The 72,089-nt window shown below is 38.7% G+C and overlaps 2 protein-coding genes and 1 non-coding gene across 3 annotated transcripts; 2 read left to right on the top strand and 1 right to left on the bottom strand.

Moving 5' to 3' along the window:
- Positions 1–22,648: 22,648 nt before the first annotated feature.
- LOC110908853 (calcium uniporter protein 2, mitochondrial) lies at positions 22,649–23,848 on the top strand. The gene is made up of 2 exons (XM_022153850.2): positions 22,649–23,239; positions 23,384–23,848. The coding sequence occupies exons 1-2, from the start codon at positions 22,712–22,714 to the stop codon at positions 23,807–23,809; spliced, it is 954 nt and encodes a 317-aa protein (XP_022009542.1). The 5' UTR covers positions 22,649–22,711; the 3' UTR covers positions 23,810–23,848.
- A 10,353-nt stretch (positions 23,849–34,201) lies between these two features.
- LOC110907041 lies at positions 34,202–36,449 on the bottom strand. The gene is made up of 2 exons (XM_022152073.1): positions 36,253–36,449; positions 34,202–35,920 (listed from the first exon to the last, which is right to left on the bottom strand). The coding sequence occupies exon 2, from the start codon at positions 35,282–35,284 to the stop codon at positions 34,202–34,204; it is 1,083 nt and encodes a 360-aa protein (XP_022007765.1). The 5' UTR covers positions 35,285–35,920; positions 36,253–36,449.
- A 5,647-nt stretch (positions 36,450–42,096) lies between these two features.
- Positions 42,097–42,202, top strand: LOC118487824. Its single transcript, XR_004882767.1, has one exon. It is a non-coding gene; the product is annotated as a small nucleolar RNA R71 (small nucleolar RNA).
- The last annotated feature ends 29,887 nt before the right edge of the window (positions 42,203–72,089 follow it).

Genomic DNA, 72,089 nt, shown 5'->3' on the forward strand with positions numbered 1-72,089 from the left:
GTACGATAACAGTAATACCAATACTGATGTTGTTCGTTAAATACCGAATTCGTTCGTCATTGTACCGTTATTTTGAACACACCTTCATGATTAATAAAAAATATATAGTAACGTTGAGTAAAAAAGATTAAAACACATCCGCGTATTTAATATGTGCAACCTACACATTGAGAGGGATGTTAAAATTTGTAAAACTTAGTTGGAGCATTCACATTTCATCCATCAACCCATCCTTCATCTTTAAAATTTAAAAAATTCTTTTATAAACACACTACGTTCCATCCTCTACTTCTCTCCCCCAAACCTAAATTTTAAAAGTTGCCACAGTAAATTTTTATGCATAAAAAGCTACCATTTATCATCCAAAATTATTGTGTGTGTATAAAAACTAGAAATATAATAAATAAGTGTTTGTGAGTAAGACAGATAAAATTGGTGGATGGAATGTAGGAGGTTTTTTTAAAAAGAGAGAAAAATTTTAAAAATCATGATTTTTAATTAACCTATAAGGTAAAATTTGATGGAGGGGATGTGAATGCTCTGACGACGACTACGTAAAAAAGTTTTTTTTTTTAGAATGGTTTAATTACACAAAAATTGTATGATGTAACACAAAAAATAAATTCATGTTCTATATCGTTGGAAAATTATAAAAACGAATTCTGATATTGGTTTCGCTAACACGGATATTGGTACCGATATTGTTCAATTGACATCGTCTCAGTTCCTCAGTGCAAAACTATTTCAAATACAACTCCGTTTTTTAATAAAATTTATGTTAGAATGTCGATAGAAAAAAAAGTTAACGCACCCATGTATTTCGTTTTTATAATGAACAAAAGTTGAAAGAGAAATGTAAAACTATTGAGTTAAAGATATATATATTACTTATAGTATAAGTAGTGAAATTAACACTTAAAAAAAAAAAAGAATTACTGTAGACGATTTGCATGTGTTAGTTATTTGTATATTATTTATAAGGGTGGGGGGAGTGGTCATTAAATGGTGAGTATTTAAACTATTTTCTAACCAATAATGTCATGTCATGTCAAGTTCACACTCCACTTCTCATTTTGCACTCAATCACTAGCAACGGTGAATGGTCAAACACATGGAGAGTGGTAAACATTTTTTCTAAAGATAAATTTGTGATTGGTTGGAAGACGTTGGACCCACCATTAATTCCCTCACCCTCCCACCTCTCTCCTCTTCAAACTTGGTGAATACTCACCGATCAAGTCCCTCACCATTCACTGAAGAGATGTCACCGAAGGGGTGACAATGGTTCCCCACGCGGCAAACTCAACTCCTCGCCCCCTCCCCACTACCATACCGTCCACCCTAATATAAGGAGTAAAGTTTAAATATTAAAAAAAATTAAAATGAAGTAATGTAGACAATTTAGAAATGGTAGTTTACTAATTTCTCTTAACCAATAATTATGAGTTATATCTTTTCACAATTCTAATTGGTTCAGAATTCGCATACACCAAATGTTGCCACGTAAAGATGTTGCATCAATTGCCATCCAAATTAATCAGACGGTTCACACTTACATGTGTGTGGTTATTAGATTCTTCATGTGAAGATAGCTAGCCATTTTCTGGTGAAGGTTGTTATGCCTATTTTTAGCTTTAGAAGAAAATACAATATATAACTATACTTTTGTTGGCCTTTCAAAGAAAATACAACAAGACTTTTGACCTAATAAATGAACATGAGAGTCCTGATAAAAAAAAAAAAAAAAAAAAAAAAAAAAAAAAAAAAAACTTTTTCTGTTGTAAAATAGATCTAATTTAAAGTTTATGTAAAAACAGTTAGATTATTATTTAGCAAGACAAATGCATTTACAAAAAGAAAATACTACATAAAAGATAACAAAAACGTGCACTTCCATCTTCTTTATCAAGTTAGTGAATAAATCTAAACTTAAATAAAATATTTTACTTTATTATTTTGATTATTTTATCTAAAAATGATTTAACATGTAACTTCAAGTGTAATGGATATATCCATAACAAATTATAATAACAAACACGACAATCAAATCTGATAAGCGACATAATAATAAAGAAACTAAAGACACAATGAGATTCAAGCCCTGAAGAACAAATTTAAGAAATGGTGGCGATACCTAGTTCAACCCATGGTCGTGTGGAACCGGTTAACCTGTGGGTCCACACAAAACAATATGACACAAAGCAGGTAACAAGTAGATACATCATACATGCATATGAAACAATAGATACTAGAAAAATAGAAATATGAGTATGTAACACGTAGTGACACATTGATTTTGCGTGTTAATGATTTAAATAGTAATAATAGAAATAAAATACATGATACACCAAAAAAAGTATTTAGTGACAAAAAAGGTGTTGGTGCATATGTCTGTCGACTTCGTCTTGTATCAAGTCTTGTATCTAGATTGGATAGAATGGAGCTCGGTAGGCTAGATAATAGAATTTCAGAGGTGTTGAACCAGTTCGCACGAAATGGCAGAAGCCAATTCGTACGAAATGGTCATTGTCCATTTCGCACGAAATGGACCATGTCCATTCCGTGCGAAATGGTCACACCTATATATACCTGAGCTTACCATTCATTTGTAGTGGTTGCTGATTCCGGTGCCGAGGTGTTGCCGAAGTGTCTCCAGCCTGTAAAACGTTGTTATATCAATATACAAGACAATTAAAGTGTATATCAAGCTGATTCAACATCAATATGTTTGTTTCTGCCTCTCGTATTGGTCAAAAACTCTTCTGAACGACTCGTTTGGTCGTGCAAACGATCCTATAAGTGGTATCAGAGCTCAGGAGGAAGAGTTCATACCGATTCAGCTTGTTTTCATCAAAATTTCTGTCTTCTACTCATTCTTCTTCACATTTTTCAAAATTAATGGAGTTTTTATGGTTAAAATGGACTGATTTTCACATATAACGTGCGAAACACAGTTTTAATCAATCCTTGAAAGAATTAGACCTATAATCGACCTATCCTGATCAATTTTGTCAAAAATCAACCCGATCGTGTGACATCAGCATCATTTCATATGAAATAGGCCAATTCGTGTGAAACAGATCTTCATTTCGCACGAATTGGACTTCCCGGTCGCACCAAAGTGTCCATTTCGCTTGAAATAGCTCATTTCGTACCAAAAACTCCAATTCGCTTGAAAAGACAACCAAGAACTTCCATTTCGCACGAATTGGACAAAATTGACAGCATCTCGCTTGAAAGTGGCCCATTTCGCTTGGAACTGACTCCATTTCGCACGAAGTGAACCCTAAGTGTACCAATTCGCACGAATTGAACTCAGATCGCTTGAAAAGGTTGTTTGAACCAGCTCGTTTGAATCAATTCGCACCAAAGGTCCATTTCGCACCAAAGTTCATTTTGCACCAAAGTTTAATTCGCTTGAACCTTGTGAATTTGTGAAACTTTTTACCGAAGCATGGAAGAAGAGTTTTACAATGCATTTTCAACCGCTCCAGTTGCTCCAATTACAGTTGCCGAAACTGTTGAAATCGAAAATGAAACGGGAACGTCTCAAAAGCCTCCAAAACTTATGTACATCGAAGATTTTAAAGGACGGCAAAACCGTTTTGAAACTTGGGTGCAAGCTTATAAGTTTGATGCATGGGTTTCGTTAGATAAAGATTACGTTAAACCGAAAGATGAACGTGGAAATGAATAATCTTTAAGTGACTATTCAGCGGATGAGAAATTAAAATACACCAGTGAAAAAAATGATGATTAGTATTCTCCAACAAGCGGTAAAAGAAGATATTTTTGTTTTGCTTCAACATGAGGAAACTGCTAGATCAATTTGGTTAGCGTTGATTAACAAGTTTAAGGGAAGTGTTGATATGATAAAAAATAAACGTGCATTACTAAAGAAATCATTTGATATGTTTACAGCTTTTGAAGATGAGACGACTAAGAAGACTATCGATAGATATTGTCATCTTGTTTAGGAAATGAGAAGATTGGACATCAAGAAAGAAGATGAGGAATGGGTTGATAAGCTAGCTGATGCACTACCACAGAATAAATAGGGAACATATTTGTTGATTTTAAAACATATGAGAAAATATGAAAGTACGAATTTGAGTAAGTTCATTTAGAAGCTTGAAGAACATGAATTGGATGTTCAGAAAACTGCTATCATGAATAATCCAAATGCTCAACAAGATGTTAGTCTATACTATAGAGGAAGCAAATTTGAGACTACTCCGAGTCCGAAGATTAAGACTGCTTTTAGTGCTAATGGTACTTCCGGAACAAATGTTGGCACTACAACTCAGAGTGGTGGATATTCTTCATCTTATTCAAGTTTTGATCCAAATTTTTCAACACCAAGTTCCCAACGACAGAGTTCAACAAATCTGCAATGCAATGTTACATTGAATATACAAAATGGTCAAAATCTCTCTCCAGATATGGCTAAACAACACATGGCATCACTTGTTACTATGTTAGAATCGTATGAAAGTTTGGTTGCTGGAAGAATCGGAAATCCGATGCTCACCAAAGAGGATTATGACCAAACTGATTCTGAAGAACTTGAATTGATGGACATCAAGTGGTGTTTAGCTAGTGTTTTGAGAAGAGCAGAGAAGTTCAAACAAATCACAGGTAGAGATAATCTTCGTGATGCTGCTACATCTCAGTTAGGGTTTGACAAATCAAAGGTTACTTGTTTTTGGTGTCGAGAAAATGGGCATTTTAAACGAGAGTGCACAAACAGAGAAGCAACCGGAAGACAAGATCTATTTGGAAACAATGATTATCATCGAAAAACAATTTATCATCAGGTTGCTCAACAACCATCATCATCCCGTGTTATTGAAGATGGAAAGAAGAAAGCTTATCTGGTTAATCAAGATGATGAAAGATTGGCAGAGGGTTTTAGCTGGGACAAATACATTCCAGCTAATTCAGAAAAATCAGCCTTTGTTGCTCGAATCTTGGAAGAAGAATCAGTCAAGTCTAAGCCAAAAAGAAAGAAGATATTCAAGTCATCAGAAAGTGATGAAGATACTGATGATGAGGAAGAATATATTAATACAGCTAGAAAAAAATTGGACTCATTTAGTTTTAATTTGTTCTTTGCAGATAAAATCGAGATATTGAAAGAGAAAAGGGCTGCTCGACTAATGAGAGAATTGGAAGAATTAGAAGCAAGAAGGTTTGCTGAAGAAAAGGCAAAAATGGAAGCTGAAAAAGCAAAAGTTGAAGAAAATTCGGCAGAGAAGGTTGAAGATGAAGTGTGTGAGGTAAAAATAGAATTTGATGAAGAATTGATGACCGAAAAGGTGATAGAGAAAGTAGTTGAAAAATCGTTGAAGTCGAAAAAATAGTCGAAACTGAAAAAATCGTTGAAGTTGAAAAGATTGTCGAAGTTAAAAAAATTATTGAGGTCATAAAACCTTCTCTGAAATGTTTGGAACCATGCAAACATTGTGAAGAAAAAGACAAGATGTATAGTGAGCTAGACGAGTTAAAAGAAAAACTGTTGTTTGATGTGAAGTATGTAAAAGAATCATATGATGTACTGAACAGAACGGTTGATAGTTTGAACAAGACAAACTTAGAAATGGGAGCTGATTCAACGATGATGAGTTCAACATTAATGACTAAGCAGAAGGTCATCAATAGTTATATTGAAGAGTGTGCAAAGCTGAAGCAGGATTTGGAGACCGAAAAGATGGAAAATGAGAGAATCATACGATTGTTGATGAGTTATACAACTTGTGATTATTTTATTGATAGAGTTTATCTTACTGTTGCATGTCTTGAAGATTTTCAAGATAAAAAGACGGAAGATACGGATACTGGTAAGAAACAAAGTGTCAAGTATAACAAGTGTCCGCCTCCGATCTGGGAAAGTTATTCTCCCAGAAAACCAAATGAGGAACAGTTAAAAAAGGCAGTCAATATAAAGTTAAAGTTTGAGACAACCGATGTGTTACCAGACAACATTGACATCACATTCACAGCGTCTGACACTGATTATGAGTCTGAGTTATTAAAGAAAGTAGTCGATCAGGTGTTGGATATGGATGAAGAGTCAAAGTCGGAGTCTAAATCTGAAAGTTCGAGTTCATCAGACAAGAGTCTGAGTTCACCGGTCAAACGGGTTTACAATAAAGAATTTCTGTTATCAAAAAATAATTTGAATGATGAACCAATCAAAGTGGCATATACTTTGAATGATTCGGACAAATTATATTCTGATGAAGAATTTCCAATAAGAAGTGTTAAAACTGAACAGTTCAAACATGTTTTCAAATTAACAGATATTAATATTTCTGAAATAAAAGATGTAAATCTTACTGAAAAACTTAAAAAATACACTTCAAGGGTTCAACAAAGATTGAACAAGAAAAAAAGTTACAGTTATGGCTCAGGTTTACAACAGAAACCAAACCATAACAGTAATTTCAAAAACAAAGGTTTAGGTTTTATTCCACCTGAAATTATAAAAATGAGAAAAATTATTAACCAAAAATTAAATTTGTTTCAGGTACAAGTTCAGAAGAAGAAAAGGAGAAACTATTCAGAAACAGTCAAACAAAAAGTTTCTCACTGAAAAGAAAAAGAATTTGTTGAAAAAATCTGTACCAAGAGTTGACAGAAGAACCTGTTTCAAATGTCAAGAAGTTGGACACATTTCTTGGAATTGCACAAAGTTCACCAACATAAAATAGGGAATTTCTTCAAATTCAGAATTGAAAAAGAAATAAGTTGATAAAACAGAACAATCAACTGAAAAATTTAAAGAGTTCAGAAATTCGAGTTTCGAAGATGGTGAAAGATCGAAACGTTTTTACAAAAGAAGAGTCGATTTGAACAAACAAAAATGGATTGTTAAATCTAAAACTAGTTCTGACAATGAATCTGACTCGTCAAAGTCAGAGGAGTCATTTGTTGAGAAAAATGATAAGAATTCCGTTCCAGAAATGAACGATGAAAACTTTCCGCCATTATCAAAAGAAAACTTGAAGTTAAAAGTTGGAAAGATTGAAATTTCAGATCAATTCTTTGCTGGTGAGAAAGAATTTGATGCTGAAAAGGTTTCTAATGGAAAAGTGAAACATATTTTTAGGAAGATGGTTGACGGGAAGGTGAAATGGGCAAAAGAATTTTATAAATCAAAAAGATGGTGGAGTGAAGATGACACACAATCACCCAAGACTGGTCAGGCTTGGGTGACAGCATTCTCTACTTAAAATCCTGACTTGCCGGAGCTTCCAAGTTGGTAATCGTGGAGCATGAATCGACATCTTTCTCAAAAAAGTTTCAAAAATTGTTATAGTTAAATTTACAATGGAATGGCTGATTAGTGAACCTACAAGTGGTTGAAAAAAAAAAGGTTTTCACCTACAAGTGGTTAATCAAGGTCATTAAGTTGAACTTGATTTAACTTTCATACTGGTGGTTGAAAAACAGTGTGATGAATTTTTTCCCCGATCATACAAATGAAAAACAAAACTTATTTTCTGGAAAAACCATTTTGACTAAAACAAACTTAAGTGTTTTGAAATTCATAATGGGAAAATAGTTTGTTGTCAGGGGGAGTTCTGATTGTTTATGCCAAGAGAATGGAGAATTGAAGCAATTCACATCGGTTTGTCAGTTTTTCTTTAAATGGTTTTGAATTTTAGGGGGAGTAAGACATTTCAGAAAATCCTAAAAGATTAGAAAATTTGAAAAAGCCAAAAATATGATAAAAATCAAAAATGAGTTTTGTTGCGAAAAAGAGGAAATGATAGTACATCAGTGGACTATCACGACATGCTAAAGAATTGGAAAGTCAAAAGTGTTAAACGGTCTCAATGATGATATGCCAGTAGGTTTTTACTCATTTAGTAGATTGTTTTCGAGATATAAACCTAAATATCAATACTTACTTATCTCGTGGGGAACATCTCTCGGATATATGGGTAACCCCCGAAATCTTGTTTGAAAGATTTACTATTTCTGACATACTAGGTCTTTGTGCGTGATGATATCTGGGGTATTATACCAGGACTTCTGATTTTGCGGGAGAAATAGCCTAGTCCTCGTATAATACTTTGCATTGCTTTATTCATAAAGCTTACCCTTAGCATAAAAAATGATGAAACATTGAAAAATGCTAATCATGTGCTGTTGAAGAGAAGATCCCCAAACGGGACACACCTAAAGACGAGCCATCATCTCTTTGTCTGAACGGAAGTTCTAACCTGAGCTCTCATGGTTTCGCATTACTCGTTTACAGATATCATTAGTGTACACTCACCTGTAAGACTGAATATAGAAGTCTGGATACGGGAGTATATTCTGAGGTGGGACACGCGAATAAGTTTAAGTGCTTAAAACACTAAATTCGTATCTCGAAATAGTTGAACTTTGTGTGAAAGTTTAAGTGGATCAGTATACTGACAATCTAAGTGAATCGTTTAGAACTTAAAATGTTCAAAGCTTAACGGTGTTGGTGATTTGTCTCAAAAACTGATATTATCCTCTTACACAAACTCACAAAAATATTGTCTGTAAATATTTCTTTACTGCATTTCATTAAAAACAAAAATCCAAATAGATTGTGTTTTTAGCATAAAATTTAAAAAAAAAATCCAAAAAGATTTTATTTCATCTTATTTTCGACAACTGATGTTGAAAAGCTGATTTTCAAAATTCTGAGTGCTAAACATGATGAACAACTGGGTTGGGAGAGTTTGTATGAAATGAGATTTGATTTTGAAACGATTAAATGGTTCATTAAGTTGAAACCAAATTTGAATGTTTCGATTACAAGTGGTTAGATGAGATTCTGAATTTGTTAAATCTTAACTATTGTGAATCTTATTGTTGGGTAGAGGATGTGCAGGCAGAAGCAGCCAGGTTTTGATTTCTGAAGAATTTCCGCATAAATCCTGAGCAGAGTTTGAGCCAGGATACGATTCTAAAAATGAAAGCTATGTCATATTGTGATCCCGGAACAACTTAAGGGGGAGTCTGCTAGCAAAGGGGAGTCTGAAGATAGTAGAGCCAGTTTCGAATCCTGCTATCTGAGCTAGTTGTTGTTGCTGATGAGTGAAAGAAAGAGGAGATTGAAGATTATTAGATCAACATTCAAGGGGGAGGTTAGATGCTGATAAAGAGAAGAAGATAGAGTTTGATGAAAGCTTACAATGTTAGATACTTTGGAAGAGCACGAAGACTGATCAAGACTGAAAACTTGTCATGTTGAAGACTCGACACCGAAGACTTCGTCAACATCCAAGGGGGAGTCTGTTGGTGCATATGTCTGTCGACTTCGTCTTGTATCTAGATTGGATAGAATGGAGCTCGGTAGGCTAGATAATATAATTTCAGAGGTGTTGAACTAGTTCGCACGAAATGGATCATGTCCATTCCTTGCGAAATGGTCACACCTATATATACCTGTGCTTACCATTCATTTGCAGTGGTTGCTGATTCCGGTGCCGAGGTGCTGCCGAAGTGTCTCCAGCCTATAAAGCGTTGTTATATCAGTATACAAGACAATTAAAGTGTATATCAAGCTGATTCAACATCAATAAGTTTGTTTCCGCCTCTCGTATTGATCAAAAACTCTTCTGAACGACTCGTTTGGTCGTGCAAACGATCTACAAAAGGGATAGGAAAAAGGTCTACTCACAGTTTTCGGAGAATTGATCCACGAGAATTACCGCACGAAGAGAAATGGATAAAATCTAAATAATAACAATCACCATGTAATATAAATAAGCAAAGTACTAAATGAACTGAAATGATATATTAATTCTAGGATATTGGGTTCTCCTATTTAAAGCCTTAAAATCATTACTAAAAATAATATCCAAATCAATATTTTTATTTCTAGAATAATTACACATGATTAATTCTTAGAAGTATCAATTTAATAGGTTTTAATATTTTGTAAATGCCAAAAATTAGACAAATTCATTAAATCATCTAAAAATATTATAAATTAAATTTAGTGATTATCACATATTTTAATTTAAAAAAAAAGAGTAAATTACAAGTTTTGTCCTATATGTTTACATCAAATTGCAGGCGCTGTCCTTTAGCGCAAAAGTTGACAAGTTTTGTACTTTATGTTTCAAAATCTTGCACGGTTTGTCCTTTGAGCTTAACCCAGTCAGATTTTTTGGTTAAATATGGCTATGTGCCTTGCACATGAGGGCATACTTGTCTTTTCACCTTTTTAGGGGTTATTGTGTAAATAACTTATTTATAAAAGTAAAAAAATATTTAATCAAAATATTAATTAAAATAAACTCACTCTCTCTTTCTCTTTCTCCTCTCTCCTAGTATTCCCTCTCTCTAAAAAAACTCTTCATCTCTGTTTCTAAAAAAAAAAAACATTCAGCTTCTTGATATTCTTGATTCCACAAATTTATTCATTATTTTGCTGTTGTTGTGTGTGAAGAAAGTTATTATAAACCGATGAAAGCTAACCTAATTCCTTAACAATTCCACGCCAAAGATCCACCACTTTCCCCAAACAATGTTCCCTCTCAAAATCCACACCGTCGACATCCCTCAACCACCTTACACAACCCCGTCGTCGGAGCATCAAACCCTAGGTCCACCTCCACCAAACACACCGAACTAAACGGCGTCATTCACCTCTTCCGCAACCTCCCCTTCACCTCCTCCTCCTCCTCCGCCAACCCAGTCATGATGCTCTGGAACGTCGCCACTCGCACTACAATCGTCTTCATCGTCGTCGTACCTAACTACCTTTCGGTTGAAGAGTTTGTCGCGTTTTGTGGCCGTCATGTTGATGAGTTTACTGATTTGTGTTTTGTTAGGTATTGATTGATTTGGTTATGTTAGGGTTTGGATTGAGTTTACTGATTTGTGTTTTATGTAGGAATGATGTGGTGGAAGATCGGTATAGCGTGCTTATTAAGCTAGCAAATCATTTTAAGCTCCTAAAAAAATCAATCAAATTCAAGAATTATAAAGAAGCTTAAAATGAATGTTTTTTTAGGAGAAAGAAAGAGAGGTAAAGAGTTTTTTTTAGAGAGACAGAGAAGACTAGGAGAGAGATGGAGGGGGAGAGGTTTATTTTAATTATCTTTTTATTTTTATAAAATGGTCCTTGTATATAAATTATTTACACAATAACCCCTAGAAAGGTGAAAAGACAAGTATGCCCTCATGTGCAAGGCACATGACCATATTTAATTAAAAAATCTGACTGAGTTAGGCTTAAAGGACAAACTGTAGGATCGTTTGGCGACCCGAACGAGTCGTTCAGAGGCTTTCTCCTTGGTTTCAGGTGCGGAATAACAAGAAACTAAGGTAGAAACAGCGGGCAAATCACTTTAACTACTTGTTTATTGATTTCAAACGTTTACAGCTCAAATCTCGCACCGGCAGCACTTCGGCACGATTTCTACGCAACGTTACAAATGGGATCGCTCATCATGTATATATAGGGCTTTGGGACCGCTTATTGGACAGGCCCAATAAGCGGCCCATACATGATGTCACATGAGCGGTCCATAAGGTGTCATTGGAGCGGTTCACAAGGTGTCATTGGAGCGGTTCACATAAGTTGCCACTCGTGCGATCCAACATGATCACTCGAGCGGTCCACTAACCTAATGGTCCTAAGAGCGATCCAACCTCTAATTCTATACATTTTCTCCAATTTCTCATATTACATTCCCAGATCTAACGTTCTAAGACAGTGACTCGATACAAGACGGAATCAGCAGATGTAGTGCACCAACAGACTCCCCCTCAGATGTTGATGGAGTCGACTATCGAGTCACAACAATGCTGTCTTCAGTTCTTCAGTCTTGATCAGTCTTTGGGCTTCTCTCTCTTTATCATTCTATCATTCTAAGACACGAACGAAGATGTAGTCGACATACAACTGCACCAACAGACTCCCCCTTGAATGTTGACGGAATCTTTAGTGAGAGTCTTCAAACATTCACAACTCTTCAATCTTGTTCGGCCTTCTTCAGGAACTCAGCCTGGAATAATATCTTCTTCAGGAATTCCTTCCTGGAATCACATGCTTGGATCATTCTCTGGCTCTAACTTTCATCAGACTCCCCCTATCATAATGCTGGGATATCTGTCTGGAAATCGTTATCACCATTGAAATCAACTCCTGGCTTTCTCTGTTTAAGCTCTCCTCTGGTTCTGATGTGTCTCCTGGCTATTCGTAGCAACAGGATCAGAAACCTGCAAAACTCAACCATACTATTACAAACTAATACAATTTGCAATTCAACTTAATGAATCAGCAAATCATATAAGAAAAATTATAAAGATCAAACTGTAGGTTACCATTCAACTTATTCATCAAGTTAATGAACCAAATTTGCATTTCAAATCTTCACAATTTTACACCCTCTCCCAAACCACAAGTTCAATATGTTTAGCACTTGAAATGTCAAATATCAGTTCTTCACACTCTGTTGTCGAAAATCTTTTTGTAATTTTCAAATATCTAACAAACAAACAATATTTTTGGATTTTTGAATTTAGAGAAATACAGAAATGAACACTATTTTTGAGAGATTGTGCAAGAGGATCATATCGGTTTTTGAGACATATCACCAACACCGTTGATCTTGATTAATCAGCAAATGTTAAAAACAAATTTACTTCTGATTGTCAGTATTGTTGTCCACTTAAACCTCTACACAAATTTTCAATTGATTCAAGATACGTATTTAATGTATTAGCACTTAAACTTATTTGAGTGTCCCACCTCTTGAATATACTCCCGTATCCAGATCCCAATATTCTGATTTACAGGTAAGTATACTACAAATGTTATCTGTATATAAATTAGGGGAAAAATGCGAGAACTGAGGGATCTCAGCTCAGAACTTCCGTTCAGCAGAGAGATATCAGCTTCGACTTAGCAGTGGGTCCCCTTTAGAGGATCTTTTTAGCTACAACAACTGATCATCAATTTTATTGTCTAATCAGCTGAGGGCTTTATGCTATGTTTCAAGCATATGAAGAAAGTATTAGCCAGGGACTAGGTCAGAACTACCGTTCAGCAGAAGTCCCGGAATAATACCCCAGACATCATTTGAGTACAAGAACCTAGTATTTCAGAATAAGAAACCTTTCAAACGAGATTTCAGGGGTTACCTATATATCCAAGTAGTGTTCCCCACAAAATAAGTAAGTTTGATTTTATGTTTATATCTCGAATACAATTTACTAACTGTGTGAAGCCTACTGACACATCATTAGTAAGACTCGTTTAAAAACAATTTTGACTTTACAAATCTCTAGCATGCTGTGATAGTCCACCGATGTACTATCATCTCCTCTTTTTGCAACAAAACTCATTTTCATTTTTCAAATTTTTTAAATTTTTCAAAATTTAAAATCAAAATTTTATTACTCCCCCTAAAATCAAAATATGTTTCAATTTTGATTTTCCGAAGAAAAAAATTGAAAACAAACTATACAAGAAACTTAACAACATTATGTGAATTACCTCAATTCACCATTCTCGTGCAAAACAATCAGAACTTCCCCCCACAACAAACTATTTTCCCATTGTGATTTCAAAACACTTAAGTTTGTTTCAATCAAAATGGTTTTTCCGGAAAAAAATTAGTTTGTGTTCAAACCATTTGTAGGTTCGGGGTTATCTCTTCATCTTGTTTTCTTCGAACATATAAAAGATTTATCATTTCCAGTTTTATCATAAACCATCAGTAGAAAATCAAGTACAAATTAATGTCCCTGATTTACCACATGTAAATCGAAAAATCACCAAAGTGAAATTTCTCAAGAAATGTGCCGATTCATGATCCACGATACAATCTTGGGATCTCCGGCAAGTCAGGTTTTTCTATTTAAACAATTTCACCCAAGCCTGACTGTCCTTGGGTGATTTTGAATTCTTGCTCAACAATGGTGGAAAGTTTTTCACATCCATTGTTAAACTAGAATTTTCAACTTTTACCTCAACCAATGGCTCCTCTGGTTTTACCATTCCAGAATCATTGCCTACAGGTGGCTTGTCCGACTTTGATCTGTCAGATTCATCGCCGACCTTTTCTTTCTTCTTCTCCTCTTTTGTCCTCAGATTTGTATCTGATGAATTCTTTTTGCTCAACTTTGCAGATGAAGGAGTAGATTCATCAGAACTATTATTCTGTTTGTCCCGTGAACCCGAGGACAAAATCTTCTCGAGATATTCTCTCGCTTTCTTCCTCTTCTTCCTCAGTCGGTCTTTCTGCCCCTGTGAAAGTTTAACTTTCTTTTCCTGAATTGACTGTACTGGAACTTTAGGTTTCAGAACCTTTTGCTCCTGGGGCTTGACTTTGACTGGAATCTTTGCCGATTTCTGAGAATTAGCCCTCAATCTTTCATTCGATTTCCTTGGGCAATCTCTGGCAACGTGACCTTTGATGTTGCAGTTAAAGCACTTCCTGGTCTCATAACTCCAATACCGGCAGTTAACAGCAATATGCCCCTGATAGCCGCAGCTGTAGCACACCCTGTTATCATACCAGTTACCACCGTTGTACCAAACATTTAAGTCGTAACATTGTTTGGCCTGGTGATATTCCTTCCTCAAATTTGTTGAATTTGGCTTTGAAGCACTGTGGTCCGACCTGCACCACTTATTACCAACAATTTTTGAGTTTTCATTTTTAAAATTTTTTGATTTTTGATTGCGATTGGATGATTGAACTGATGAGCTTTTATTTTCTTTTTGAACACTTTTCTCATTTTTAAATTTTTGTTTCTGTTCTACTTTCTTCTTCAAAGGTTTTTGCTTAGAGCATTCTCCCTTTTCAGTCGATTGCAAAACAGTTTTCTGTAATTTTTCTTTTAATTTCAAAAATTTTTCCTTTTTCTTAATTTCAGCATCAGATTCTGTCTCAGATTCATCTGCTGAATAAAATTCCTCATTTTCATCATCAGTTTTCTCATCACAATCTTCAACTTTGACAAAGTCAAAGTTTGTGACATTGTCACTTATTGGCACTGAATTGATTGGTTTTGGACAAGGAAACTTCAAACTGTCTGATTTAGTCACAAAACCTATCAATTTCTTCTCAAGTTCATCAATTTTGTTCCTCGAATTCTCAGCTTCACTTTCAAGCTGAGATATTCTCCCAAAATGAGACTTGATTGTTTTCTCATTTTCATTTTTCAAATTTTCAAGAACAGATTTTTCATTCATCAAAACTTTTATCTGTTCCTGAAATTTTGATTCATTCGCTTTCAGGTTTTTGTTTTCAAGCTTTATCCAGAAATCCTCATCTTCTGACGATTTCTTTTTGCTTTCAAACTCCTTTTCTAGCTCTTTGATTTTCTTTCGAGCACATTCACCTTCTTTTTCAAGTTTAATGATTTTCTGAAGATGGGAATTTATCATTTTCTGTTTTTCAATGTTGTTTTTACTAAACACATTTCTCCCATCTTCAAGAATTTTCATTTGATTTTGAAAATCTTTCTCAATTTTTGATTTTTTAATTTCACAATTTTTAACCTTTTCTTCAAACTTCTGATTTTTCAACGTCAAACTGTTAAAATTACTTAACAGTTTGTTGTTTTCAACTTTCAGTTTCTCACAAATACCCTGAACCATAAGAATCTGTTTTTCAGCAGCATGCTTCTCGTCTTTCAACTTTTTAACTTCAGATGCCAAACTTTCTGTGTCTTTCATGAGTTTGTCATTGTTTGTCTTCAAGTTGTCACATTTAGAGCATACTAACGTAGAACTTAAAGATCCAGACTCTACAGATTCTCTGAATTCTGAAGCTTCATCTTTCTTTTCATCGTTAATTTTCATCTGTTCTTCAATTTTTCCAATGAGTTGACTAATTGTTAGACTAGAAAATTCTCCAGAACTTTTTAATTTTAAGATGTAATTTTCCCATTCCTCTTGAGGTAAAGCACTGGCAAATTTTTCGACCCATTCCTTTGATGCTTTGGTTAAACCAAATATGGACATTGAACTAACAAGATGTTTGTATCTCTCAATGACACATCTTGTGCTTTCTCCTGGAAAACCTGAAAATGAATCAAACTCTTTCGTTAATACTTTTCTTCTATCAACTGTTTCTTGAGTCATGTTAAAGATATTGAAATTCATGATTTGGTTAAGCGAAACTGCACGATGTACACTTGGATCAGACTTTGACTGATAAGCGGTCCAGATAAGCGGTCCAAACTAGTCCAAATAAGCGATTCAGAACCGATACAGATAAGCGGTCCAGAACTAGTTCGTTCGAGCGAGTCAAGAATTATTCGTCCGAATGAGCGGTTCAAAGTAGTCCGAATAAGCGGTTTACAACAGTGAATTTGGAGTGGTCCAAGATCAATCCGACCGAATGAGCGGTTCACGATCCGTCCGGATGAGCGGTCTAAGAGCTATTCGATCGAGCGGTCCACAATTTCAATTCCAATTTTGACCCACTTAAACTTCGAATTTTGATTTGAAACTTTCCAGGGTTTGTCACGGTACTATTGCGCACAATCTGTGAGAATTTGAGTGAATTCCGACCGTGAAATCTTCCCGAACCAGAAAAAGAAGATGTAGAAGTAAGAAAAAGTGACAAAATCCAGCTAATTTCTGCAGAGAACCTCCTCCTGTGCTCTGATACCAATTGTAGGATCGTTAGGATCGTTTGGCGACCCGAACGAGTCGTTCAGAGGCTTTCTCCTTGGTTTCAGGTGCGGAATAACAAGAAACTAAGGTAGAAGCAGCAGGCAAATCACTTTAACTACTTGTTTATTGATTTCAAACGTTTACAGCTCAAATCTCGCACCGGCAGCACTTCGGCACGATTTCTACGCAACGTTACAAATGGGATCGCTCATCATGTATATATAGGGCTTTGGGACCGCTTATTGGACAGGCCCAATAAGCGGCCCATACATGATGTCACATGAGCGGTCCATAAGGTGTCATTGGAGCGGTTCACAAGGTGTCATTGGAGCGGTTCACATAAGTTGCCACTCGAGCGATCCAACATGATCACTCGAGCGGTCCACTAACCTAATGGTCCTAAGAGCGATCCAACCTCTAATTCTATACATTTTCTCCAATTTCTCATATTACATTCCCAGATCTAACGTTCTAAGACAGTGACTCGATACAAGACGGAATCAGCAGATGTAGTGCACCAACAGACTCCCCCTCAGATGTTGATGGAGTCGACTATCGAGTCACAACAATGCTGTCTTCAGTTCTTCAGTCTTGATCAGTCTTTGGGCTTCTCTCTCTTTATCATTCTATCATTCTAAGACACGAACGAAGATGTAGTCGACATACAACTGCACCAACACAAACCGTGCAAGATTTTGAAACATAAAGTACAAAACTTGTCAACTTTTGTGCTAAAGGACAGCGCCTGTAATTTGATGTAAACGTAAAGGACAAAACTTGTAATTTACTCTAAAAAAATAAGTTTATAAAGGAGTTTATTTGTTTAACAAATTCATTAATCCTTTAATAATAAAATAATTATAAAAATACAGAAAAAAAACCATAAAAATTCTATTACATTTATATAATCAGTTAAAATAATTATAGAATTTATTTGTGATAATTTTGTATTTTTAATTGATTTTCTAAATGATATAAACATGTATAAATCATAATAATTCCAAATTATACTAAAAATTCCAAAAAACAAAAATAATACACAAGTCATCCTAACATAATCTATAACACTAACATACAAAAAATAAGTTCATCAAATAACTAGTATAGGATCAAAAGCGCACATATTATAGGCTGAAGAACCCTAATTTCAACTATAATTAAATTCAAATTCATTTGCTCTTCTATCACAGAAATGGATAGTAGGGTTTTGTAAAGCATGAAAATTAAGCAAGATGGATACAAGAATCACATGAAAAAGGTTAAGTGTTAAAAAAGAAATCTTCGTTTGAAGTTACGAGCCCTAGAAAAAAGGATATGTTAGTGGGGTTTTGTGTGGAATTATTAGGAGAATCGAATATTGTGAGTTTTGTAACTTAATTTTTAAGAATTGGAATAAGCCCATTATTAAAGTTCTTAGGTTCAACAACGGAGTTTTAATTGTGAACTTGTTAGAATAAATTGGATATTAATGGTGTCCATTTGAGGTTTGAAACAGATGGGAATTGAAGAGGTAAGTTGCATGATACCGAATCTGGATCGAATGTTGGAGAAACTTGCAAGAATGGAGCAGGACGGGTCATTTGGGTTCGGTCGTGGCTCAAAAAGGAAGGGAAGAAGAAGGGTTTTCGGGTTTGGGTTAGGTATTAATATTAGACGGGTTGGGTTATAATCACAAAGTGGAGGGTGGTCGGGTGGTTGGTGTGTTGCGCTGTTGTGTTTCTAGGGTGGAGACCCGGGTTCGAATCCCGACTCCACCCATTTCTCATTCTTCTATTTTCTAACAAGTTTAAAAGATTACACCACAACCCCTTTTGTTTATAACTGTTGCTAACTAGGTTTAATTATATAACATAACCTAGTTAGTTTATCACCTGTATTTTAAAGTTTCATTTACTATAAAAACACCCCTTTAACTTATACTTCTATTTAATTGCATAGATGTACAATAATTATTTTCAATTTTAAACACGTATATATACATATGTATAATTAAAGATTAACAACATATACATGTGTATAATTCAAAACAGTAATAATAAAACCTGGCAGAAAAAGGGGTAATTTAACAACAACAAAAAAGCAATTAGAATCACAATCTACTTTACTAGCAGAAGAAGATTCCCTACAAAGAGCATCATATAACACGAAAAAGGAACATTAATATTAAGTTTAAACATAAAACTAGATAGATAACCAAACCCAACAAAATTTCCAGGTTTAGATAAGATAAAGTTATCCAACTCGATAACTTGTTTCACCTCATAATTATTCAACGTAATATCAGATAGAAGTTCTTTGAATCCATGGTACAAACAACACACTGTCTAGTTTTAACACATTTCTAGAAGTAAACACAAGTCTAACATTCCCTATTCCTTTTATAGGCTCAGTTACTGCATTTCCCATCCTAAGCACAAATCTATCTTCAAGTGGTTTGAAATCCCCAAATCATCTGATCTTTACACACATGTAATAATACTTAATACCGAGAAGATTAACATGAACCATTGTAGCACCCTAGGAAAATCCCAGATCAGCCGTGGCCAATAGAGATTCATGGTTCATAAAGAATGCCTTGTCTCTTAAAGCACTAACTCGTTTTAGGCTTAGTTGGTTGTGGAACACATGAAAACTCCACAATTAGGCGCACTCAGGTGGGAGTAGTACCATGATGGGTGACCTCATAGATGGGTAACCCATAAGGGGTAAAGCGGACAATGTTGGTGGTACAAGAGGCCGAATGTTACAAATGGTATCAGAGTCACTCCTGTTTTGTTTGGAATGGTGCAATCGGTAGTATCCAGCACATAGAATTGACAAACGAATTAAATTCGTTAATAGGAAACAAACTTGGTTGCCCGTTTGGGTCCTTAGACCCACTAAAACCAACTACATCATGCATCTTGTTTCCTCCCGAGCTCTTTTACTCGACAATCTTTCTTAAAGCTTCCCAATTTACAACATTTCTAGCAAACCACTTTTGCTTTCTTGTTGGAATTTTGATTATCATAGTTAAACTTTCATTTGTTGCTCTTAAATTTGTTCGACTTTTTGGAATGATCCCCTCTTTCAACCATATTCACCAAAGATTGACCCACTTTGTTTTTACCATTTGTTTTATCAATCTCTTGAAACCGAGCGATTCCACAATCCAAATATGGCTTCCAAATTGAACCAATATCAATTCCTCCTTTTGATGTTTAAGAGTGTGTTTAAAATCCTTCCAAAGTGGTGGAAGCTTATCAATTATGCTAGACACAGGTATAGATTCATCGATATGCATATTGTTTTTTTTAAATTGACCCAAGATATGTGTTAATTAGCTTATTATATTTTTCTATAACAAGCCTATTGTCTATGATCTTGTAAGAATTAAAGAAATTTCTTACTTGATGCATTTCCTACCGTGTATTTTGACTCTAGTGAATCCCAAAGTTCCTTAGCAGATGTAGCCTCCTGGATCACATCAAACAAAGAATTTGTCATTCCATTCGGAATATATCCTCTACATATGTAATCATCATTTTCCAATTTTAACCTCCTTCTTCGTTGATCCAGTGTTTCGTTTTCCACTTCTTTAGGTATAGGAGCAGAAAGAACACAAACCACTTTCAAGGTTGTTAACAGAAAATGCATCTTCTTCATCCAGCGCGCCTGATATCCTGACCATCAAACTTCTCAAATTTTGCAAACATCGACGTGTCTCTCACTAATTCTCCGGTAGATATCACCGATTATAACTAAATACCAAGAAATTGTGAATATAACAGACGTAAACAACAAAATCCCAGTCGGATTAGACATAACAAACTTGAAATTCGAACATAACCCAATTTGAAGAATCGAACCGTAGACTTGGGATATTGAACGAAACAATGATGTAGAATTGCGCAAACAATAACCCTTTTGTTTCAATTATTGGATGCAATTAGATTCAATATATAATCAAACAATAACCTCTTGGAATCGTAATACATTATCTGATCAAACTATTTGTTGGTATAAATCAAATGTTTGATTGGATTGGACCAAAAGGTTTTTCAAGAATAAACTTGTGAGAAACTGAGAAGATGTAACCGTACACTTTTGTCGACGAGTTTTAGTTTCTTTATATCTCAATTCCATCAGGTTTTAGGTTTAGAAAACAATCATATCCTTTTCCAAGTAACTGTTGTGTTTAATGAAAACCCAATTAATCAATAGGCTCAGCTAGGGTAAACCATTGTGATCATTAACGAAAACCCAATGAATTAACTGGCTCAAAATACAAAACTAATGAATATACCAGATGGTATTAGAATAAAAGGAGCCTACACTACCGCATGTTAATCCAATACCACTAAAGTATGTCGTTAACACTAAAATTACCAACATATCAATATGTAACTTATGATGATAGTATGTAACTTATGATGATAGCTCGATCCTTTATAAAAGGGTGTGATGAGTAGTTTATATAGTGGGTTGAATCTTGAAGACAAAATTACTTTACTATCGCTTTAAATTCCAAACTTAAGCTTGTCAATATCATATTTTATAAATTGCTTTTAACATGGATGGGCCTCAATAAAGTTAAAAAGAAAAAAAGTTACAAGGGAAGAAGAGCATAACATCTAACATGCAATGCATTCTTTATTGTATATTCTTTTAACTAAAAGGAATGACTCAGCATAGTTTATATTTTTCTTTTCAAAATACTAGGCAGAAGTTAGGCCTACAAAGTAAATACCTAGTTGATGAGATTACATACTATCTACGCAACAACTTGGAGACTCAGCTTGATAACAATCTTATTTTTAAACATTTATTTATAAATAGTTATTGAAAAAGCACTCAAAATTTTATGTAACTGATTTTTAAACAACTAATTTATACATCACTGGATGTATTCCAAACACCGCAAAAGTTGTTATTTTGTTGGGTTCCGCTACTATATCGTTTCTGATATAGTTCTCGTATTTAATTTGTTCATATTTTGTCATCTTTCGTATTATGAATTTTTATCAAAATAGTTAGTAAAGGGGCAATAAGCTCCGTCGCTACCCGTTTTTTAAATTGCAAAACTAAATCTTTAAAAAACTACGTCCATAGATCTCAGGGTTAAAATATTATTATGCATGATTAACTTTTGGTTAAGAAAAACCGAGGTTTCTTCAAAGTAACATTGGTAAATGATTTGATTAACATTAAAAGAGACATCAAAGGTTTTTGTCGATCAATTGATGGAAAGGGAGAACTCTTAGGTTCAAGTCCCACAGACATCAGAAGATTAAAATAAATTAGCCGTTCAAAAAAAATTGATAACATGCGTGAGTTTAAACAATCATGATTCGATTAACTTGTGTTTGTATCTCAAATTGAATTTGTAAAACATAATATAATATTTTTTTTAATTGTGTTATAATTCGATGTGTGATAAATATCAATCTTAGTGCATTCACATTCAATCATCCATATTTATGTGAGTGAGTTCTCTAAATTGTATGGAGTGGTTATAAGTCGAGAATAGAGAAAATGTTAATTTTCATCAGTAAATTTGGTAAGACATTGTTTACATTTTATAACTTTTTAATATATTTCGAAAGTTATTATGAATGAAGAAGAAAGAAACAGTACTAATAAAAGTATAAAAACAAATATTATTGAATGTTGTTAGTTTCGCTTCATATTTGTCGATTATCCCACTTCCGAAACAAAAAGGACTCAGATTTTAGTTTCATTTTAGCTCTGACTTGACTCGGTTGAGCCTAAACTCAATAAAAAGCATTTTGCAAACTCATGTATTAGAAGGGTGTGGCTAAATGCACCTCCATTTTTTTTGTTTGTACCTCTTTTTAAAAATATCATTTTAAAAATTTTTAAATTCCGCCCTATAGAAACCCCAAAGTTGGGGTCCATTGAACATTGTGTAACTGATTTCATAAATACAATGTTGCTTTAAAATAGGAGATTAAGCTTATCCTCTTTTACTAATTAAATAAGTTTAGTTACACCTATAAATAAGTGACAAACCTTCAATGTCTAAAACTTCCATGTACATAAAAGAATAAATTAAGCAGGAGAGCTTGTGCTTCATCCATGGCCTTCAAGCAAAATATATCACAAAAATTATTCAACATATTCAGTAACAAATTCTCGAATCAAACATTAAAGAGTTGCCGCATATCTTCATCTTCATCTGCAGTTCAATCCATGATTCCACAAAATCTTGACGCAGTAGCGCCTGATCCAAGAGTGAACTCGATCTTCCGGAGGCCACTTTACTTGTCTTCTACGATGACCATGCCTAAGATCCTTCGTCCCAGCGGTGAGAAGCTATTGGAGACGCTCAAGGAGATGGACATTGCCAGAAACCAAGCCCGACTCCAGACTGAGGGACGATTGACTACAACCGATGCTGAGAAGATCCTTAGAGCTTCGCAAATGGAGGCGTTGAAGTTGAAGCTGAGAATTAATCAGAAAAGTCATGTAGCATATGATGAGTTCATTCAGATATGTGTGGATGAATGTTCTAATCGCGATCAAGGGGTAGATCTAGCCAGAGTTCTTGATAATTCCGGTTCTGTCATCGTGCTAGGGAACATCGTTTTCCTGAAGCCTGAACAGGTCATTAGTTCTAGCATTGTTATCATCATTTGATTTATTATTCAACAAGTTCTTTATTTTTCGTTAAAAGAGTGAATGTTACTCTACTTCTACTCATTCATTATACTAACTTTTAATTTCTCTAATGACCTTTTGTTACCGTAGGTAGTGAAAGCGATCAACAAGTTGATGGCTGGAGACGATCTTCCAACGAAGGAATTGAACGAAATGGAGCATTGGAAGTCAGAGATCGACGACAAGGCAGCTAAGATGGTCCGGCGGGAGCTTTGGGGTGGACTAGGGTACCTGGTATTGCAAACAGCCGCGTTCATGAGGTTAACATTTTGGGAACTATCATGGGATGTCATGGAACCGATATGCTTCTATGTGACATCACTATATTTCATGATAGGATATGCATATTTCATAAGAACATCAAGAGAACCTTCTTTCGAATCGGTTTTTCAGAGCAGGTTTCGTGCAAAGCAGATGAAGATGATGAAAATGGAAGGGTTTGATGTTAAAAGATATACCGAGTTGATGAAAGCTTGTCGGTCTCATGATAAGTCATGGCGGATGGAAGGTTTATAGTGGGAGGGTTGATTAATGGATCTTTAATTTGATCATGAATGGACTTCTTTTGAGTTTCTAAAACACAATTATGTTTTTAAGTGAATGATTTTGTTCAAACATAAAAAGGATTAAGGTAAATCGAAAGAGAGAAAATATCTATACGAACTCTAAACTAAAAAAGTTTTTGTGGAAACATATAAAGGATTAAGGTAAATCAAAAGAAAGAAAATATCTATACAAACAAAGAAAGAAAATATCTATACAAACTCTAAACTACAAAGTTTGTTCAACAAATATTACTAGTTAAACACGTGGTTCGACCTTCTTACAGGCAAAAAGTCAAAAAGCTCATCTTTTAGGTTTGTTGATTTAGATCATTAATTGTGGAACCATTTCCGATGAGTTGAGTTTTCTGAAGTTAATGTTTTTTATTTTTTTAAAAAATATACTTTATTAAGACCATAGGGTGTGGTTTGGGTACTCCCTTTGAGAACTATCCGTCACATCACATGGGGTGGAGGACCATCCCTTTAGGGACTACCTTAGGGTGTGGAGGATAGTCCTAAATCTGAAAATGGTGCCCCACATTAAAACAAAAACAATTTAAATCTATCTTTCTATGGTGGCCAAGCCAATCAAACACCTCTTCCAACGGATGAAATCCGACGATTGCGACGCGACGGGGGAGGGGGCGGTGTGCGACAAAGGGGACGAGCCGAGACCCGGGGGGAGGGGGGACCCCCACACCCCATGGTCTAACACATCCCTGACTCAAACATACAAGATGTCAAAAAATATACAAACCTCTTACTTGAGTTCACCTAACACATCTTGCAGACTCCAGTTTCTAAGTTAAAGCTTTTTATTTTTTTAAATAAACTAAACTTTATTAACACATGCAAGACGCAAAAATTACAAACATATATAGAGATGATTTACAAAAATTCTCTCATCTAATGTTTTTAAAGAAAGACCTATTCTTAAGCCAAACATAACCATTAGATTTGACTTTTCCTAACACATTTTGCAGGCTATATATATTTTTTTTATTTTGAAACATAGCCTGATTTCTCCCTATCCAAATACACCAAATAATGATTTAAGTTAAACCATGAATAATCTTCTTCGCTTTCTTTCCCATCTGTAAATAATCGTGCATTTCCATTAAATCTTTTACCGTAAGGACGAACATAAGAGGGATTTTACACCAAGAGCTAAAACTCAACCAAACTCTATTTGAGAAGATGCATATCGTGAATAAATGCTCTATCGTCTTCTCAAGCTCTTCGCACATCAAGCATAGGACCGATGGGATGTTCACGTTTCTCCTCCTCAAATTCACTCGGGTGGCTAATCTCTCTGAACTAGCCCTCCAAGCCATAATGTAACATTTTAGCGGCACCCGCTTGCACCACTTAAAATCTATGCCAGTTCTGCCTCCTTTATCGACTTCCATCACTTTTTTGACTGCTTTAACCGAAAACATTCTGGTGTCGTCTCCCGTCCATTTCCATTCTTCCATACCATTAGACAACCGCACCTCCGCTAAAGAATCCTAACACTTCTGCCATTCTAGCCATTTTATCTCTCTGGGTCTCTTTGCCACTGCCATGCACCTCAGAACATCCTCTCTTCCCTATAGACCCTATCCACCACTTTACACGTCTTATCCAACTCCAGATTAAAAAGATGGGGTCATCTATCTTTGATTCGAAAATATCCCAACTAAATATAAATCCAAAATCTAATATCCCTCCCATTCCTTACGATGAAACTTTGTAAGCTCTTCCCATTTAATTTCAATTTCATTTTAGCAATATTATTACAGCAACCTGTAATAGATTCATTATAGGGCAAAAAACTCGATCATCTTCTTTTATAATGATATGCCTCCACCACTTTTGTTGGTGCACTACATCTGTCGACTTCGTCTTGGATCGAGTCTTACATTGAATGGTATAGATTAGGGCGCATTTTTCGAGAAAACTGGAGAGTGTTTTGTGTTTAGTGATGATTTTGCTCTTAGGGACATGAGGTTTCGCTCATATGGTCTTAGTGATGAGGTTTCGCTTATGTGGTAATGTACGTATGAGCGAAACCAGAACACTATAAATAGGTGTTCTATGAGCGAAATCAGTAGTTGTTGCCTTGTATTCCATACCGAAGTGCTGCCGGTGTGAAGATCGAGCTGTAATCGTTGTCAAATCAATACAAATAGTAGATTAAGTGAAGAATTAGCTGTTTCTACCTCCGTTTCTTGTTATTCTGCACCTGAAACGAAGTATAACTCCTCTGATCGACTCATTCGGGTCAAGACCTCGATCCTACAAGTGGTATCAGAGCTCAGGAGGAGGAGTTCTGCAGAGATTAGCTGGAATTCATCGAGATTTCTTACTTCTACACCTTCTTTCATCATTTCAGAAAGTTTTACCGGTTAAAATTTATTCAAAATTTCACAGATTGTGCGTAATTGGACATAGACAAATCCCTGAAAGTTTCACACTGAAACTCGAACTAAAAATGGACCAAATTACCTACGGACTAGATTTCGCTCATACGGACATTAAGAAAGGGTTTCGCTCATTTGTACACCTAACTTCGCTTTTGTGAACAATCAAAACCCTGATTTCGCTCCTGTGTCACCAAAATTGAGAGATTTCGCTTTTGAGTACATCAGGTTTCGCTCCAATGTCACATTAAGCAGTAATTTCGCTCCAAGTGCATATACGGATTTCGCTCTTGTGAACAATATAAGTGATTTCGCTTTTGTGATCACCCAATTTCGCTCATAAGGACATTCAAAACCCTAATTTCGCTTTTAAGGACTTCTGGGATTTCGCTCATTGTGCATAAACACCTGATTTCGCTTATTTGTCACTGTTTTAGAAAAACACGTTAAGTCATCATGGATACTGAGTTCTACAATGCATTTGCAACACCGTCTGGTCTAGCTGCTATTGCTCAAGCCATGAGTTTAGAAAACGAGACGGGAACCACCCAAAAGCCCCCAAAACTGATGAGTATTGAAGAATACTACGGGTGGAAAGATAGATTCGAGAACTGGGTTCAGGCAAACCATCTTAGATCATGGGAATGCATTATGAAGAAATATGTGTTACCTCGAACAGATTTACAGGTTCTTAAAGAGTTATCAGAATTTACGGATCAGGAACGGGTCATGTACAAAGCCGAAAAGATGATGATCAGTTTATTGCAACAAGCGATTAAAGAAGATATTTTCATTCTGCTTCAGCACGACAAAACTGCAAAGTCGATCTGGGATGCACTTAAAGTCAAATTTGAGGGTAGTGAGAATATGATTAAAAGCAAGAAGGCGCTGCTAAAGAAAGAGTTTGATTTGTTCAGTAGCTTACCGGGAGAGGATACAAAGAAGCTGATAGAACGCTACTGCCACCTAGTGCGATCAATGTCGGTGTTGAGTAATACTAAAGATCGCGAGGAGTGGGTGGACAAGCTTGCCGATGCGTTGCCGCAGAAAGAATGGGGAACGTATTTGATGATTCTGAAGAATACGGGTGTTTATGATGGGTTAACTATCTCTCAGTTCATTGAAAAGATCGAGAGCCAGGATTTGGAACAACAGAAGATCGCCAGGATGAACAGTCCTAGTGGTCAACAGGACGTAAAGATGTACTATAAAGGTAGTATTCCGGTTCCAGAAGCTGAGAGAAGTCCGAAAATCCAGACTGCGTTTAGTGCTGGGGATTCTACAGAAAAGGTTGATCAGAGTTCTAACAAAAGCAGCAGTGGATTCTCATCATTTCCAAGTGTCAATCCTATAGAGTCAAATACAAGATTTCAGTCTCAAGGCACAAAGACAGGAAATGGTTACGTGATTCAGTGCAACATCGCTCTAAATCTTCCAGAAGGTCAAAGTTTTTCTAAGGAAACTGCAAAAGACCACATGGCTTTACTTGGTTCCGTGTTACTATCTTATGAGGGTCTTGTTGCTGGTCGGATCGGGAATCCTATGCTCACAAAGGAGGATTACGATCAAATAGACGCCGAAGAGATGGAACTAATGGATATCAAATGGTGTCTTGCTAGTGTTCTTAGGCGTGCTGAAAAGTTCAAGACTATTACCGGGAGAAATGACTTTCTCGATGCTCATGTATCTACTTTAGGTTTTGAAAAATCTAAAGTTACTTGTTTTTGATGCAGGGAGAAAGGCCATTTCAAGCGAGAGTGCAAGAACAGGGAAGCTAGTGGTGCTCAGAATCCGTTTGGAAAAGATGATTACTACCGGAAAGCCATTTATCAACAGGTTGGTCAACAGCAAGATTCACAGACGGCTCATGGTAGAAACATTGAGGATTCTAAGAGAGCGTGTTTGGTAGACTTCAACTGGAACAACTACATATCAACTGAAAGCAAAGCATGTTTAGTCGATCAAGAAGATGAGAGACTACCTGAAGGCTTCAGCTGGGATATGTTTGTTGATGAAAAGGGAGAGTACAAAGCTTTCATCGCTAAGATTGTGAGAGAACCAGACATGTTTGCCACCTGGATGAAGTCTATTGGAGAGACGGTGAAAAGTGTGGAGGAACAGTCTGTTGCATCTAATGAAAGCTCAAAAAGTGCTGATGAAAGTTCACAGAGTTCGAATGAGAGTGTACAGAATGATGTTACTTCAGAAAAAGAAGTTGTATTTGATCAAACACCGTCAGATTCTGGTTTATCAGATGCTGATTCTGAAAAATCTGTACAGTTTGATCAGTCACCAGTTGATAGTAGCAGTGATGATGAGGAAGAGAAACATATCAATATTGCTAAATCTCATCTATCTCCTGAAAGTTTTCATTTCTATTTTGCCGATCGCATGGAGAAACTGAAGGAGAAACGAGCTGCTAAAGAACAACAACAAAAGAAATCTAAAGATGTTGTTCAGAATGAAAAAGTTGAAAGTGTTGCTGAGGAGATGGTTGAAACTGAGCAAGTAAAGGTAGAAGAAAAGGTGATTGAAGAAGAAAAAGTGATAGAAATGGTGAAGACAATCGAAGTTGAAAAGATTGTTGAAGTTGTAAAGCCTTGCGAGAAGTGTTTGGAAGCTTGCAAGGAATGTGCAGCAAAAGATGAGATAATAGCTGAATATGAGAAGAAGAAGGAGCAGTTACTGTTCAACCTCAACTATGTGAAAGAATCTTATGATGTCTTGAACAAAACAGTAACTGGTCTCCAAAAGACAAATTCAGAAAGAGAACAAGCACTAACGATGATGAATGCAGTCATGATGACAAAGCAGAAAGCTATAAACTTCTACATCGAAGAGAGTGCCAAGTGGAAGCAAGAGTTGGAGACAGAAAAGATCGAGAATGAGAGGATCAGACGATTATTACAAAGTTATTCTAGTTCTAATTATCTTATTGACCGAATTTACCCAACTGTTGCAGGTATGGAAGCTTTTCAAGACGAGAAGCCTAAGAAAAAGAAAGATAGTGGTAAGAAACTGACTGTTAGTTATAACAAGTGTCCGCCTCCGATTTGGGAAGGATATTCACCTAGAAAACCAAACGAGGAGCAACTTGAAAAAGCAGTCAATATAAAGCTAAAAACCGACACAACTGATGAATTACCAGAAAACATTGATGTTACGTTCACCTCGTCTGACACTGATCATGAGTCTGAGTTAATCAAAAAGGTGGTCGATCAGGTGTTGGATACTGATGAGGATGAGTCAAAGTTAGAGTCTGGAGGGTCAAATTCGTCAGTCAACAGTCCAAAGTCGTCGGTTAAACGGTTTTATAGTAAAGAATTTTTGTTATCAAAAGCAAATTTGGATGATGAAACATTTGAAGTCGCATACACTTTAAATGATTTGGACAAATTATACTCTGACAAAGAGTTTCCAATAAGAAGTGTTCGTTTTGATATGATCAAAAAGGTTTTCAAAATGACAGAAATTAATATTTCTGAAATAAAAGATTTAAATCTTACTGGAAAACCTAAAAAGTACACTTCAAGAGTTCAACAATGTCTAAACAAGAAAAAGGGTTACAATTCTGGTTCGGGTTCTCAAAAGAAACCAAACCAAAATCGTAGCTACAAAAAGAAAGCACTTGGTTTTATTCCACCAGAAAATCATAAAAATGTGAAAAATTCTAAAACAAAAACAAAATTTGTTTCAGGTGGAAGTGCTGAGGAGGAACAGAAGAAACCGTTTTGGAGACTGTCAAACCAGGAGTTTCTTGCTGAAAAGAAGAAGAATGGAATTGATGTGTCATATCCAAGAGAAACTCGAGTCTGTTACAGATGCAATGAAGTTGGTCACATTGCATGGAACTGTCAGAAAAACGCCAAAACAAAACAGGGAGTTTCTCAGAAATTGAAAGAAAAGGTTGTTAATGTTGAACCACCCACTGAAAAACTTAAAGTTTTTGAAAACTCAATTTATGAGGTTGGTGAGTGTTCGAAAAAGAAGTTTTATAAAAAGAAAGAAAAAGACAATCAAGTGTGGGTTGTTAAACGGGCTAATGAGAAAGTCGGCGACGAATCTGCTTCCACAAAGCCAGAAGAGCCACAAGGTGAGGTGAAAATTTCAGTGAATGATGATGAGTTTCCATCAATGAAATTTGAAGAGGTTAAACAAAAGATTGGGAAGGTTGATATCTCGAATCAGTTTTATAATGAAAAAACAAAGTTTGATGTCGAGAAAACATTCAATGGAAGTGTAAAGAAAATTTTTGGGAAAATGTTGAATGGGAAAGCAAAGGGGGTTAAAGATTTTTATGCAACTAAAAAGGCAACATACAACCCTACTGTGGAAGAGTTGAAAGCCATCAAGTCTGAAAAGACTTGGATGGAAGTTTGTTTCCCTTGAAGTCTTAGGACTATGCCGGAGATCCCAAGTTTATATCGTGGATCAGGAATCGGCATCATTCATGTTTAATGAGTTTGTATGAAAATGATTGATAGTGTTCAAATGTTACAGGTTGAATGACTACGCCGGAGCTTCCAGTTGGTAAGTGTGAAGCAGGAATCGGCATTTTGAGCTTACATTTGGTAAAATGGTTTATGTAGACGTAATATTCCTACAACTAGTATTGTGTGTATTTTTATAAGTGGTACAGAGGTTGCTGAACTACAAATGGTAAATCAGGGACATTAAGTTGTACTTGATTTACTACATATGAGATTGATAACAAGATGATGAACCATATCCCCATACTTAACAACTGGTAAACTTACAAGTCGTAAAAACAAACTCATTTTCTGGAAAAATCATTTTGATTAAAACAAACTTAAGTGTTTTGAAATCTAAATGAGAAAATGGTTTGTTGAAAGGGGGAGTTCGAATTGTTTATGCCTTAGTGGATGGCGAATTGATGCAATTCGATGTCAGTTGTCAAGTTTCTGTATAGTTTGTTTTTATTTTTTTCAAGTGGGTTAAGAGCTTAGTTTGTTTTCAAATTTCCGTTAATGTGTTTGCATTTTAGGGGGAGTAGAAAATTTTCAGAAAATCCAAAAACATTAGAAAATTTGAAAAAGACAAAAACATGTTAAAATCAAAAATGAGTTTTGTTGAGAAAGGAGGAAATGATAATACATCAGTGGACTGTCATAACATGCTAAAGTTTTGAAAAGATAAAATGTGATAAACAATCTCACTGAGGATATGCCAGTAGGTTTTTACACACTTAGTAAATTGTGACGAGATATAAACATAAAAATTTCAAACTTGTTTGTTCTGTGGGTTAACAACTTCTTGGATATATAGGTAACCCCTGAAATCTTGTTTGAAAGGTCCCTTATTCTGAGATACTAGGTCTTTATGCTCAGTGATATCTGGGGTATTATCCCGGGACTTCTGCTGAATGGAAGTTCTGACCTAGTCCCCGGATAATGCTTTCTGCAAAAGCTTGAAACATAGCTTCACCCTCAGCAAGCTGATGAAACAATAAAATTGATAGTCGCTGCTGTTGAAATTGACGTGATGTCGTGGGTCACGCAAATTTAATCCCTAAACAACTGTAGTTAGCGGTAGTAGGGTATCGAACTCAGGGAGTATGTGGAAAATGTGTTGATTGTGTAGCTTTGTATTTATACTAAAATTAAGCTAACTTGCAGAAAATTAAAATTCAAGATTGTGGATTGTTGTTTTGGAAAACTAAATTAAGAACTAATTCAAATCAAAGTAGGTTGTAAACAATTAGGAGAGAACAGTGATCACCCTAGGATTCAGTTTCTTCGAACAGTTGTGTGCAATTTCACTAGAAAGAGTTACATAGACATAACTCGTGTATGTGTGATTGAAGTGATAAAAGGGAACAAAGTACTCGGATTAGATAATGCGAGGTTGTTTCCCGATGACCTATTAACCAATAACCAACCCTAACCCTTCCCGTGATATCTCGGTTGCCAACGGCACCAAGAACGTACGATCGAGACTAGAAATTGTAATATGGATTAACACGCTACAATCAATCAAACATACACCATGACATTCAAGCAACGCAAGATATCATTCTAGAAATGCAGAAATTTAACACACAAAAGTCTTAGAAACATTCACCTAGGATGATCACCGAAGAGTTTAGCCGGACATGGCTCGGTGAATCATCATCAACCTCAATCTAATGTTCATAAAGATTAAAAACACAAACCGAATGTTTAGAAATGTTCACAAACCAAGCAAGTACTCCAAATTCGCTCCCAAAGTCTCCAAGAACCGTCAATGATGAGATAATACCAAAAGACACCCCAAAAACGACTATATTGTGGCAGTTACACATTTCACGTTCAGGTTCCACCGTAAATTACGGCTCCACCGTAATTTACGGTGGCCATCAAAGTGTTACGGTGAGATGAGTCTGATTTACGGTGCAACAGAATTGAGAAAATGGGTCACCGTAAATTACGGTGATACCGTAATTTACGGTACCAAGCAGCCTTCACTTCTTTGTTTTGTCTTGTGTTCTTCTCTCGACCCGTTTTCACCAAAGCATCCATAAGCTGCCTTTTTATCCATCGCTTATCTCCTAATTTGTACCTGAAACATAAGCATCGTAGTTATCTAATTCAAGATAATTACACGGCTAAATGGAGGATTATTTCATGTTTTATCACACTTAAGGGTTGTCCAAAGGACCACCCGTCACATCCCCACACTTACCCGTTGCTTGTCCCAAGCAACTCATCAATATAGTTTCAAGACAAGTGATCAAATCAGCCAAACAAATCATGCAATTTCTTTACCAACCCCCTTTTTAATGCCCCAAGCAATACACCCCTCACAATTTCTCTCCTCTCGGCTACAAGTGGAAACTAGCAAAGATAAGCTAGACACACACTAGGCAAACGGGTGGTTGCGCAATCATAAGCTTGTACCTGAATCAACTATACTCCTATAACGGGTCAAACATGAATGCAAATCAAAGGGGCTTAAAGGTTGTAACGTGGCTAGGTGTATGGGTAGGAAATGGAATATATATGAGTAGCGAAAATTCAACCCGGTCTTTTTATTACAACTACCAAAACAACTAACAAAGACATACTACTATATACAAGACAATGAAACCTTCTTTTTTTTTTCTTTTTCTTTTCTTTCTCATTTTTTTTTTCATTGTTTTTTTTTTTTTTTTTTTTTTTTTTTTTTTTCAATCATAATACATTAACCATAACTATTTCAAACTCATAAACTACTAATTATATCACTAATGCTATAAGACCGGGTCAAATTTGGGTACATTTTCAAGTAAGTAGCTAGGGGAAACAAATGATAGGCTTTAGGCACAAAATTGGGCAACTAAATGACCAAACCCCCACCCCTCTCACTACCATGCTCATATATATAATTTATGAGGTCCAACCCCCCAAATCCCACACTCACTCACACAACCGACGAGGCTACCTAATGCCCTTATCCTTTCTACATTCATGTCTAACAAGGATTCAAATTGCATTCAAGCACAAGTTCTAACGCACCCCCACCCGTAGCCACTCTCATTAAAGATTATTTATATACATGTGTGGCTACAACTCTCACCAAGAATGAAAAGGGTAATAAGGGTTGCCGGTGCATTGACTTGGGGATAAATTAGGGCGACAAGATTTCATATTGTTTTGCTCGGCTTAAAATTTTTCAAAAATCTTCGAAAAATTCCCCCCATCCCCACACTTGGGATACATTGTCCCCAATGTATGGCTTTGGGAGGATTTGATCACATCCTCAATCAACATCCGCAAAAAGCTTTTATCTCAAACCCCAAATTTCTTTTTGTATTTTTTTTCTTTTTATATTTTTTTTTATGTTTTTTCATTTTTGAACACAACACCACCAACCAACCAAACCCAACAATCAATCATATGATCAATCACCACCCATCCTCCCACCATAATCAACATAAACCAACAAATATATACAAACTATACAAGAGAGAAAATACCACCTGATCAATAATAACCCGGTCCTGGGGGCCCAAAGATAGACGACATCATATCGCTCCATTCTCCAAACCCGAACGAGCCGCTACTGCTTCCCTCTTGTTGTTGTGGTCCCTCTTGCCGTCTTGGATCAAGCCACTGAGAATGGTGGAGTTGTGGAGTCGGATACGAAACGCTGCCATCATACGGTGGCAATGAGGCATAATCCACATGTTGTGGATCCTCAACCACCGGCCTTCCGGCATGCCAATCCGCATGCATCCGCCTCATCTGATCATCGTGATATCGGTTATTCATTTCCACCTCCTGCGAATATGCGTGGGTCCGGTGCCATGATTCATTGCGGTCGAAGCTATGTTTAAGTGCCCGCTCAATACTAGCGCTATTCCGCGTGCCTTGATCAAATAACGACCTCTCCGAACCCGACCAAGTATCAAAGATGGCCGCCGGCGGGCGTTGGCTCTCGATCACCTCCTGCATTGAACCACTATAAGCCCACCCCGGCTCATATGGTTGCTGCGCATAGTCGTAAAATGTGCCACCATGACCACCATGAAAAGCCCCAAAACCAACATTTGCACCACCCGTTGGCTCGTCTGCGTAATCATCATCCCCACTCGGAATTAACTCTTCATCGCTTTCAGGTTCATCCGGTTCTCCCGGTAACAACTCCCTTGCACCTAATTTCAACGCCCTCCACCGTTGACCCTCCGATTTCAGCTTGTGATAACGTTCAGACGAAGTGTACGTCCAAACGTTTCCCAACCTATCCAAAGTAAAAGGCAAGTGCCTTTTCGTTAAACCGCGGTCTTCAGATGTGAGTGCCTTCTGCTGTTTCATTAAGCCCGTTATGATGCGGCAGTACGGGACAATGTCTCTCCCGTATTTGTTCCGGCATATCCACAAATGGTGCATGATCAGGTAGCGGATTGGAAACCGTGGGGACCCGTGCATCAATGAGTACAGAACAGGTATCTCTGGAAACCTCACCTGTTCTTTATCCCCTCTCCTTGGGATGACATTAAGTAAACAGATCGTATGCAAGAGCTTGGCTTCTATTTTCAGATTTTTTTCGGTATAACACGCCACCATACCTACCGGGCAAAAACAAATCAGCCAACATACTGTTCCATGTCACGTGCTTCTCAGGTTTGAGCAATAAATCATCAAGCGTGGGAATCATGTACTCCCTAGTTGGAAGGCTATCATATTTTCCCAACTTCTTCAACGTATCGAATGACATTTCAACTGGTACCCCATGTACCGTCCCAACCAACTTCATTTGTGATGGCCTGTGGAAGTTGTGACATTTAAGCGTTGCCATCCACTCCTGAATCTCAGTCAAAAACAAATTGCTCTTATCCTTATCCCAACACTTGAGTGCTCCTTCCCAACCCAAAGCACGGAACTTGTCATACACCCCGAACTGGCCCAACTGAGGCTCATCAACATCTCTTTCACAGATGAATGCGGCCGCTTTATTCTTTAACTTGTTCATGCAATCGTTATACAAAGTTGGCTGCCAAATTTCGGGTTGGTCATCCAATGACCCCGAATTCCATACCGGTTTATCTCTTGGGTCTAACTGCATCTCTTCTTCTTCCTCGCTTTCGCTTTCACTAACCCTACCAAGATATTGCCTCTTCTTCGATGGCTGCTCCTTCTCCTTGCCTTTGCCTCTTGACGAGGATGAACTTGAACCCGGCTTTTCCTTTGTCTTTGCCATTCCTACACACATGAAGAAACAACAAAATAACACAAAAATTAACATTCTCTTCACAAATCATCCCCACACTTGCTTGTTGCTATGGTTGTAGATGTTAGTGAACCCAAAATGTATCAAGGATTTTTCAAAAATTGGGCATGGTGTCTCTACAATGTAGAACATCCCAAAAGTTCACTACTTTAACCATAATTCCTACATCTACAACCGTCAACCATGTTCAATAACAATTCCATACTCATATCCTAGCAACAAGCAAGTGGGCAAGAACATATAAACTAAATCACCTTGTTTTTCACAATGCATCTCCATAATAGAGTAAAATAAGTGTTCATACCTTGTTTCAAGATGAGAGGATGCTTGTGAAACTAAAAATCCCAAAACCCCCAAATTATCTCAACCTAGGGTTTCAAACTTCGACCCCAAAACCGCGTTTTCTCTGGAATTCCTCCTCACAATCACGAAGCTTGTGAAAAATTAGTCGATTTAGACCAAAACCCCACTTGATTTGGGCGAGTATTGAAGATTTGATGAAGAGAAGAAAGTGGAAGAAGAACTATGGAGTTTGTGGGTTCTTTGGAGAAGAAGAGGTGGAAAAGTGAAGAATGAATGAGTGGTTGGGGTTTAATCACGTGACAAGCTTGTTTATTTTCGGTTTTTTTTTTTTTTTTTTTTTTTTTTATATATACACGGAACTGAACCGACGGAGACCAATTTGCTGCGTACCGTAATTTACGGTCTCACCGTAAATTACGGTGAGACCTGGATGTCAAAAATACACCGTAATTCAGGCTATTTACACCGTAAACCTCACCCAATTTTTTCACCACCGTAAATTACGGCATTACCGTAATTTACGGTAAACTCTGGGCTTCAATTTTCACCGTAAAACAGGAGGTTTACACCATAAAACTCCAAAACTTTTTAATCACCACCGTAAATTACGGCTCCACCGTAATTTACGGTGGACACTGGGCATCTCCACTTTGGCAAAACTTTGAAGTTTATGTGACTAATTTTTTAGATTTTTAAAATTTTTCGATTTTTTTATGTTTTTTATTTTTTTTTTTTTTTTTTTTATTATTTCAAAAACTTGGAAAATCACCCCACCCCCTCAAAAATCCCGTGTTGTCCTCAACACGATGTAAGAACAATTCGCGACCCGAACTTCCCCACACTTGTTTCGAACACGGACTTCGAGGAACTATGGCAATTATGCAACTATACAAACAAAACAAAACAAAACTACTATGTACACTATCACCAAACCTGGGCCTCTTACGATTGTTCCTCCTCAACCGGGCGTAGGATGTAGCCCGCTTTGTCAAGCTCCAAGTTGTTGATGTCATTGCCATCCAAATACGGCTTTAACCGGTGACCGTTCACCGTTTGTTGTTTCAATGTTCGCTCGTCTTGAATGTCAACATCTCCGAACCTTCCCACTCGTCGGACAACATAAGGGCCCATCCACTTGCTCTTGAGTTTCCCCGCGAACATTTTCAACCTTGAATTGTATAACCACACTTTTTGACCCACTTCAAAGTTCTTCTTCTTTATCTTCGCATCATGAACCTTTTTCAGTTTGTCTTTGTATGCGGATGCACACTCATACGCTTGGTCCCTTATCTCTTCAATTTCATTCAGTTGAAGCTTCCTCGCCCGACCCGCTTCATCATAGTCCGCATTCACTGTTTTAATTGCCCAATATGCCCTATGTGCCAACTCCATAGGCAAATGACATCCTTTCCCGTAAACCATTCGATACGGAGTGGTATCAAGTGGGGTTTTGAAAGCCGTGCGATATGCCCACAATGCATCATCAAGCTTGCTTGACCAATCTTTCCTATCCGTTCTAACCGTTTTCATTAGAATTTCTTTGATTTGCCGGTTAGATACCTCCACTTGACCACTCGTTTGTGGGTGGTACGGTGTAGCCACACGATGATTCACACTATATCTCTTCAACAACTTTCCAAAATTGAAATTTTTGAAATGTGAACCACCATCACTTATTATCACCCGAGGTACACCGAAACGAGAAAAAATGTTGGATTGCACAAACTTACATACAACGGAATGATCGTTGGTCCTTGTGGCAATAGCTTCAATCCATTTCGACACATAATCAACCGCAACCAATATGTATAAAAACCCATTTGAGTTTGGGAAAGGACCCATGAAGTCTATTCCCCAAACATCAAATACCTCCACTACCAAAATTGGTTGCAACGGCATTTCATCACGTTTCGAAATGCTTCCCATTCTTTGACAATTGATGCAATTTCGGGCATACTCACGAGCATCCTTGAAAATCGTGGGCCAATAAAACCCACTCGATAACACCCGATAGCCTGTTTTATTCCCACTAAAATGGCCCCCACATGCGGATGAATGAGCATGGGTCAATATCTCTAAAACTTCAGTTTCGGGAACACATCTTCTTATCACTTGATCAGCCCCGATTTTGAACAAGTCGGGTTCGTCCCATATATATTGCTTCACTTGACTAGAAAACTGTTGTCGTCTCTTCTTAGTCCAATGATTTGGAATCGCACCCTTGGCCAAATAGTTAACATAATGAGCATACCAAGGGGCCACATAAGTAGAAACGGCCAACAATTGTTCATCGGGGAACCGTTCATTGATTTCACTTGCATCATCTACACCTTCCAACGGGATTCGGGACAAATGATCCGCGACAACATTCTCACATCCCTTCTTGTCTCGGATCTCTAGATCAAATTCTTGCAACAATAAAACCCACCGAATCAAACGCGGCTTCGCATCCTTTTTCTCCATTAAATACCGCACCGCACTATGATCGGAATAAACTACTACCTTGCTTCCCCAAATATACGAGCGAAACTTATCCAAAGCGTACACCACCGCTAGTAACTCCTTCTCGGTTGTGGTGTAGTTAAGTTGCGCTTCGGATAAAGTTTTGCTTGCATAATAGATAACCACCGGCTTCTTGTCAACCCGTTGACCCAAAACTGCACCAATAGTGGTATCGCTGGCATCACACATTATCTCGAATGGCTTTGACCAGTCAGGTGGTTGCAAAATGGGCGCCTTGACCAAATGTTCCTTCAAAACAGTAAACGCTTGCATACATTCATTAGTAAAGTCAAACGGGACATCTTTTAATAACAAATTACATAAGGGTTTGGTAATAACACTAAAACCCTTGATGAAACGTCGATAAAAACCCGCATGTCCTAAAAATGACCGTACACCCTTAACATTTTTAGGAGGTGGCAATGATGAAATTACCCGTATCTTTGCCTTATCCACCTCCATCCCCCTTTCCGAAATCACATGTCCCAACACAATGCCCTCTTGCACCATGAAGTGACTTTTCTCCCAACTTAGCACCAAATTTTTCTCAACGCACCTTTTTAAAACTTTTTGCAATTCGTTGAGACAAGCATCAAAAGTGGTGCCAAAAATGGAAAAATCATCCATGAACACTTCGAGCGACTCTCCAACCATGTCCGAGAAAATACTCATCATACATCGTTGAAAAGTTGCCGGAGCATTACACAACCCAAACGGCATTCGCCTAAAGGCAAAGGTGCCATATGGGCATGTGAAGGTGGTCTTGTGTTGGTCATCCGGGTGTATAGCAATTTGATTATAACCCGAATACCCATCTAAGAAGCAATAATATTTTTGACCCGACAATTTTTCAATAATTTGGTCAATAAAAGGTAGCGGGAAATGGTCCTTAGAAGTGGCGGCATTCAGTTTTCTGTAGTCAATACACACCCGCCATCCGGTAACCGGTCGGGTGGCAATTTGTTCACCACTTTCGTCCTTGACTACTTGAATGCCGGCCTTCTTAGGCACCACTTGGGTGGGACTCACCCAAGCACTATCCGAAATCGGATAGATGATTCCCGCATCCAACCATTTAATTACCTCTTTTTTTACTACCTCCCTTAGGTTCGGGTTCAACCGCCTTTGAGCTTCTCGTGTTGGTTTGGCATCTTCGGTTGTGATAATCTTGTGCATGACGATGGATGGACTAATTCCTTTAAGATCGGCAATCGTCCATCCAATAGCACCCTTGTTCGCTTTTAACACCTCCATCAAGGCTTGCTCTTGTGCCACTTCCAAATTAGAGGCAATAATGACCGGCAAAGTGTCATTATCCCCTAAAAATACATACTTCAAGTGGCCCGGCAAGTCCTTAAGCTCTAACTTTGGTGGTTCCTCCAATGATGGTTTTGTACCCGAATCGATTTCCACCGGTAGACCCTCGAATTGATGAGTCCATGGTGGTCTACCTTCTTTCATCGCCATCACATCTTGTGCCTCCTCTTCAACCCGTAGTGCATAAGCATGTACCTGTTCAGAAAAATCACACAGGCAAATATCCAAACCATCCTCCTCATACTCATGCGGGTTGCATCCATCTACTATGTCTGCCATAAAACACTCATCAACACCATTAGCATTAGAATTGTTAGTGAAAACATTCAAACGCATTTTTCGATTTCCGAATGCCATATCAACCGTACCAAATCTACAGTCGATAATAGCATGTGCGGTGCTTAAAAATGGCCGACCCAAAATTATGTTCTGTTGTTGTTTAGGGTCCGCCGATGAGTAGTCCAAAACCAAAAAGTCCACCGGGTAGTAAAACTCATCAATTTTAACAATAACATTTTGAACCATACCCCGGGGCAACTTATGAGACAAATCGGCCAAAACAACCGTTGTCTCTACCCTTGCTAATGGACCAAAGTCATATTGGTCGTATAATCCCCCCGGTAAAATGCTAACTCCGGCTCCGAGATCTAGCAACGCCTTAGCCATTTGAAAATTACCAACTTGTACATTAATCAATGGCGTGCCCGGATCTTGGAGCTTAGGAGGAAGCTCCCCATTCAACACCGCACTCACTTGCCCGGTCAAATCTACCCGCTTAGGCACTTTTTTCTTGTTTTGCCTCTTTTGTGTGCATAATTCTTTTAAAAATTTTGCATAAGCGGGAACTTGTTTTATTGCATCAAGAAGTGAGAGATTTATTTTAACTTGTTTGAACACATCCCACATTTCCTCTTTTTGAGGACCCCTTGACACAATAACATTTTTCTTCCCCGGGTCAAGTAAAGCCGATGGGAATGGAACTTGACTCGGCTCACCCTCTATTTTTTCATTCTTTTCATTTTTACTTTTTTCACTTTCACCCAACCCCGTTTTTTTAATAGTTGTTTCTTTTGGTTTAACCGGTGCAAGTTCATCATCACTTTCCATTCCCGTGATGTCCTCAACCACCCCCTCGACCAATTCGGGTGACAAATTGGCCTTAAACTCTTTCCCACTTCTTAACACACTAACATGGTTAATATTAACATTACCTCGTGACGAACCGTGTGAAGGGTTTACCTTTGTGTCGCTTGGAAGTTGACCCTTACCTTTCTTTAGTTCCGCCACATCGGTTGCTAATTGCCCCATTTGAGTCGTTAGTGACTGGATGCTTTTATCGCGAACCTCATCTTTTTGCATCCGCACTTCATCAAGTTGATTCCGCTTTTGCATTTCCAATTGCATGCTTTTAAGCATCTCCATCACCTCGTTTCCACCCGAAGATCCCCTTTGCTCTTGACCCGTTTGGTATTGTTTTTGATACCCTTGGTTATTTCCGCCCCGGTACCCACCTTGGTTATTATAAGATGGCCGTGAACCAAAATTACCTTGGCTACCTTGAAAATTTGGGTTCGCTTGATTTGACGGGTTCCCATATCTAAAGTTCGGGTGATTCCTCAACCCGGGGTGGTAGGTATTAGAATTCATGTTGTTGTAGTTCCTACCACCTCCTCCTTGGCCTTGACCTTGGATCGCATGAACTTCCTCATATTGCCCTTCCAACATCCCTTGGCAATTTTCAGCCGCGTGACCTATTTCATTACACAAAGCACACACATCATAAATTTGGTTAGTACTTTGAACATTACCTTCATCTATGGCATGCACTTGTGGTCGGTTAGTTGTTGGTCGAGCTCTCCTCGAAGCTTGGGCTTTCCTTTTTGATGTAGTTGCCATACTCTCCAAAAACTCCCAATCTTCATTCTCATAATTGGTTCCAAACGTCCCTCCGGTGATAGACATTAAATCCCGTGCATCTTCGGCGCTTAACCCCTCATGAAAAGCGTTCATTAACTCCCATAACTCAATCCCATGATGAGGGCAGTTTTTAATCATCATGTTAAAACGCTCAAACGCCTCATGGAACATCTCACCGTGTTGTTGTTGAAAGCTTCTCAACCCCTTCCGCGCATCATTGGTCTTTTGGGCGGTGTAGAATTCATCCAAAAAGGTTTGTTGCATCTCCCCCCATGTATATATTGATGCCGAAGGCAAAGTGTAGAACCACTTCTTTGCCTTATCCTCCAAAGAAAACTGAAATAAGACTAACTTGACTTCATCGGCCGAAAAACCTTGACTCCCAAAAGTATTGCAAATTGAGTCATAGGCCTCTAGATGGAAATACGGCTCCTCCGTTGCTAACCCTTTATACTTCGGTAAACTTTGCAACGAGTTTGTTCTTACTTCAAAAGTTCTCCCTTGGTTGTTGTGAGGGATAACCACCGGTGAGGGGTTTTGAGTAATGATTGGCCTGAAGTGTGCCTCTATTCCCCTTGCTTGTTCTCTAAGATGTCTTCGTGGCACACCATACCTACCTCTCGGAATAATCGGCCCATTCGGTCTTGGTACTTGCCCTTGTGGTGCGATCGGTTGTTGAAACTGTTGTGGTCGCATCGGTGGGCGCTGAGGTGGTCTTTGAAATGGTTGTTGGTGTACATGTTGTGGCCGGACCTGTTGCAATGGAATCGGTTGTGGCATTGGTGGCCCTTGTGGTCTTGGCCGAATATGTTGTGGTATAAGTTGTTGATGTTGCATTCCACCAACACTCGCCATCCCTTGAGATTGACTGTGAACATACCCAAAATCCCCTTGATCACCATAATCTCCATAACCATACCCATCATCTTCATACCCCTCAAAGTCTTCAAATCCTTCATCATAATCACCCCCTTGCATTCCCGAGGTTTGCCCAAATGGAATGTTTGAATACTGAAAACCCGATTGCTGTGGTCTAAAGGATGGGGTAGTATGCACAATAGTTGAATTGGGTGCAATTGTGAAGGTAGATGATGATTGACCCGTAGTTGGGGGAAAGAAGTGAGATAATGGTGGGATTGTGGTGGATGGATCATACGTGATGGCAGGCTCATTTTGAGTGGTGATTGGTTGAGTGGAATTGGTTGGTGTAAATCCAGCGGTGGTATTAGGTAATGTAGTGTTTGGTGATGGTTGGGTGGAAGTAGGTATAAAAGATGAGGTTGTTTGACTGGTTGTAAGTGGAATCTGAGAATCAGCCATGATGTTTCTCGGTGTAATGGGTGAAGTAGGTGAACCAATAATTTTGTTTTCTCGAACTAAAACTCGGTTTTGTCGTAGCGTTCTTTCAATTTCCGGATCAAACGATAGCGGTGATGACCTGTGAGAGCCTCTAGTATGCATACACCTCAAGTACCTGCACACTAAACACAACCAGCGTAAACCCGAAAATAACAAACAAAACTATGAAATTAACACACGTTGCGCACTACTCCCCGGCAACGGCGCCAAAATTTGACGTGATGTCGTGGGTCACGCAAATTTAATCCCTAAACAACTGTAGTTAGCGGTAGTAGGGTATCGAACTCAGGGAGTATGTGGAAAATGTGTTGATTGTGTAGCTTTGTATTTATACTAAAATTAAGCTAACTTGCAGAAAATTAAAATTCAAGATTGTGGATTGTTGTTTTGGAAAACTAAATTAAGAACTAATTCAAATCAAAGTAGGTTGTAAACAATTAGGAGAGAACAGTGATCACCCTAGGATTCAGTTTCTTCGAACAGTTGTGTGCAATTTCACTAGAAAGAGTTACATAGACATAACTCGTGTATGTGTGATTGAAGTGATAAAAGGGAACAAAGTACTCGGATTAGATAATGCGAGGTTGTTTCCCGATGACCTATTAACCAATAACCAACCCTAACCCTTCCCGTGATATCTCGGTTGCCAACGGCACCAAGAACGTACGATCGAGACTAGAAATTGTAATATGGATTAACACGCTACAATCAATCAAACATACACCATGACATTCAAGCAACGCAAGATATCATTCTAGAAATGCAGAAATTTAACACACAAAAGTCTTAGAAACATTCACCTAGGATGATCACCGAAGAGTTTAGCCGGACATGGCTCGGTGAATCATCATCAACCTCAATCTAATGTTCATAAAGATTAAAAACACAAACCGAATGTTTAGAAATGTTCACAAACCAAGCAAGTACTCCAAATTCGCTCCCAAAGTCTCCAAGAACCGTCAATGATGAGATAATACCAAAAGACACCCCAAAAACGACTATATTGTGGCAGTTACACATTTCACGTTCAGGTTCCACCGTAAATTACGGCTCCACCGTAATTTACGGTGGCCATCAAAGTGTTACGGTGAGATGAGTCTGATTTACGGTGCAACAGAATTGAGAAAATGGGTCACCGTAAATTACGGTGATACCGTAATTTACGGTACCAAGCAGCCTTCACTTCTTTGTTTTGTCTTGTGTTCTTCTCTCGACCCGTTTTCACCAAAGCATCCATAAGCTGCCTTTTTATCCATCGCTTATCTCCTAATTTGTACCTGAAACATAAGCATCGTAGTTATCTAATTCAAGATAATTACACGGCTAAATGGAGGATTATTTCATGTTTTATCACACTTAAGGGTTGTCCAAAGGACCACCCGTCAGAAATCAAAAAGATCCTCTAAAGGGGACACACTGTAAAGTCGAAGCCGTCATCTCTTTGCGTATACGGAAGTATCGACCTGAGCTCTCACGCCCTCGCATCAAACCCCTGAACAAATATCATCTGTGGTATACTCACCTGTAAGACTGAATATTGGGATCTGGATGCGGGAGTATATTCAAGTAGTAGGACACACGGATAAGTTCACGTCATTAAAACATTAACATCGTATCTCGGATCAATTGAACTTTGTGTGAAAATTTAAGTGGACAAACATACTGACAATCTAGGTGAATTGTTCAGAACTTAGTATGTAATCAGCTTAACGGTGATAGTGACATGTCTCAAAAACTGCTATGATCCTCTTACACGAACTCACAAAAATATTGTCTGTAAATATTTCATTTCTGCATCTTTTTAATTCTGCAAGTGGTGTCATTTACTTTCTTTCATAAAAATCCAAAAAGATTTTGTGTGTGTTTTAGCATAAACTTTTGAAAAAGTCAAAAAGATTTTCGACAACTGATGTTGGAAAGCTGATTTTCAAAATTCCGAGTGCTAAAAATGATGACATTGTTGTGAGGGGGAGTGTGTTTTGAGTGTCAAAATATGTTTTCTAAATCAACAAGTGGTTCATCATGTGTGTGTGAACTGAGAGAGAGTGATTGTTGGTGCATATGTTTTGAGAGGGAGTCGTCTGATTATTTCAGAGAGTTGATGCATTCGTTTATACTTAAATTGTTAAAATCTTACTTCTGGGTTAAGAATGTGCAGGTTTAGCCAAGTTTCGATCCTGGAAATTGAAGACTCTGTAGTTTGAGCCAGGTTTCGATTCTGAGGACAAAGTGGAAGCCAGACAATGATCCTGAAACAGATGTTGCTGAAGAACAAAGAAATGCCAGCAAATCGAGAGGGGGAGCCTGACGATATTCAAGCAGATATTGTTAAAGGAGAGTCTATTGATGAAGATAGAGAGAGAGAAAATCCCAGAGACTGATCAAGAATGAAGATGTGAAGACACAGCATTGTCGTGACTCGATAGTCGACTCGTCAACATCTGAGGGGGAGTCTGTTGGTGCACTACATTTGTCGACTTCGTCTTGGATCGAGTCTTACATTGAATGGTATAGATTAGGGCGCATTTTTCGAGAAAATTGGAGAGTGTTTTGTGTTTAGTAATGATTTCACTCTTAGGGACATGAGGTTTCGCTCATATGGTCTTAGTGAGGAGGTTTCGCTTATTTGGACAGGTTAGGGTTTCGCTTATGTGGTAATGTACGTATGAGCGAAATCAGAACACTGTAAATAGGTGTTCTATGAGCGAATTCAGTAGTTGTTGCCTTGTATTCCATACCGAAGTGCTGCCGGTGTGAAGATCGAGCTGTAATCGTTGTCAAATCAATACAAATAGTAGAGTAAGTGAAGAATCAGCTGTTTCTACCTCCGTTTCTTGTTATTCCGCACTTGAAACGAAGTATAACTCCCCTGATCGACTCATTCGGGTCAAGACCTCGATCCTACAACTTTCCTCCAAATGCTTTGGTTCTCCACCTTGACTTTCCACGCCTACTTAGCCAACAAAGCTTCATTCACATTTTAAGGCAGTTTATACCCAACCCCCCCACCTTTGTTTTATGAAGCGTTACCCAATCTAAAGCCACCGATTGGATTTTGTGCAAATAGTTGTGTCGCAGCCCCCGACCCCTGCCTGGAAGCGGGCGGCTGCGAGACGCACACAGAGCCGGTGGTATCGCTGTTTATTAATTTTGGCAGCAGAATTTATACATTAGGACCGTAGTTAGGAAATAGTATCAGAGTTTAAAACACCAAACTTTTTATATATCATAAATACATGGGGTGAAACCCATGTTTCCATTACAATACATTTATAGGGATAAACCCAATTTTATTAAAAACATAATCTCCTTTTTATTTAGGTAACTTTTATAGCCACTTTTCTAAGCCTTCAGTGCTCTCCAGCTGGCTTCTATTAGCTTCACATTTAGTTACCTGAAACGCGTTTTAAAAAGATTTTATCTGCAAGAAATACTGGCGAGTGCATCCCAGCTTAATCAAAACAAGTTTTATAGCTTTACAGCATTGAGAGCAATTACAATGTTTATATCTACCCAATTACTCAGTCAGTACTTGTCAATCGACGGATCTGTGACTATGGTCATAACAAACATTGGATACCCGTGCCCAATTGTGAAGGTTATCAAGTACTGTATACAAACCCCATAACACTGGCAGCAATTGTAGATTACAAAAACTCAATCACTGTAATTATAACTGATAACATTTTGGGATTTGTAAAACTTTTGAAATAATGGCATCACAAAGGGTGACAAAAAGAGAATGTACTCACTTTGTTGATTTAGGTGATACTATTGTAGCTTCCTGGTGATTCTCCTGGTTATTATCTATTAAAATTAAACAATGCACACGTGTTAGTAAGATAACCCAAATCACATTAGCCATACATCATGAGACAGAACTCAAACGAACTAAGTCTGGCAGAGCCTTAACATGCGTTACGGAGCCTTAGATCAATCGGGTAGGGTAACAAATACGTGATCGGGGGTTATAATACTTACAACGAGGCAGAGCTTCGCTTTTTGGGGGGTATTATTCCAGAGTATTAAAGCACTAGAGATTTGAGAGAGAAAAAGAAAATGAACAGTTTGAAGAATGAGGCTGAAGCCTCCTTATATAGCCTGATCGAGAGGCGGCGCGCGCCCCGCGACGCCCACCCCTCTCTCCTTCGCTGCCCGCGAGCTAGGCTGGCTAGGGCCTGGCCTTGGTGAGTCAACTCACTAGGCTCAACACGCAGGTGGACACGTGGCGCAAGGCGGTGTCGCTTGGTGTTACTCCATCGCGGCCCGCGACTCGCAAGCTCAAGGGGGTCGCGCCCCTCGAGAAGGTATATTATTTGTTTTTATTATTAATATAAATGTTATTTAGGACCGTTAACGAGTACACAGGGTATATTTAGGGCGTTAGGGGTGTTTTAGGAGGGTTGTTATAAGTTGTTTCCAACCCACAAAAAATTTCTCATTATTGCTTTTAATGTGTCAATAATACCAATTGGAACTTTGTAAAGAGAAAAAAAGTATATCGAGAGACTTTCCAAAACCGCCTTAATCAAAGTAAGTCTGCCATCAATCTAAAGAGTTTTAGCTTTCCATGAGGATAATCGTTTATCAAAAGTTTCAATAATTTGTTTCCAATTGTTAAGCCTATTCATATTAGCACCCACTATAATCTCCAAATAAGTGAAAGGAATTTCTTCTCTGTTACACCCCAGAACATTCACCATAGATGTTACCTTCAAATATCCCACCCAATCACGTATAGGTTTGACTTGAAAAGATTAATTTGATCTGTAGGATTGATTGCGGACCCAAAATGAGTCGATCAGAGGTGTTCTACTCAAAATGAAAGGCGGAAACAGACATGATGAGTTAGATTCAGCAAGATATCACTTTAAACTGTCTTGTATATTGATTTTGAGGCAATTACAGATCTAAAGACACTTCGACAGCGCTCCGCCGTCGGAAAACAATCTCCTAATTCCGTATGAAATGAAACGAAATCAAACCTATATATAGACATCTAATTTCGTATGAAACATGCTCACATGGAATTATTATACATGCGGAATTAATACTCATGCGAAATACCTAATTCCGTACGGAATTACTCGAGCAACTTCATGCGAAATTAGAAGCATCTCTTGATTTCTTGATCTTCGTGCCATGTGAAATGCAAGACTCGATACAAGACGAAGTCGACAGATGTATGCACCAACAGTCTCCCCTTAGATGTTGACGAGTCTTAAGTGTCGAGTCTTCAATGTCTTCAGTTTTTATCAGTCTGACTGCTCTTTGAAGAATCAGCACCAACACACTCCCCTCGAACAAAAACTTCTACTTGGATGTCTTCAGACTCCCCCTATCGATTTGCTGGGATCGTAGCCTGGCTTTCACAGGATCAGGATCATGACCTGGCTCTATACTCAGATGCAGAGTCCTCAGATATCGGAACCTGGCTCTCTAACACTCATCTTCAGAAACCATACAGTCCTGCACATCCTCTACCCAAACAATAAATTTCAAAAATTTAACATTTGACAAATTTTTACATATTCAGACTCCCTTTCAACCTTATCCAGAATGATTTTTCAATGTTAATCACTAATGACCCACTTGTAAGAAATTTTCAAACATTCTTAGATTAATCCAACTCCCTCTAAAATTTATCATCATGTTTAGCACTCGGAATTTCGAAAATCAACTATTCAACATCAGCTGTCGAAAATCTTTTTGGATTTTTCAAAAATTTATGCTAAAACACACTGAAAATCTTTTTGGATTTTTGAATAAAATGAAATGCAGTAAAGAAATATTTACAGACAATCTTTTTGTGAGTTTGTGTAAGAGGATCATATCAGATTATGAGACAAATCACCAACACCGTTAAGCTTTAAACATTTTAAGTTCTAAACAATTCACCTAGATTGTCAGAATACTGATCCACTTAAGTTTTCACACAAAGTTCAACTGTTTCGAGATACAAGATTAATGTATTAAGAACTTAAACTTATTCATGTGTCCCACCACTTGAATATACTCCCGTATCCAGACCCCAATATTCAGTCTTACAGGTGAATGTACACTAGTGATATCTTTAAACGGGTAAATGCGAAACCGTGAGAGCTCAGGTCAGAACTTTCGTTCAGCAGAGAGATGACGGCTCGACTTTTGGTGTGTCCCGTTTGGGGATCTTTTCTTCAACTGCCATTGATACATATCTTTCAATATTTCTCAATTTTTTAGCAGAGGGTTGGCTTTAAAGATTAAAGCTTTTGCAAAGTATTATACGAGGACTAGGCTATTGCTTCCGCAAAATCAGAAGTCCTGGTATAATACCCCAGATATCACCACGCACAAAGACCTAGTATGTCAGAAAAAGTGATCTTTCAAACAAGATTTCGGGGGTTACCCATATATCCAAGAAATGTTCCCCACGAAATAAGCAATTTTGAATTTAGGTTTGTGGCGCCCGTTTTCCCTTTTTGACATATAACATAACTTTATACGAATTCTAAAAAAATTCTGACATGACCCGTTCGAAAATTTAACCTTTTCTCTGCTTTTAACAACATCATTTAATTATGTTCTACGACACTTTTCAAAACCACAAAGTTGTGACCATAAGGTTCACCATGAACAATTTTGTACAAAATATACCAAAAGATTTAGAAATTCTAGCTACTTACTAACATACTAGACACAATTTAACATCATATGACAAAACGAAGTTTTTGACCCATTCATAATCAACTACATGAACCGGAAGCGTGTAAAAGGTCGACACTTGTGTGTTCGCTCCGAGTGCGCCGCAATCAAGCATGAGATTTACCTAACATTCATAACAACAAACACTTGTTAGTTCGTAACACATAACAATTAAAATCCTTTAATTCCATATTCTTTTTCAACCCGTTAACGTAACATATTACCTTACTAACATCATTACTTTCATTCGGAAACATTCATCATTCCACTTTCCAATTCATTTGTGATGAATCGCCACATATCATATTCTTCAATATACTTACCCCATTTGACCCGTATGGCAAATCTAATTCCTAAACATTCCAACTATCATTCTACTTGACATTCCAACCTAATAGACGGATCTTTTAAATTTTACCACAACTTGATCTTTCGGACATTTCTCCATACAACTCTTTGCATTTATTCAATCATGATTCATAAAGGGAAATTATACTAAAATCATAGTTCTAAATGGTATCATTCATAAATCTACAAATAGAGTACATAAAGTTCATATGAACTTACCGCGATCCTGAGATGATTGTGCCTTCGAGTGACTTGCGCCTTCTTCCTTTTTCGCGCCTATATGACATAATCTCATACTTTAGCTTTCTCAAACATTACTTTCACAATTCTTATAGTACATATGGCGACTACTAATCACATACGTCATTATCATAAAGAACTTTCATCAATTTAACAAGTATCCATGTAAAAATCATAAACTAACTCACTTAGGCATTTCATCGAACACATTGTGTGCGTATCACTAACTTAGCACAATGTACAAGCATCTTAAACACATTTTCCATAGTTCACTCATAGATTGACATAAACATCTCTAACTTGGAAAGTCATCATCCTAAACATGAACACCTAATTCTTAATCAATTTTTTCATAACAATTTAATCAATCAACAATCAAATTAACATGTAGAACTTCAAATTTCTAACCCTCACTTAACATGCATCTGGGTTTTTGCCCTAATCATGCTCATATTCGAAATATGGCATCTATTGATGTTTAAACATTCATAGCAACCATAAATCATACTAAATTTTGTATTACATTCATGAATTACACTATACCCACATAACCAAACATCATCAAATCAGGAAATTTCACTTACTTGAGATCAAGAATACTTAGACAATCAGGATTCTTAGCTCATGCATTCGATTCTTCACTGATTTCACTTTCAATTTGATAGAAATTAAGATGTTAGGGTTTTTGAGAGGAAAAGCTTTCCCCTGGCCTTCTCACGTTCGCACACCAGGACCAATTTTGGTCTTTTCCTTTCTTTTATCTAATTTAATTCATATATTCACATCTAGTCCCTCACCTTTTAGATCTTTTTCACTTTATTAACCCATATCCCAACTTGTTATCTATCCTTTACTAATCCTTTAATATGACATAATTCTATACATTCCCATTTTAAATAAATAAAACGTCACTACATATTATATTTTATGATGTACGAAAATTGGGGGCGTTACAAGTCTGACTTTCATAATGGTAAAAAAAAATCTATATTTACCATTCTTTGTCATTAAATCATCATCACTATTAGTTTATTATATTACGACATACGAAAACTGGGGTGTTACAAGTCCACCCCCCTTATAAAAGGTTTCGTCCCCGAAACCTGACTACGTACCAAATAATTCCGGGTAGTGCTTTTGCATGTCATCCTCCGCTTCCCATGTGAGATCCGATCCCTTCCGGTGTTGCCATTGAACCAACACTTGTCGAACAGATTTGTTTCGGAGGTGCTTCACTTTAAAATCTTTAATTGCGACGGGCCTTTCAACATAATTCAACTTCTTATCCACTTCAATGTCATCCATAGGCACGTATGCCGTTTCATCCGCAAGGCACTTTCGCAACTGCGACACATGAAAGGTGTTATGGATCCCATCCAGCGCGGGTGGTAATTCTAACTGGTATGCCACCGCCCCGACCCGGGCGAGTATTTTGAATGGCCCGATGTATCGAGGACCTAACTTCCCGCGTTTACGGAAACGGATTATTCCTTTCCATGGAGAGACCTTTAGTAATACATGATCTCCCACTTGAAATTCAATTGGCCGACTTCGTCGATCCGCATAAGACTTTTGTCTATCTTGTGCTGCTTTTATTCTTGATCTAACCATATCTATTTTTTCATTCGTCTTGGCCACTACTTCTTTTGACGCGATTTCTCGTTGACCCACTTCCCCCCAACAAACTGGGGTTCTACATTTCCTTCCATAAAGCATTTCGTAGGGGGCCATTCTTATGCTGTTATGATAGCTGTTATTATATGAGAACTCTACCAAAGGTAGATGATCATCCCAGCTTCCTCCGAAATCCATAACATACGCCCTTAACATATCAACTTAGGTTTGAATAGTTCGTTCTGACTGACCATCGGTTTGTGGATGGTAGGCGGTGCTAATGTGTAATTGGGTCCCCAATTCTTCATGAAACTTCCTCCAATAGCGCGATGTGAACCGGGTGTCCCGATCGGATACTATAGACACCGGAACCCCATGTCGGGATATAATCTCGTTCATATAGACTTCCGCCATCTTTTCTGAGTTATACTTTTCCCGAATCGGTAAGAAATGTGCGCTTTTGGTCAGTCGGTCAACGACCAACAATAATGCATCGTGCCCTTTTTTTGTCTTGGGAAGCTTAGTTACCAAATCCATCGTTACATGCTCCCACTTCCACACTGGGATTTCCAAGGGTTGCAATTTCCGATACGGCTTTTGGTGTTCGGCCTTTACTTGAGAGCATGTCAAACATTTCGCAACATATTTGACAATGTCTCTCTTCATCCCCGGCCACCAATAATTCATTCTCAAGTCTCGATACATCTTTGTAGCCCCCGGATGAACGGAGTATCGAGACTTGTGAGCCTCATTCAACAATAATTCTTTCACCTCACAATACCGAGGTATCCAAATTCGATTGTACCTCGTTTTCATACCATTTGCATTCTCTTCCAATTCATGAATAAACCCTTTCGTTCTTTCTTTCTTCGGGTCAACAGCATTTAAAGATTTCGTTTGAGCTTCTCGAATTTCATCAAGGAGTTTAGGAGTGACTACCATCTTCATGGATTTTACCCGAATCGGGGGTGGGTACTCCTTTCGGCTAAGTGCGTCCGCTACTACATTAGCCTTCCCGGGATGATAATAGATGTCACAATCGTAATCCTTAATGAGTTCCAACCATCTTCGTTGCCTCATATTGAGATCTTTCTGTTCAAAAAAATATTTGAGGCTTTTATGATCCGAGAAGATAGTACATTTCACCCCATAAAGGTAGTGCCTCCATATTTTCAAAGCAAACACGACTGCCGCCAATTCTAGATCATGAGTTGGGTAATTGTTTTCATGCTGTTTGAGTTGCCTTGAGGCATAAGCAATGACCTTACCCTTTTGCATTAATACGCAACCTAATCCTTGGCGGGAGGCGTCAGTATATACTACTAATTCATCCGTTCCATCCGGTAGTGTCAACACCGGAGAATTTGAGAGCTTTTCTTTTAAAGTCTGAAACGCTTTTTCTTGTTCTTCACCCCAGATAAACTTTTCATTCTTCTTTGTTAACTTTGTCATAGGAGAGGCTATCTTGGAGAAATCTTGGATAAATCTCCTGTAGTACCCAGCCAAGCCTAGAAAACTTTTTATTTCGCTTGGATTCTTCGGGGGTACCCAGTTCATTACCGCATCTACCTTGGACGGATCCACATGAACACCATCCGCATCGATCACATGACCCAAAAATTGTACCTCTCTAAGCCAAAAGGCACACTTTGAGAACTTTGCATATAAATTTTCCTTGCGTAGCGTCTCCAATACATCGCGTAAATGGGAAGCATGCTCTGCTTCACTACGGGAGTATATTAGGATATCGTCGATGAAAACGATTACATACTTATCAAGCATATTTCGGCACACCCGATTCATTAAATCCATAAACGCATCTGGTGCGTTCGTCAGCCCAAAGGACATTACTAAAAACTCGTAATGCCCGTACCGTGTTCGAAACGCTGTTTTCGGCACATCTTCTTCTCGCACACGCAGTTGGTGATATCCCGACCGCAAATCAATTTTTGAAAACCATATTGCCCCTTGTAGCTGGTCAAATAGGTCATCAATTCTGGGCAATGGATATCGATTCTTCACCGTTAACTTGTTCAACTCTCGATAGTCAATGCACATTCGCATCGAACCATCTTTCTTCTTCACAAATAATACGGGTGCTCCCCATGGTGAAATACTTGGTTTAATAAAACCCTTATCGAGCAACTCCTGAAGCTGCGTCATCAATTCTTTCATTTCGGTTGGGGCCAACCGATAAGGAGCTTTAGCTACTGGTTTTGCACCCGGGTTAAGCTCTATTTTGAATTCTACTTCTCGTTCAGGTGGGAGCCCTGGTAGGTCTTCCGGAAACACATCCGGATATTCATTCACCACGTTCACATCTTCAAGCTTTGGGACACCTCGACTAGTGTCAATCACATAAGATAGATAAGCTCTACCCCCGTTCCTCACATGTTTGACAGCTTTGATTATAGAGCACAATTTCGGCTTGATGACCCTTTCCCCTTGAACACTTATCCGTTCCCCCCCCCCCCCGAGGTTACTATATGAATGACTTTCTTTTCACATTGAATTTCAGCGTGGTTTTGGGCTAGCCAATCCATTCCTACAACTACTTTAAATTCCCCCATGTACATTGGAACAAGGTCTATACTAACTTCCTCATCTTCGATTATTATCTTACAATTTTTGCAAATATCATGCAACAAATAGCTTTTACTATCAGCAACTTCAACCTCTAAGGGTATTGACATCTTTTCAAGCTTAAACGATGGGTGAGCTAACAATTCATTAGAAATGAACGACCTACTAGCCCCGGAATCAAATAAAACATTCATAGGCATAGAATTAACCAAGAATATACCTGAAACCACGTCCGGGCTAGCTTTAGCTTCATCCGAGGTTAACTGAAACATCCTCCCGTGAGCCTTGGGGGGCTCATCCTTCTTTCCATCTCTCTTTGCCCCTTGTTGGAATTTCGGACATTCCGCTTTAATGTGCCCCGTTTCATTGCAATTGTAACACGCCTTTGAGTTTTCGGGGCACCTATAAAACGGATGTCCTTCTCGTCCACATTTGTAGCATCCCTTCTTTCCCGAAAAACATTCACCCGAATGATGCTTCCCACACGTCTTGCAAGTCGGGATTTCACTACTTGCTTTCCCTTTCTTGCTTTGGTCTTGATATCTTGCCTTTTTCGATGGGCTTGCGTTGGTAGGCTTCTCCGCTACCCTTTTCTCTCCCCGTTCAACCTGCCTTTTTATATCAATTTCTCTGTCTCTTGCCCATTCAATTAGTTCATTTAACGTTGCACACTTGGAGGGGTTTACAAATTCCCGATATTCAGCCTTTAACATAGCATGGTAACGTACAATCCTTTGCCTCTCAGTCCCCGCTATCTCCTCACAGAACTTCACCCTCTCAAGGAACTTGTTTGTTATCTCGTCAATCGTTTCATCCTTTTGTCTGAGACGTAAGAAGTCTTCCTGAATCTTATCAATTGCGGATTGTGGACTATAATATTTCAGAAATGACTCCTTGAATTCTTGCCATGTTAACGATTGTACCTTATCATCCCCCAATTCCTTCGAGTATGCGTCCCACCAATCTTTTGCTCGAAGTTGTAGGAGGCCCGTGGCAAACATTACTTGATCCTCCACTTCACATCTACTTCGTGTAAACACTGCCTCGGTACTTGAAATCCACCTTTGACAAGCTATCGGATCAACTTCCCCTTTGTATGGTAAGGGGTTGCATGCCATGAACTCTTTGTACGTGCATCGCCAAAAGCTTTTCTTCACTTGCAATTCACTAATCATTTCTTTCAATTCTTCCACCGTGGAAGTTACCGAGGTATTAATTATTTCCAATACTTGTCCTTCGACTTCTTGAGCTAGTCGGGGAATACTAGCCTCAACTGCTTTCATTACTTCTTCCACAATCATAGCTCTTATTTCATTTCGGCGTGCTTCGTCGTCCTCATTCACATTCACCATATCGGCCATCTACATAAAACATTCGTTACATTCATTAGATTTCATTTCATTCTTTCCACCATCATGTTTTAACATCATTTTATCATGACACGTTCCATTCATCATTCATACTTCTTGCCTTATCGTCATCGTATCGTATCATTCTTTATTTTAGACATTCATTCATCCTTTCTATCATATGACCATGCTAGTGCTACGTAGCTCTCATTCTTTCTAATACGTAAAAGAAATTACTCGTGACTAAATCATGCTTAAACTTTCTTTGGAAACTCAACGTTTCCGACAACCAACTCCATAGTATTCTTTATCCCTTACACCTTGATATACTTTTCTTACCCATTAGGATCGCATTATATCGTTCTAAGTACCTTCCGTATGAATAAAACAATAAACAGAACAATATATTTTGAAATGGGCTGAAAATGAGCTCCACCGTAAGCTACGGTGGCTACCGTAGCTTACGGTGGCCCCTTTTCCTTTACGGTACTGGGCTACTGTTTTACGGTAGCCATCCTTCTCCCAGGTGCTACCGTAAGCTACGGTACCACCGTAACTTACGGTAGTGCCCAGCGTACTTTTATTGATTTTTCATGTTTTTCTACCCATTTTTGACCCGTATTAACCCCCAAACTGATCTGATTCATCCTATATCTTCCACTACATCACGTAATCATTTCATAACGTCCCACAACAATTTATATTGTAATGCAAAATTATTTCATAACGTAATCATTTAGAATACTTACTTGCTTTGCGCCACGGATCGAACACACACTTCTCCCGAGCTTTTGGTTTGAGTTTAAGCACTTGATGCTTAAATCCCTCAAACCCAGGCTCTAATACCAACTTGTGGCGCCCGTTTTCCCTATTTGACATATAACATAACTTTATAAGAATTCTAAAAAAATTCTGACATGACCCGTTCGAAAATTTAACCTTTTCCCTGCTTTTAACAACATCATTTTAATTATGTTCTACGACACTTTTCAAAACCACAAAGTTGTGACCATAAGGTTCACCATGAACAATTTGGTACAAAATATACCAAATGTTGGTGCAGTTGTCTGTCGACTACATCTTCGTTCGTGTCTTAAAATGATAGAATGATACAGAGAGAGTAGCCCGAAGACTGATCAAGACTGAAGAACTGAAGACAGAATGGTGTGACTCGATAGTCGACTCCATCAACATCTGAGGGGGAGTCTGTTGGTACACTACATCTGCTGATTCCGTCTTGTATCGAGTCATTGTCTTAGATTGTTAGATCTGGGCGCGTAATAAGAGAATTAGTGAGATTGTATAGTTTTAGGCTTGCTGGATTGCTTATTTGGTTAGTAATGGGCTGAACCACTCGAACGGTAAATAGGCTGGTCCGCTCGAGCGGCAAACTAGCTGGACCGCTCGAGCGTCAATCACTCTGGACCGCTTATACGGACATGCCGTATGAGTGGACCAGAAATCCTATAAATACCCTATGAGAGGTCCCCAAATGTAACGAAGTGGTAGAAATCGTGCCGAAGCTCTGCCGGTGCGAGATTTGAGCTGTAAACGTTTGAAATCAGTAAAACAAGTAGTTAAAGTGATTTGCCTGCTGTTTCTACCTTAGTTTCTTGTTATTCCGCACCTGAAACCAAGGAGAAAGCCTCTGAACGACTCGTTCGGGTCAACACTCGATCCTACACCAAAAGATTTAGAAATTCTAGCTACTTACTAACATACTAGACACAATTTAACAACATATGACAAAACGAAGTTTTTGACCCATTCATAATCAACTACATGAACCGGAAGCGTGTAAAAGGTCGACACTTGTGTGTTCGCTCCGAGTGCGCCGCAATCAAGCATGAGATTTACCTAACATTCATAACAACAAACACTTGTTAGTTCGTAACACATAACAATTAAAATCCTTTAATTCCATATTCTTTTTCAACCCGTTAACGTAACATATTACCTTACTAACATCATTACTTTCATTCGGAAACATTCATCATTCCACTTTCCAATTCATTTGTGATGAATCGCCACATATCATATTCTTCAATATACTTACCCCATTTGACCCGTATGGCAAATCTAATTCCTAAACATTCCAACTATCATTCTACTTAACATTCCAACCTAATAGACGGATCTTTTAAATTTTACCACAACTTGATCTTTCGGACATTTCTCCATACAACTCTTTGCATTTATTCAATCATGATTCATAAAGGGAAATCATACTAAAATCATAGTTCTAAATGGTATCATTCATAAATCTACAAATAGAGTACATAAAGTTCATATGAACTTACCGCGATCCTGAGATGATTGTGCCTTCGAGTGACTTGCGCCTTCTTCCTTTTTCGCGCCTATATGACATAATCTCATACTTTAGCTTTCTCAAACATTACTTTCACAATTCTTATAGTACATATGGCGACTACTAATCACATACGTCATTATCATAAAGAACTTTCATCAATTTAACAAGTATCCATGTATAAATCATAACTAAACTCACTTAGGCATTTCATCGAACACATTGTGTGCGTATCACTAACTTAGCACAATGTACAAGCATCTTAAACACATTTTCCATAGTTCACTCATAGATTGACATAAACATCTCTAACTTGGAAAGTCATCATCCTAAACATGAACACCTAATTCTTAATCAATTTTTTTCATAACAATTTCATCAATCAACAATCAAATTAACATGTAGAACTGCAAATTTCTAACCCTCACTTAACATACATCTGGGTTTTTGCCCTAATCATGCTCATATTCGAAATATGGCATCTATTGATGTTTAAACATTCATAGCAACCATAAATCATACTAAATTTTGTATTACATTCACGAATTACACTATACCCACATAACCAAACATCATCAAATCAGGAAATTTCACTTACTTGAGATCAAGAATACTTAGACAATCAGGATTCTTAGCTCATGCATTCGATTCTTCACTGATTTCACTTTCAATTTGATAGAAACTAAGATGTTAGGGTTTTTGAGAGGAAAAGCTTTCCCCTGGCCTTCTCACGTTCGCACACCAGGACCAATTTTGGTCTTTTCCTTTCTTTTATCTAATTTAATTCATATATTCACATCTAGTCCCTCACCTTTTAGATCTTTTTCACTTTATTAACCCATATCCCAACTTGTTATCTATCCTTTACTAATCCTTTAATATGACATAATTCTATACATTCCCATTTTAAATAAATAAAACGTCACTACATATTATATTTTATGATGTACGAAAATTGGGGGCGTTACAAGTCTGACTTTCATAATGGTAAAAAAATCTATATTTACCATTCTTTGTCATTAAATCATCACTATTAGTTTATTATATTACGACATATGAAAACTGGGGTGTTACAAGGTTTATATCTCGAAAACAATCTACTAAATGTATAAAAACCTACTGACACATCCGCAGTGAGATTGTTTATCACATTTGACTTTCCAATTCTTTAGCGTGTTGTGATAGTCCACTGATTTACTATCATTTCCTCTTTTCACAACCAAACTCATTTTTAAATTTTATCATGTTTTTGGCTTTTTCAATTTTTCTAATGTTTTATAAGGATAAACCCTATTTTATTAAAAACATAATCTCCTTTTTATTTAGGTAACTTTTATAGCCACTTTTCTAAGCCTTCAGTGCTCTCCAGCTGGCTTCTATTAGCTTCACATTTAGTTACCTGAAACGCGTTTTAAAAGATTTTATCAGCAAGAAATACTGGCGAGTGCATCCCAGCTTAATTAAAACAAGTTATATAGCTTTACAGCGTTGAGAGTAATTACAATGTTTATACCTACCCAATTACTCAGTCAGTACTTGTCAATCGACGGATCTATGACTATGGTCATATCAAACATTGGATACCCGTGCCCAATTGTGAAGGTTATCAAGTACTGTATACAAACCCCATAATACTGGCAGCAATTGTAGATTACAAAAACTCAATCATTGTAATTATAACTAATAAGATTTTGGGATTTGTAAAACTTTTGAAATAATGGCATCATAAAGGGTGACAAAAAGAGAATGTACTCACTTTGTTGATTTAGGTGATACAACTATAGCTTCCTGGTGATTATCCTGGTTATTACCTATTAAAATTAAACAATGCACACGTGTTAGTAAGATAACCCAAATCACATTAGCCATACAACACGAGACAGAACTCCAACGAACTGAGTCAGGCAGAGCCTTAACATGCGTTACGGAGCCCTAGATCAATCGGGTAGGGTAACAAATACGTGATCAGGGGTTATAATACTTACAACGAGGCAGAGCTTCGTTTTTTAGGGGGTATTATTCCCGAGTATTAAAGCACTAGAGATTTGAGAGAGAAAAAGAAAATGAACAGTATGAAGAATGAGGCCGAAGCCTCCTTATATAGCCTGATCGAGAGGCAGCGCGCACCCCGCGACGCCTACCCCTCTCTCCTTCGCTGCCCGCGAGCTAGGGTAGCTAGGGCCTGGCCTTGGTGAGTCAACTCACTAGGCTCAACACGCAGGTGGACACGTGGAACAAGGCGGTGTCGCTTGGTGTTACTCCATCGCGGCCCGCGACTCACGCTCAAGGGGGTCGCGCCCCGCGAGAAGGTATATTATTTGTTTTTATTTTTAATATATATGTTATTTAGGACCTTTAACGAGTATACATGGTATATTTAGGGCGTTAGGGGTGTTTTAGGAGGGTTGTTATATGTTGTTTCCAACCCACAAAAAATTCTCATTATTGCTTTTAATGTGTCAATAATACCAATTGGAACTTTATAAAGAGAAAATAGTATATCGAGAGACTTTCCAAAACCGCCTTAATCAAAGTAAGTCTCCCATCAATCTAAAGAGTTTTGCTTTCCATGAGGATAATCATTTATCAAAAGTTTCAATAATTTGTTTCCAATTGTTAAGCCTATTCATATTAGCACCCACTATAATCTCCAAATAAGTGAAAGGAATTTCTTCTCTATTACACCCCAAAACATTCACCATGGATGTTACCTTCGAATATCCCACCCAATCACGTATAGGTTTGACTTGAAAAGATTAAATTGATCTCCCATCCCACTGCCCATAACTCTGGAACACCCTATAAATCTAAATTTGACCAGACCCTGGACATCCGATGAAGTACCTGCCTCCTTCAGAGGTATCCTTTTGCCTTTTTGGGCTGCAAGGAGATATGTCTTTAGCCTAGTTTGTGGTACACTCTGATTTATACACAGATCTATAGATAGTCACGTCGTTATACACAGTGGCACTTACAGTGGTCCCGGACGACGAGTTGAGGGCTTGGGGGCCCACGTTTGGTGGTGGCCCCTTGGAGAAAAGGGTCATGTCTCATCTATACGAGACCCATTATACTGGTATATCCACCGTTTCATTTCCATGTCCATTGCTGAACGTGGCAAGAGCAATGAGTGGTGCACGTTGCTTGACTTGTTGTATATATATTCCCTATGCACATGCAGGTCGTGCGCCCCTACATCGATGCTTGGCGGAGAATTTCACCACATACTATCGCAGTTAGTGGCGGGGGCATCTTTTTGGTGGGGGGTGGGGTACATTACTATCATCGCCCTGTCTTTGGGCTTTCATTATCCACATGTTTTAGATTTACAAGTGCCGATTGAGGCACGTCTGATAGATTGGAGGACGTTGAAGGTAATGAAGCTGTGGGGGAGGTTTAACGGCATCGGGCAACAATTTATCAGCCTGGGCGGCAATATTTTTATACCCTGGCCATTGGTACATCAGCCATCGTTACAGACACAACCAGTGGACATGGCCTATCTTATTGAGCCCCTACCTCTAGATCCACCACAAACATCCTTTGTGTGTTTATCGAGCTGTGAGGCTACCTACTAGCACAACGACCCTCCTCGAGAGGCTTGTGGAGGGTCGGGAAAGACAGATTCAGCTATTGATTTAGCATGGTCGGTGGATCGACTAGGTGGAGGACTGCTTGGTGTGAATGATGGAGTGCGTGTAACAACCCGCACGTTCGTGCGTTGTTACTACTCGTTATACTCGTTACGCCTAGCACCAGAGAGTCGAATCATAATGTGGCTATATCGAATACATTGCTACTTCGCAGTATTTTCGCATATTACGCATACTTTATCGCTATAACGCATCACATCGCACGTACTAACACTCCCGATGACGTTGAGTGAGGACCTATTCTACCCTCCTCGATAGCCGTGATGTGTCGCAACGCAACGCATATTCGAAACGCGCAACTCGATTATCGCAACGCAGACTTTGAAATGTGGATATTCATACGACCCTTTGTGAGTAATTATAATAAATATATGAATGTGCGTATGAAGATGTGTGACCAAACTATCGCAATGCTTAACGAACAAAACGAAACACCGAAACGCAACTCGTCGGATGCCCTCGATCGGATGGCCATCCGATCGGATTGCCATCCGATCGGATTGCCATCCAATCAAAGCGTCACCCGATCGGATAGCCATTTGATCCATGGCACAGTATCCCCTTCTCTCCTCTTCACCTATAAATAGCCCTTGTCACATCACTGTTCAAGTGACGGACAGCTCTCACTCGACCAGCATGCTTTGGGGCTATTTTCTCTCGATTTCTTGCGATTCTTGTAAGTTTCTACCTCAAATCTTGTACTTCTATGATCTACACGCACCTCTTCGTCATTTTCTCTTTTGAATCTTAACTTTTAACCGTGAAATCAATGGATTTGAGGTGTTCTAGGATGATGTCATCATGGAGTTCTTATGAACTTCAAGCGTTGGCCTCATTCCACCAAGAACCACTCAGATCTGAAGGATTTCCACAAGATTAAACAACACTTTCGCATAGATCTACACATATTCATGGATAAAAGGATTGAATGATGGTTTTCCAACTTCTTCAACTCTTTTACACTCAATGCACTCAAAATCGATAGAATCGGAGCTTGTTCTAATCTTCTACTATTTCTTAGTGATGTGTCAGCTCAAGATCTGAGTTCTATCAAAGAGACTATCGATTTCGGGTTAAACATGAACAACCATCTCAAACAGTGGACTGATCGGACTAGGGTGATTCCTGTTCGATCGGGTCACTTGAGTCTTGATGGGGCTGTTGTTTGGCACGTTGTAATACCGTCTCGAGAAAACCGCAAAACTTTCAAAACAGTCAAGTGTCAAAGACGATCAGGTCGTTGGGACGGATTGCCGTCCGATCGAATTGCCATCCGATCGGACAGCCATCCGATCGGCTTACACTTAGTCCCACACTTAAGCTTTTATTTCCATCTTTTCAAAGATCTGAATGTTGAAATGATTGCCGTCTGATCGGATTGCCATCCGATCGAACGACCATCCGACCATGTGACATTTGGAGCTTCAACACTTAAACAATTTTCAACATGTTCAATGACCAACGGATTGCCACCCGATCGGATTGCAATCCGATCGAGTGACAACCCTGTTGTGAACTTGTTCTCACTAAGTGTCCTACCTATCGGATCGTTACCTAATTGAACGACCGTTCGGTCGATCGACCTGAAGGGTAGAGATACCTCTCTGTTTTCAAAATGCTACAACGAAAACTTCAAAGCCATTGTACACAAACACATCCTTACCAAACAAGATGTTAATCCAATCGAATGGCCATCCGATCGGATGACCATCCGAACGGATTGACATCCGATCGAGTGGCCATCCGATCGGATTGCCATCCGATTGTATTACCATCCGACACTTGGTTCACCGCCACCGTTTAACGCACTATTCAACGCTTACGATATCAATCTATATTCAGGCTAATCTCAGACGCGCTCCCTTCAATCCAACCAAGTTGTGTTTACTTGCTGAACGCCGACTGTGAGTATACTCGAACCCTTTTTATCGCATTTTGGGTGTAACATACGTTCCTGTCAATCAAAGTTATCAAAACGAACTATTCAATCAAACTGTTTATCACTTGCGAATAACTGTTATGCATATTTACACGTGATGCTAGTTACATATGTGTTAGGACTTATACTCGCGAGGTCCTGGCTTAACTAGTATAGTACTATAGAACCCGTCGGGGTCTAGTTAGGATGAATAGAAACCACAATCGCAGCTCGAGAGACTTAGCTGGTAGTATCTGTCTTGTATGCATGTATGTTGAGGTATCTCGTTTATGCATTTGGTAATTCGCAGCACTTTTAACTATTTACGCTTTGCTATCAAAACTAGTATACTCGCCAATACTTTTGTATTGACGTTGTTTTAACGTATGTTGCAGGTTTAGTCGTAGTCTACATCCAATCAAGCTAGGAAGTCTTGAAACACACCTAAAATCTAGGTTGTCGGATTTGTATTGTTTGGGAGAACATGAAATTTGTGACAGCTTATGTGATTGTATTTGTTTATTAGTATGGGATAATGAACGTTGTAAATATTGTCGCAATTTAGTTGTTATGGATTCTCTTGAGCAATCTGATTCGCCTAGTGCCGCACCCGGATGATTCCGCCATCAGTTGAGGTGTGGCAGATTGGTATCAGAGCCATAACTATAAGGAATTAGGCCAGGCTTGACCTAGTCCGGGTCAATGTCTGAGAAACAACCTAGTCTATAGTCTAGGTATCAACAGGCCGACTCGTGCGAACCCAGTAGGATTTGCACGGGCCTACTTGATACTCTCGTTCGAATCCGCTAAAACTACAACTTCGCGTGAACACAACATACTACAATTTCACGCGAAAAGCCTTTCCTAAGGCTGGAATATTACTTAGCCTTTCCTAAGGCCAACACAATACACACGTTTTTGAAAATACTCGCATAACTGAACCGAGTGATCCAGTCGAGATCAGGCGTGAAAACCAACAACTTGCGATAAGATCGCTCACTCAGCACATTTTTCTAGCACGAGAACTTTTCGTCGAGCTAGGAGTGACATCCATAATTCAACGAAAGTCTCCATTTCAAAATCTAGTGGAACTCCCGGACTTAGGAGCGAAGCTATTAAGTCAGGGGTGAAACCCGTATCTTAATGAACCGTTCCACTCTCTATAAAATGGTTTTCAAAAGCTCTCACCAAGGACTCGGCTAAAACGATAACTCGAGCCACGCGATGACCAGGAAGATGAATGCCATGTGCTGCATCCCAGTGGAAGCATAAGTCTTCTAGGGCAACACACGTGCACGAACTTGTTGGGTATAGTTGGGTTACCATGGGTAGTCGACGCCTAAACAACCGAGGCACTCTATCGATTTCTCTAGCATATGACTTGCCGAATTTACGCTTTACTGAACCTATTTACGCTTATGTGGCTACGATTTAAAACTTTACGCCTTATCGATTTTCGCTCCCTGCTTTTGTAAACGCACAAGTTGCACAACCATCGCAATCTAAAATGAAAACCGAATGTTCGCAACAAAACTAATGTCTAATTACTCACTCTCGCTCCCTCTCTATGCATCGCGTCCTCACGCTATCTATGCAAGCATAAAGGTATAGTTTATACGAACCTATATATACATACATATACAGACAATCAATTGTGTGGGAACTTAAGGAATCTCGTGTCTCCTATGTGGCTCCTATGTGAAATCTATTATATTACTCGCTACAAGTTTTGATCGCGCTCAATCACATCGCAAAACTCAAAATCATTATGATCGAATCTCTCTCTGTCTAGATGTCTTCCAACGACTCTATCTCGAGACAAACAGCTAGGAGAAGAGCCAAACGAAGCGCCGAGAAGAGGATTGTCTCGCTTGTGGCCAAGGAAGTGTTCAAGGTCATTCCTCAAATTGTTGCTCAAGTGCACTCTCTCAGCAACTCTCGAACCTCGAAAGACTCTAAGACAGAAGCGCCGCAATCTGCTTTCCTCTACAAACACTTCAAAGCCTGTGACCCGATGGAGTTCACGGGTGAAGGAGGTGTGTCCCAGCTACTCCAGTGGTTTGATTCTGTCGATGTTACCCTTCGTCAGAGTGGGTGTCCCGATGGTTTCCGTACTACTTACGCTACCGGAGTATTTCAATCGTGAGCACTCAACTGGTGGAAAGCCGAACGTAACAAACGGGGGATCTCTGCAGCTTATGCTCTATCTTGGGATGAGCTGAAAGAGCTCATGAAGAAAGAGTACTGCCCTCCCCACGAAGTCCAGAAACTAGAAGACGAATTTTGGAAATCAAGCAAGTCGAAGGTGACAATACTGGCTACACCGCAAGGTTTAAACAGCTTAGCATAATCTGCCCAAGTCAAGTCAACACTTCGGAAAAAGCCATCATGAAATACATTCGCGGCTTGCCTGAATGTGTGGGCGATTTTGTCGAAGCTGCAAGACCTGCTACCATCGAAGAAACCTACCGCTTAGCCGTAGAAATCAACGATAAACGAGTCTTGGACGGATTCTTCTCCAAGAACCCTGTCAAACAAGCTCACCAAGCAATCGTCATCGATTCTTCCGACGATTCTTCCGACGATTCCTCAGACGAATCCTCCGACGATAACGTATCGCTCCAGGAAGCTCAGCCCAGCCGCAAACGACAGACCATGAGCCCAAACTCTTCAACAACTGAACTGTCGCAACCAGAACCTCTTCAAGCAATTCCAGTTCACTCGAAGTGCGACTACAATGGAACTCATCCCCTGTGTCTCATGTGTACGTATCATCACCCGCAAGAAGCTAATTGTCGCTTTTGCGCAAATTGCAACTGGTATGGTCATCTTACCCAGCACTGCCACACGGGGCCGCAGACTTGAGGGATTTCAGCAACAATCGCAGCCTCCGCAGAAGTCCTCCACAACAACCTTAGTTATGCTTCCAATGTTGTTGTAATGATACGATTCTCGCCGTTAATTTCTTCTATATGTTGAACTTGTTCTATTTCTCGACAAAATGTGGACTCTATTTATCTCTCTCTCTCCCTCGCACTCGCGCACAGACTAAATGCTAGCACTATGTACTATATAATGCGTTTTATCCCTACTATGCGTTCTTGAGATAAAGTACGATAAACGTCCAAGGATCAAATTAATCACGGGTGCACACGGGATTACTGTGATCAGTGCACGGAGATTGTAATGAGTTTCAATGATGCCATAACGTTAAAAGCATGGTTAAGCGTGGTGGATACGCTGCTGGTACTTCCTATATATAAGCGTCTTGACCATGTCGACACAGTGTGACACCTATTCATGGGGCAGAGGCGTGTGGTTGAAGCATGGTTTATACGCCGCTGGCACTTCCTATATATAAGTGCTTCGCCATGCCCATGAATGACTTGTGAAGGAAGTGTCATACAAGTTGAACGTTATTAGACCAAGTATACTATTAAATCTACTTTCGACACACTAAACTACATCGCAAGGCATAACAATCTCAATCGCAACTCAAAGCGCGTCATCGCTAGGCTTTTCGTAAGCCAACACGCTCGCAATCGCATTATCGCCGGAATCTATCTCGCAATCTAAATCGCTCAATCGCTTAATGTGTGTTTTGCTAAATCGCTCATTATGAAGCATCGCGCTATCGCATATCGTGTGTATCGCTCTATTGCTTTTGTATCGCTCTATCGTGTTTATCGCTCTATCGCTTGTGTATCGCTCTATCGCTTGTGTATCACTCTATCGCGTGTGTATTGCTCCATCGCTCATCATGTATCGCTTAACGTTTATCGCTATCGTTATCGCTATCGCTTATCGTTATTATGTTGTCTTTGTTATGTTAGCACACATAACCTCGCTTCACGCGACAAAATTGATAGGGATAAAATATGGTGGATACGCCACTGGTACTTCCTATATATAAGTGTTTTAGCCGTATTAGCAGACTTTCGTGGAAAAGGCCATGTGGGGGCTTAATGTTAGTTACAATTTGTGGTGCCGTTTGATCTAATCAAATCGCATATTCCCATCACTTGCAACGCATCGATCGTCGCCTATCGCTCGACGGTTGTCGCTATCGCTCGTCGCTTGTCGCTTTTCGCTTGTCGTCGCCGTCTTCGCTCATTATGTCTGCTTTGTGCTATCAAATATCGCGTACCGCTTATCGCTTATCGCTTATCGCACTCGCTTGTGTCACTGAACTGAGTTCGACAACGACTTCATCGCTCAGTTTGCTCAATTTCTCTCTTACTCTTGGTCCAACCATCTTTCGCTTGGACCAAGGTAATCGAAATCCATCAGTACTATGTCGACACACATGACACTGCCTCACGGGACAGAAGCCATATGGCTAAAACATGGTGGATACGCCGCTGGTACTTCCTATATATAAGTGTTCTAGCTATATTGTCGAACTTTCGTGGGAAAGTGCCATGCGGTGGCCGACTTTAAATTCAAAATATTTGATGTTATTTATGTCACACCCCCAAATTCCACCTGCGGATAACACCCGCTTCGAGGGCGTGACTGACCAGGATCCAGCCACCAATTATACTGAATAACTAAGTTGATAACAAAAGCAATACTTACTAATCATACGATTAGCCGGTGTTAAGTTTAAAGTTCAAAGTCTTAAGTTCAGAGTAAAATGTAGCGGAAGCATAATTAACAGTTTTAAGCATTGTTCAAAAGGTAGACATGATAAATGCCCAACATACGGGCCGACGACCACTACACATCCCAAGCAGCTGCTCCAGTCACTGGCCACCTGCAAAGCATGCAGTAAGGGGTCAACAATAATGCTGAGTGAGTTCACTAGTTGTCCAGTTTTAATTACCAAAAACTTGTTTCACCAGTTAATTTATCCGTTTATACATGCCATGGGGAGCTACCCCAAAAGTTAGCGACTAAACTGTTTTTCCAATACCGAACACTAGGTAACCGTTTGCGTTTCCGCAGGATGCCCCGATGTCAATGTTCTATCATCATTGACGGATGCCTGAGTACATTAGTTCACGACCGATCCCATACCATGGCACGGTGTGAGGCTGGTAAAACCTAAATAGCGCTATCAACTAATAACCCGTTCGCCTGGCACCGGCGACTAATCGGTATTATGTAGTAGGGACTTGAGTGATAGAGTTGCGTTTAGTGCCGTTAGTTGCATTCCGTATAAACAGTAATTAACTAAAAAGGGTTTCCCAATACAAGGGAAGATAAAGTAAGTTTGTTTCCCAATAACTAGGGAAGGAATGTAGACGGTATCCCCTTTACAAGGGGATAGGGTTGTTTCGGTCTCGTGTCCCAAACCACCGGGACGCATGCTTTTAAGTTGTGAACTCACCTTGGGTTGCTCGGTAAGATACGTTACTTGGTTAAGCTCGTTGGTCACCACGTCCTAGCATGGTTACCAAGTATGGGTCAAGTCGGGTACAAGTAAACACGTATAGCATGTACGTATACAAACAGTAACAGGCAGAAATACAAACAGTAACATATATACATACAGTAACATGTAGACATACGAACAGTAGCAGATCAGTAAACAGCCCAAACAATAGACAGCCCAACAGTTAAGGCCCACTAACATAAAACAGCCCAGTCGAAACTAAGGTGGTTGCGACTCGCAACCGAGGTTGCGACTCGCAACTGCGGTCTCGGTCCATCACGTTTTGGTTACGACTCGTAACTGGAGATTGCGACTTAGCAGGTGTGGTTGCGACTCGCAACCAGGTTTGATGCGTGCTGATTGCGACTCGCAACTGGGAGGTTTCGACTGGTCATGCGTGGTTTCGAGTAGCAACCAATGGTTGCGACTCGCAACCGTGATAACGTGCATGGCAATCCCTTCTAGAACCTGCAGACTTGTACTATCCAATGAAATTGCATTTTCATGTAAATGTTGTACTATTTCCACTAAAACATGTTTGTTGGTCGATTTGTGCACCAATTTGGATCAAAATCAGCATTTTCAAACTATTATACACATTCAAACTGTTCTTCATTCATTCAATAAAACTTCAAGCATTTAATCAAGAAATCATGAACTATAAATAAACCCGAATCCAAACAGGAAGCTTATAAAACCGTGTATCATTTCTTGACAAGGATTATAACACCTATCCTAACATAGAAATCATACTTGTTAACAATCAAATCCTAAGAACATGCAATTCTAACCAACCCCTTAACATATATATTGGATAACCCAAAACGATGATCAACAAAACATCACCTTCCTTAGCATAAATATGAACATACAAGCCTAATATTCATACTAAAACTTCTAATCACATTAACAAGCATAAAACCATAGCAATCATCAATAACCATGAACATAAAAACACTAACCGGTTACTCGGGGTTGAGAGAAAAGGGGTGTTCGGGTGGTCTCTTGGTTTGTCCGATCTTCCTTGTTGATAGCTCACTTGATCCGAGAGATATGAAGGAATGGGGAGATGATTTTGGTTGCTAGAAATTTAGGGTTTTAGGGTTTAGTGAAGAAGATGAGAGGAGAGTGTGAGAAGAGAGTGTGTAAAATGATTAAGGGAGGTGGGGTTGGGTTTATATAGTGCACCGAGTTGGGCTAGGGGTTTCCGGGTTGGGTTTCTCGGCTACAAGGCCTTAACCGGCCCAAGTGCTTCACTGTTCACTCGAGACCGTGGTCTCGAGTCGGGTCTCGGGTTTGGTTCACATATATATAACACTTATATATATATACATACACATAAGTAAATCGGCACATAACACATAATAACAAATAATTCATCGTTTTTATTTAATAAAATACGTACACGAAACGTTACATCAAGAAAGTTTCCCGGGAAGGTCCGAAGTGTCACATTATCCCCAAGTTTTTGGAACTTTCGTCCCGAAAGTTAAGGCAGCCACTGTCAAGCTAGTGTAAGTGAAAGCGTTTCAACGGGGTGTCACATCATCCCCCCGTTAGTTTGGAATTTCGTCCCGAAATTCGTTCGTAGCTTCAGTGCTGGGGTTTTCGTTAGGGAACAACTGGGGATATTTGTGCTTCATTTGGTCTTCCCGCTCCCAGGTATACTCTGGGCCACGTCGCGAGTTCCAACGAACCCGTACAAGAGGTATCTGGCTACGTTTGAGGATTTTGATCTCTCGATCAGTGATTTCAATCGGTTCCTCAGTAAAGTGTAGCTGTTCGTCAATCGTCAGTTCCTTAAAAGGAATCACAAGTGTTTCATCCGACAAACACTTCTTCAGGTTGGATATGTGAAAAACGTTGTGTACCGCACTCAGTTCTTCAGGCAGGTTCAATCTATAAGCAATCTTACCGATCTTCTCGGTAATTTCGAATGGTCCGATATATCGCGGATTAAGCTTGCCCCGTTTACCAAAGCGAACCACACCCTTCCAGGGTGAGACTTTAAGTAGAACCCGGTCACCGACCTGGAATTCCAATGGTTTCCTACGCTTATCAGCGTAACTCTTCTGACGGTCACGAGCTGCCGCCATGCGTTGTCTGATCTGGGCAATCTTTTCCGTTGTATCTACCACCATCTCTGGGCCCGTGATTTGACTATCACCGATTTCCGCCCAGCAGAGAGGTGACCGGCATTTACGACCGTACAATGCCTCAAAAGGTGCTGCCTGAATACTGGTGTGGTAGCTGTTGTTGTAGGAGAACTCCACTAGCGGTAGATGCTTCTCCCAGTTCTTGCCAAAATCGATCACACACGCTCTAAGCATGTCTTCTAGAGTTTGGATGGTACGTTCGGACTGTCCATCCGTTTGCGGGTGATAAGCAGTGCTCATATCCAAACGTGAGCCAAAGCATTTGTGCATAGCTTGCCACAGTTCCGAAGTAAATCGAGCGTCTCGGTCGGAAATAATTGAGGTTGGCACTCCGTGCCTCGAAACTACTTCCTTTAAGTAAATCTCCGCCAAGGTAGAAAACTTGTCTGTTTCCTTAATTGCCAGAAAGTGCGCGGACTTGGTCAATCGATCCACTATTACCCAAATAGCATCATTTCCGCGTTGAGACCTAGGTAGCCCTGTAACAAAATCCATGGAAATTTGCTCCCATTT

This window comes from Helianthus annuus, chromosome 15 (assembly GCF_002127325.2).
Source record: "Helianthus annuus cultivar XRQ/B chromosome 15, HanXRQr2.0-SUNRISE, whole genome shotgun sequence".
Lineage (NCBI taxonomy): Eukaryota > Viridiplantae > Streptophyta > Magnoliopsida > Asterales > Asteraceae > Helianthus > Helianthus annuus.

What these genes read in the sequence shown, in the direction of transcription:
- LOC110908853 (XM_022153850.2), top strand. Translation starts at nt 22,712, where the DNA reads ATGGCCTTCAAGCAAAATATATCACAAAAATTATTCAACATATTCAGT. An exon ending in TTTTCCTGAAGCCTGAACAG is followed by an intron (nt 23,240 to 23,383) that starts GTCATTAGTTCT and finishes TTGTTACCGTAG; the next exon opens with GTAGTGAAAGCGATCAACAA.
- LOC110907041 (XM_022152073.1), bottom strand. Translation starts at nt 35,284, where the DNA reads ATGGTGGCGTGTTATACCGAAAAAAATCTGAAAATAGAAGCCAAGCTC.